Source organism: Rattus norvegicus, chromosome 2 (assembly GCF_036323735.1).
Source record: "Rattus norvegicus strain BN/NHsdMcwi chromosome 2, GRCr8, whole genome shotgun sequence".
In the NCBI taxonomy this organism is placed as follows: Eukaryota; Metazoa; Chordata; class Mammalia; order Rodentia; family Muridae; genus Rattus; species Rattus norvegicus.
Window position 1 is genome coordinate 1,615,006 of NC_086020.1, and position 72,089 is coordinate 1,687,094.

Genomic DNA, 72,089 nt, shown 5'->3' on the forward strand with positions numbered 1-72,089 from the left:
AGGACCTTAAGGTATAGTGCAATCCAGGGACATCTGTATTTAAAGGGGCTTCTCTGTAAGAAATCAATGGGACAGTCTTTTAAATGAAGAGAGTTAGTGAAACTGGGATATCACATGCAAAAGAAGATGGACCATTAGCTGACACTATATATGAATATTAATTCATAATAGATTATAAAATGGACTTAAACATAAGACCATAACTACTGAACTCAAGAAAAAGAAAATAGGTAAATATTTTGACAGTGGACTTGTTAATGATTTCTTGGATATGATATGAACATATAGTCACAACAAAGTAGATAAACTAGAAAATACTCAGATGTAATACTATGAAAGCAGAAGGGGGTCCATGACAAGAATAAATCCCATGATTTTGTGTGCCAACTAAAACTCTTAATTAAACTTTTGGGGAGAAAAAGGAAAGAATGGAGCTGAAGAGATGGTTCAGCACTTGAGAACACTTGTTTTTTTGCACAGGACTAAGTTTTAGTATCCAGCGCACACAAGGCAACTTGGAACCATCTGTAACTCCAGTTTCAGGATATGCAACATTTTCTGGCCTCTACAAAACATGTAGTCAAATATTCATATGTTGAATTAATAAATACCAGCACTCAAATGCTGCCACCGGTGGCAACAGCACACAATCACAATCCTCACCGCCCGCCAAAATGCTCTGGATTCTCGAATGAAACACACACAGACACAGACACACACACACACACACACACACACACACACACACACACACACACTCAGAGCCTTCTATTTAATATACTTTAAACATCGAAATGTCTGGACCCATCCAAACATCCCTGCAACTAAAACAGTCTCCTCTCCCATATGCTTTAATTATTTCTTACTGAAGCCTATTTCCAATACTGGCAGCCACAGACCCCAGCCTGCATCCCTCATGCGCCTTGATCTCCAATTCTTACATGTTGTCAGTGTCTCTGTGTCTTTGTCTCCCTGTCCTAAATTTCTCAGGCCAGGACCTTCACTTTCCCTGGCAATGGTGATTCCCAAGTCCCCCCTCTGTCTCCCTGCCCAGTCATTGGCCACCAGCAACTTTATTACCAATCAGAGGCTACTAGGGGTAAGGACCCTCAGAGTCTTACAGGCAGACATGTGGTTCCCATGTGCTTTTGGGAGCCAAATGAACACAAATAGCATTACAACTAATCCACAACACGCATACACATTAAGAAAATAAATATTTAAGTTAAAACTGCATCAAATCACACAGCAGTGAAAAGGCGACTTACGAAATGGAAGAAAGTATGTGAAATTAATGCAATAAGAGATAAAGATATAGGCTACTTAAAACTAATTTTATCATCACTGAAAAAGTAATCTAACAGGTTTGATGTATGGATGGCCAATAAGCACAGGAAAATATGCTCTCAGTCACCAATCATACAAAACCCCTAGGAGAGGCCTCCTCACACCCAAACGGATGGGTACTGGGGTTCAGGGTGTTGGGCATAATCTAAGTATTGAATCCAGTGTCATGTGTGCCCTAAGCAAGTGCTCTACCACTTAACTCTTTCCTCAGCCCTTTTTTCCCTTGAGTCACACTCTATGTAACCCAAATCGCCAGAATTCGTGATCCTCTTACTTTCATCTCCCAAGAGAGGAAATAGGTGAGAGGATATAATGATGCTCCCACTGTGGGAAAAAGCATGGCAGAAATCCAAATCATTACTACAGCACTACATTATCTATGTCCACTTCTGAGTATAGACCCAAACTCAAAGTAGATGTGGCCCTTGGTGAAAATGGATTGAGTTGCTTCCTGGGGTCTCTGGTCTGGCAGCAAATGGGCAGAGTGTTAACAGCTCTTACAAGGAAAGCGGGGAGGTTTGGGAGGACAATACAGGAGAGGTAGCCAGGGTCCTGTGTCTCCTCTGCTACTGTGGCAGTGCCAGTGCCAGTGCCAGGGTGGCATTAGCAGCAGTAGGCTTTGCTGATGGCAGGAGACTGCGCCAAGGTCCAGATGAAAGCTTCTGATGACAGCTTCTGGAGAGAAAGCTCTTTCCCAAGAGTTACAGATCAGTAAAACAGACACTCTCAGATTACTCTAGGTAACATAGCTTCTGTACTTTATTAAATGTGAATAGGAAATATACTTTTGGAGGAGTAGATGGGATCCAAGGGAAGATGCTTCCCACTGGATCAGTTTGAGAAGCTAGTGATGCTCTATTTGCATGGGGAAGGACTCCAGGTGTTTTTCCTACGTGACTAATAGTCCTGGTCTTCTCAGTGTGGTGTCCTGGTTACATGTTCTAGAGCAGGCAATGGCCTCATTCCTACCATTATCAATTCTGAGATTCATGGTGTTTGAGATCACTAAACCTTCTGAGTTCTTCTGTCTGATGTCATGGTCCACTTGCTCACAATGAAACATTTATCTGTACTCCTGTATTCCTAACAGCAGCATTCATAGTAGCTAAAAGGTGAAAGCAATCCCAAATATACATTGATATAATATCAAAAAACAAAACATGCCATATACACATATGAAATATTATTTAGACTTAGGAAATTTAGGATGTGCAACAGCATAGTCCTAAAAACAAGATGCTAAGAAAAGCAGTCATTTGTAAAGGTAAACTGCTCTACCATCCCACTCAGACCAGATACTTCAAGTATTTAGGAGATACTGAAAATTGGAGAGTGTGTTTTGGGATTGGGATAATAACAGGAGCATCTTAGGTCAAGATGAAAGGGATTTACTGACGAATGGTGGTAATGTCTGTTGCACACTGTATTAATGTTACTGAACAACCCATGTAAAAATGGTTGGGACCAAAGAGATGGCTGAGCAGCCAAGGGCAATGGCTTCTCTCTCAGAGGACTATGGTGGGCTCCACTGGCAGCACCCACATGGTGATTCACAGCTGTCTTTAACTCTAGTACCGGGAGTACCCAATGCTGTCTTCTAGCCTCTGTGGTTACCAGGCAAGAATGTGGTCTAGAGACATACAAGCAAGCAAAAATACCTTTACACATAAAACGATAACTAAAAAAGGATCATCAAAATGTTACATTTTTATGTTTTAAGCATTTTAGCACTTCACCACAGTTTTAAATGCTGTATTTAATGGCCTGAAGATAAAAATGTGGATCAGAGAATGGCCACTAAAAGAATACAGAGCACTCAGGAATGCTTAAATAAATGGAAAACAAACCCAGAGGTCTAAGAGAATTTTGAGAGAGTCTGTACTGTTATGTCTATCTTCCTTTCACATTTCCTATATCTTTAATAGGGTACAGAGTATGGAACTATGAATTACATTTCCTAGGTGACTATCAAATCAAGAGTGTGCATGTGACTAAGTTCTAGCGAGCAACATATGAACTGAGGCCACAGTCAAAATGTCTGCCATTTCCTTCTTTATGTTTACCCTCCCTAGTACTAAGGATCAAATTCCAATATTCTTAAAGAAAGTTGCTTAATTTAATATCAAGAATGTATGTGTAAAGGGTCAACATCTGGTGTTGAGCATTGTCTTATTTTGGCTCCCCAAAAAACCACACTTCCAGGCCTGAGGCTCCTGGAGTCCCTTAATTGAAAATAAAGAGTTGCCATATAAGCAATGACTGGGTAGAAAGAAAGAAAGACAGGGAAAGGGTTTGAGAGAGGGGAGAATGAAGAGAATCACCATGATCCATATTTAGAAGGATCAGATTTAAGAGCTGCAAGAGAGACAGCAGCCTACAATATAGGTGGAAGAGATATTGGACCCTATAGGGAAAGTGGAGACTTTCCCAGAATGTAACAGAGCAACAAAGATAAAACACAGATTTAAACATAGATCCCTCCTGGGATACCAGCGGGAAAAGTATGCTAGATGTCAGGAGGATTAGAAATGTCCAGCCATTGGGCTTACTCGAGGCATATCAAAATGAACTGATGTGTGTGCATGTGCGTAAGTGTGAGTGTGTGTGTGTGTGTGTGTGTGTGTGTGTGTGTGTGCGCACGCGCATGTGCATGTGCATGTCTGGGCACGTGTGTGTTTAATTCAGAGAAGTCGTGAGCAGTGCTATGACTAACTATGGAGCCAAAGCAGAAAAATGGATTCAATGCTACAGTCTAGTACATTGAGGTCTCAAGGGAGGTGTGCATTAATCTGGATATGGGGCTTCACAGCCCAGTCAGCCAATTCACAGTTTACTCAGTTTCAACTTCTTTTAAAGGCAAAGCAGGATAAAAGTTTACCACAATTTATAGTTCTCACCAGCTGCTGCTTCCCTACCAATAGCATATCTTGGATTGAAGTGATGCAAACCTCTTTGCAAACTGAGAAACTTGTCAGCAGTCCAACTCTTTGATCTGTTAGATGTGCTGTTGTCTAACCTATAAGCAAAGTAACTTTCTCACGAGAGAATGAACATGAAGGCCACGTCCTCAGGTTTGCAGCTTACTTGCCAGTAAGAGTTACCAGAATCCTCTGCTTAAGGAACTGTGCCTCCTCGGTATCTCAGTATGCTTGGAGTGACCAAACCATCCTAGTGTGCCCTGCAGCTGGCAAGCTAGGAGCAGTTGCTTCCTGTCATTTCTCTACAGTAGACTAAAATAGTGTCAAATGAAATCCGTAGAGAATGGCTAAGCAGACAGAGTGACGCGTGGTCCTTAATAGCCAGAGAAATGCTGCCCTCTGTGGATTAGCTGCCTATCTTTAGGCCAGCACAGGCAATAGAAAAGTCTCAGTATTTGCATCAGATCCAGTCTTTTCCAATCTCTTGGCCTGTGCCCTAGTGAACTTAAGAACACTTAATAATTTTAGTATTAGTAATTTATTTCACATTTCAGCTACAAAATTGAGATTGTGCCAAACGGAAAAAAATGAAACAAAGCACATACTTAGTAGTCTTAGATGTAAGGATCATGGAGTTTAGAAAATTATATAACCCTTGTCCTATAATTAAACCTGCAAGAAGACCCTCTTGGAAGGGTGGGAGAGTGAATGGACAGGAAACCAGGAAGGGGAATAACATGGAAATGTAAATAAAAAATATACTTAATAAAAAATTTAAAAAAAAACAAAGAAGTTCCTCTTAAACCTTGAGTGTGATCAAACAAGACTAAGCCAGAAAGGAACATTCTGTTCAGTTTTATGCTAGACTCAAGAACAATCATATACAATACACGCATCTATCACAGACATTTTTTGTCCTCTCCTGCACACATAGAAAGCCATGGGACCAGAAACTCAGAAAATAAACTTCAGTCCAAACACAAGAAACAAATTAAAATAACAACAACAATAAAGAAACCTGGTTTGGTGGCACACACTTGTGCTGGGGAGACAGAGACTCCATATCCTCCCTAGCCAGATGGCAAAGTCGACCTGTCCTACTTATGGCACCTGAAGAGTAACACCCAAAGTTGTCCGATGGCCTCCACACATGCAAGCTCACATATGCAGAGCCACCAGGCCAAAGGAGCTTGCAAAAGGTTTTTCATGAGCCAATAAGATAGCTCAATGGGTAAAGGTTCTTGTGTCGCCAAGCCTGATGTAACCTGGGACCTACACTGAAACCTGACCCCCACGAGATGCTCCTGACCTCCTTGTTTTGTGGTTTGGTCTGTTGCTCTGCATTGTAATGCTAACTGCAGACCCCCAAGGCCTGATTGTACCAGAGACAAGAGTCCACAAGTAACCCAAGTGATGAGATGTGATCTTTTCCCCAAATTATTTCTGATAAGTGAATAAAGATGCCAACAGTCAACAGCTGGGCAGAAGACACAGAGACAGGGTTTAGCATTCCAGGACTTCTGGCATCAGAGAAGAACTATGAGGGGAAAAGAATGTGAAGGGAAGAGGAAGCCTCCATGGGTCAGGTAGGTTGGCTAATTGGAATTAAGAGAAGCCCAGACATAGGAAATTTAATTTTATAGTGGGATTATTGGCTGTGAAACAGACATACCATCAAGAGGATCCATATCTGCCCAGCTCCTTTGCTGATTAATGTAAATATAAAGCTTGTGGGTGTCTTTTATCTAGGAACTAAGTAGTCAGAGGAAGGGGAGAAACCCTGTGTGAGGATTAAACAATTTCTACAACATTCACACATGCACATCCTGCCATACACACGCACACAAAAAAATAAAAATAAAAATTGTCACTTTTAAAAGGGGGTAAATGAACTGTATAATTTTCCTTTCATTCCCCTCTTCTTCTACTAAGTAATTCTAATCTTAGAATTTTGATATCAAGTCTCGTATTTGGTCTCACCAGTTGTCCTAACTGACTGGTACTGTTGTCTCAGAACCATCAACCGCACAGCACTCACTCGATTTGTAACAAAAGCAATTAACCTGTTTGTCACGCAGGGTCCAAAAACTAAAACCAAGAAAATTATTAGTAATGGCCCAGCCATATAGCAGGGAGTAGGGTAGTCATCCAGGGAGACCGAGTGAACCAAGACTCAAACCAACCTTGTTAAGCATCTCTATCTTTTTGTAGGAGTCATACCTATTAACTAGTTTCTCTAACACACATGGACCTATAATCAGAAGCAGAAGCAAAACTAAGAAGGGTCCCATAAGGGAAAATACCAGAGTAGTCATCCAAGGAGATCTACTAAACCAGCTCTCGAACCATCCCTGATGCGCTTCTCTGTCTGCCTTTTGTCTAACCTTTCTCTCAGTTTATTCATGGAGTCTTTAATTACTCCCGAATGGCAGTTCTGAATTCTCTATAAGCCTTGCATTGCAAAAGCAGATGTCCTTGTGCTGCCCTTGCAGCACCTAGATAGCCTTAGCCCTAAGTAATTCTCAACTACTTTTTTTGTGTCAATATGTGTACTTTTAAAGATTTATTAAAATTTCATGAGCTGAATCTAAGTAACTATGTGAATTCAGTTAGTTCCCAATAGGCCGCAATAGTAAAAAGTGGACTGTCCGGGATGTAGAAAAATTTTCACGAATGGAATCAACATTTCTAGGCGAATTCAGTGAGTTCCCAATGGGAAATGCTTGTATGAGTGAGCTTTTCAAGATATAGCAACATTTTAACAAACAGAATCTAAGTATCATGGTGAATTCAGAAGGTTCCCAATAGTTTTCTCATGTGATAAGGGTACTATTCAAGATACAGAAACATTTTAATGAACTGAAACAGTGTTTCTTTGTGAATTCAGGCAGTTCCCATTAGCAGGCTCTAGTCCACTTATTACAGTTGTGCCCTTTGGGACCTAACAGAATTCACCAAGTTACTTAGACTCGGCTCACGACATTTTGATAAATCTTTAAAAGTACACATATTACTAGAGCCTGCTAATGGGAACTATTGGAATTCACCAAGAAAAGTGTTTCAGTTCCTTAAAATGATGCTGTATCTTGAATAGTACCCTTATTACATGCGAAAACTACTGGGAACCTACTGAATTCACCATGATACTTAGATTCCGTTCGTTAAAATGTTGCTATTTCTTGAAAAGCACACTCATACAAGCATGTGCATTGGGAACTCACTGAATTTGCATAGAAATTTTGATTCCATTCGTGAAAAATTTTCTACATCCCGAGCAGTCCACTTATTACTATTGCGGCCTACTGGGAACTGACAGAATTCACCAAGTTACTGAGATTCGGCTCATGAAATTTTGATAAATCCATAAAAGTACACATATTACTAGAGCCTGCTAATGGGAACTACCTGAATTCACAAAGAAACACTGTTTCAGTTCGTTAAAAAGTTGCTGTATCTTGAATAGTACCCTTATTAATGTGAATCCTATTGGGAACCTACTGAATTCACCATGATACTTAGATTCGGTTTGTTAATGTTGCTATTTCTTGAAAAGCACACTCATACAAGCATGTGCCTAGGGAACTCACTGATTTTGCCTAGAAATTTTGATTCCGTTCGTGAAAATTTTTCTATATCCCCAAGAGTCCACTTATTACTATTGCGGCCTATTTGGAATTCACCGAATTCACCAAGTTACTGAGTTTCGGCTCATGAAATTTTGATAAATCTTAAAAGTACACATATTACTAGAGCCTGCTAATGGGAACTATCGGAATTCACCAAGAAAAGTGTTTCAGTTCCTTAAAATGTTACTGTATCTTGAATAGTACCCTTATTACATGCGAATCCTATTGGGAACCTACTGAATTCACCATGATACTTAGATTCCGTTCTTTAAAATGTTGCAATTTCTTGAAAAGCACACTCATACAAGCATGTGCCATTGTGAACTCACTGAATTTGCCTAGAAATTTTGATTCCATTCGTGAAATTTTTTCTATATCCCAAACAGTCCAGTTATTACTATTGCGGCCTATACGGAACTAACCGAATTCACCAAGTTACTGAGATTCGGCTCATGAAATTTTGATAAGTCTTTTTAAGTACACATATTACTAGAGCCTGCTAATGGGAACTACCGGAATTCACCAAGAAAAGTGTTTCAGTTCCTCAAAATGTTGCTGTATCTTGAATAGTACCCTTATTACATGCGAATCCTATTGGGAACCTACTGTATTCACCATGATACTTAGATTCCATTCTTTAAAATGTTGCTATTTCTTGAAAAGCACACTCATACAAGCATGTGCCATTGTGAACTCACTGAATTTGCCTGGAAATTTTGATTCCATTCGTGAAAATTTTTCTATATCCCAAACAGTCCAGTTATTACTATTGCGGCCTATACGGAACTAACCGAATTCACCAAGTTACTGAGATTCGGCTCATGAAATTTTGATAAATCTTTTAAAGTACACATATTACTAGAGCCTGCTAATGGGGACTACTTGTATTCACAAAGAAACAGTGTTTCAGTTCCTTAAAATGTTGCTGTATCTTGAATAGTACCCTTATTACATGCAAATCCTATTGGGAACCTACTGAATTCACCATGATACTTAGATTCCACTCGTTAAAATGTTGCTATTTCTTGAAAAGCACACACATATAAGCATGTCCCATTGGGAACTCACTGAATGCACCTAGACATTTTGATTCCATTCGTGAAAATTTTTTATATCCCCAACTGTCCACATATTACTATTGCGGCCTATTGGAAAGTAACCGAATTCACCAAGTTACTGAGATTCGGCTCATGAAATTTTGATAAATCTTAAAAGTACACATATTACTAGAGCCTGCTAATGGGAACTACCTGAATTCACAAAGAAACAGTGTTTCAGTTCGTTAAAATGTTGCTGCATCGAGAATAGTACCCTTATTACATGTGAATCCTATTGGGAACCTACTGAATTCACCATGATGCTTAGATTCCGTTCGTTAAAATGTTGCTATTTCTTGAAAAGCGCACTCATACAAGCATGTGCCATTGTGAACTCACTGAATTTGCCTAGAAATTTTGATTCCGTTCGTGAAAATTTTTCTATATCCCAAACAGTCCAGTTATTACTATTGCGGCCCGTATGGAACTAACCGATTTCACGAAGTTACTGAAATTCAGCTCATGAAATTTTGATAATTCTTTTAAAGTACACATATTACTAGAGCTTGCTAATGCAACTACCAAAATTCACAAAGAAACAGTGTTTCAGTTCCTTAAAATGATGCTGTATCTTGAATAGTACCCTTATTACATGCGAATCCTATTGGGAACCTACTGAATTCACCATGATACTTAGATTCCATTCGTTAAAATGTTGCTATTTCTTGAAAAGCACACTCATACAAGCATGTGCCATTGGGAACTCACTGAATTCGCCTAGAAATTTTGATTCCATTCGTGAAAATTTTTCTATATCCCCAACAGTCCACTTATTACTATTGCGGCCTATTGGAAACTAACCGAATTCACCAAGTTACTGAGATTCGGCTCATGAGATTTTGATAAATCTTTAAAAGTACACATATTAGTAGAGCCTGCTAATGGCAACTACCTGAATTCACAAAGAAACAGTGTTTCAGTTCGTTAAAAAGTTGCTGTATCTTGAATAGTACCCTTATTACATGCGAATCCTATTGGGAACCTACTGAATTCACCATGATACTTAGATTCCGTTCGTTAAAATATTGCTATTTCTTGAAAAGCACACTCAGAAGTACCTTCTGTCAGACACTGACCCATTCACAAAACTATTTAAGCACAATGAAAGTCATGCAGGAATTATTCCATTGTCTATGAGCTTCTGTTATAAGAGCCACTTGGAGATGAGATCTGCTCTCTGGAAATTATCACTGCCAGAATCTCCCTTGCACTCCTCACTGGCTAGTCAGTCCCCTGCTGGTTCAGCCCAAAGTGGCAGGCAGTTGGGGTAAGGAGAAGGACCAGCAGTTGGGGTGGCAAAAAAATGTTCCCCCTCCCTGCCTGAGATCTTTCTCCCTTTACCTGTACCCACACAACTTGCCAGCCTGCCCAGAGATCACTGTGGAGAGCACTCGGGCACCAGAGCCGTAAAATGTAGTGCTCGAACAATGATCAACAAAATGGCAGTGCGGGAAGGTGAGTCACCTCCCCCAACTCTGGAGAGTAGCAACCTATCTTTTCCTGCTGAGTTTTCAGTCAGCACCATCTCAAGCTTAGGTCAAGCTGAAGGGGCAACTGAAGGCTCCTGGCCAGAGCGACACTCTGGGGTTGTCTAAAGGTCCCTCTAGCCCCTGTGTAAATCCTGACAGCCTGCAAAACAGCCTGCAATTGGTTTTGGCAGACTCCCTATCTCACCTGGTAATGCAGCAGACACGTAAAGCCACAGGGCACCTAGTTCTTTAATCTGCAGAAAGGCTTAAGGTTTTGGACTTCTGTGGAATCCCCCAAAGCCGATAGGCCAAGGCAATGTTCCCATTGGACAAACCGTTTCTCCTCTTTTCTGTAACAGACAGTTCACCGACACACACAAAAACACAACATTAAAAAAAAATTCCTCAGTTCCTGCACCCCCTCTCCCCCCACCCCCCTCCCTGGCAGTGTTCTTGCAGCTTTCCACAGCCCAACACCCACCCTGTGGCAGTGTGGGGTAAGTGTGCTCAAACTTCTAAGTCCTGTATCACCTAGGGGATGTGCCCTGTGGCTGAGCTGATGCAGAAAACCCCCAAGGCTTCAAAGGAGACACTAAACAGACTGTCTGCTCCTCCCTCTCCTCCCCCCAGGGCAGGACTCCATTAAAAAAACAAAGGAGCTTCCACCTGCCTCTCCCCTGACTCCACCTCCCCCCATCCAACTAAGGAGATCTCTCCTTAGAGGTAGTGGTTAAAACAGCCAACCAGATAAAGACCACATTAGGACAGAAGATATCACCTATAAAGATAATGGAATACCCAAGGAGACCCAAAACGCCCCCTCCAAATCGCCCCCAATTCTAAGGGCCACTGTTGACAGCACACCTAAAAGCTCTAGAACAAAAAGAAATAAATAAACCCAAGAGGAGTCGAAGGCAGGAAATAATCAAAATCAGAGCTGAAATCAACCAAGTACAAACAAAAATGAGTATACAAAGAAGCAGCAAAACCAGGAGCTGGTTCTTTCAGAAAATCAACATGATAGATAAACCCTTAGACTAACCAGAGGTCACAGAGGGTGTATCCAAATTAACAAAATCAGAAATGAATAGGGTGGCAGCATCTGAAGAAATGAAAAAAAAAATTAGATCCTACTACAAAAGCCTATATTCAACAAAACTGGAAAATCTGGAGGAAATGGACAGTTTTCTAGACAGATACCAGGTACCAAAGCTAAATCAGGAACAAATAAACCATCTAAACACCCCCATAGCTCCTAAAGAAATAGAAGCAGTTATTGTTATTAAGAGTCTCCCAACCAAAAAGAGCCCGGGTCCAGATGGATTCAGGTCTGAATTCTACCAGAGCTTCACAGAAGACCTGAAAGAGCGTACCCCAAAAGGGGGAGCCGCTTCTCTCGCTCCGATCGCGGGGTGGGGTGCCCCCAGGAATCACGAGTAGCCATTCTTGATGTAACAGCAAGAGGTAGCTTTTATTAACGAGATCCCAGGTCTTAGTGGGATCCCAGGTTGACATGTATCTTACACAGGAGACAGAGGAATCAACCCCGAGCTTCCAAACTGGGGGATTTATATAGGGGAGGTAAGGGGCATTCTCTCGGTTACACATGATTGGTCAATTCAAAAGGTGCATGGTTACTTTCGGCGTGAATTGACATCAGGTAGGAGTATGTGTTATCTAGCAGCTTTGCAGGCAGGTACGGTGGCTCATCTCACTCAGGGGGGTGAAGGAAGGGGAGGGGTGGCTATGGATGGTCAGTGTCCTTGGGGTTGATAGGTGGTTTGGCAAGTCCTATCTCTAGCTCTCCCTCAGGCACGTCCGGCCCTGCACATCCGGACTCTGACAATGAGCAACCTTTATGAAACTCTAGTTCTGCACATTCGGGCTCTGACAATGAGTAACCTTTATGAAACTCTACTTCTACAGACCTCATACTAAGATGTTCAAACTATTCTACAGAATTGAAACAGATGGAACACACCTAAATTCCTTCTATGAATTAATAATTGAATAATAAGATTATACAATTAATCTTATACTGAAACCACACAAAGACCCAACCAAGAAAAAGAAGTTCAGACCAATTTCCCTTATGATTATTGATGCAAAAATACTCACAAATGTCTTGGAAACGGAATCCAAGAACACATCGAAATGATCATCCATCATAATCAATTAGGCTTCATTCCAGGGATGCAGGGATTGTTTAATATACAAAAATCCATCAATGTAATCCACTATAAACTAACCCAAAGATAAGAATGACATGGTCATTTGATTAGATGCTGAAAAAGCATTTGACAAAGTTCAACACCCTTTCATGATAAAAGTCCTGGAAAAATCAGGAATTCAAGGACCATATCTGTACATAGTAAAAGCAATATAACAGCAAACCAGTAGCTAACATCAAACTAAATGGAGAGAAAATTGAAGCAACCCAAATGAAATCAGGAACTAAACAAGAGTGCCCACTCTCTCCCTACTTATTCAATCTAATAGTTGAAGTCATAGCCAGAGCAATTAGACAGTGAAAAGAGGTCAAAGGGATACAAATTTGAAAGGAAGAAATCAAATTATCACTATTTGCAGATGATATTATAGTACAGTTAAGTGACCCCAAAACTTCCAGCAGAGAACTACTTAACCTGATAAACATGTCAGCAACGTGCTGGGGTATAAAATTAACTCAAACAATTCAGTAGCCTTCTTCTACTCAAAGGTTAAACAGGCTGAGAAAAAAATTAAGGAAATGACACCCTTCACAATATTCCCAAGTAATATAAAATATCTTGGTGTGACTTTAACCAAGCAAACAAAAGATCTGCATGACAAGAACTTCAAGTCTCTTAAGAAAAAAATTGAGGAAGAACTGAGAAGATGGAAAGATCTTCCATGCTCATGGATTGGCAGGATTAATATAGTAAAAATGGCCATTTTGCCAAAAGCAATCTATAGATTCAATACAATCTCCATCAATATCCCTACTCAATTCTTTATAGAGATAAAAAGAGCAATTTGCAAAACCCAGGATAGCAAAAACTATACTCAATATTAAAAGAACTTCTGTGAGAATCACCATCCCTGACTTCAAGCAGTATTACCAAAGAATCGTCATAAAAACTGGATGGGATTGGTACAAAGACAGACAGATCAGTGGAATAGAATTGAAGACCCAGAAGTTAACCCACACATCTATAGTCACTTGATCTTTGACAAAGGAGCTAAAACCATTCAATGGCAGAAAGATAACATGTTCAATAAATGGTGCTGGTACAATTGGAGGTCACCATGTAGAAGAATGCAAATTGATCCATTCTTATTACCATGTACAAAGCTTAAGTCCAAGTGGATCAAGGCCCTCCACATCATACCAGATATACTCACACCAAGAGAAGAAAAAATGGGGAAGTGTCTCGAACACATGGGCACTGGGCAAAATTTCCTGAACAAAACGCCAATGGCTCATGCTCTAATATCAAGAATCGACAAATGGGACCTCATAAAGCTGCAAAGCTTTTGTAAAGCAAAAGACACTGTCAATAGGATGAAATGGCAACCAACAGATTGGGAAAAGATCTTTACCAATCCTACATCTGATACAGGGCTAATATCTAAAACATACAAAGAACTCAAGAAGTTAGAATCCAGAGAGTGAAATAACCCTATTAAAAATGGGGTACAGAGCTAAACAAATCATTCTCAGCTGAAGATTATCAAATGGCCAAAAAACAGCTAAAGAAATGTTCAACATCCTTAGTCATCAGGGGAATGCAAATCAAAACAACCCTGAAATTCTACCTCACACCATTCAGAAAAGCTAAAATAAAAAACTCAGTTGACAGCAGATGCTGGGGAGGATGGGGAGAAAGAGGAACACTCTTCCATTGTTGGTGGGATTGCAAACTGGTACAACCACTTTGGAAATCAGTCTAGAGTTTACTCAGAAAATTAGAGATTGCACTACCTGAGAACCCAGCTATACCTCTCTTGAGCATATACCCAAAAGATGTTCAACATACAACAAAGTCACATGCTCCACTATGTTCATATCAGCCTTATTTATAATAGCCAGAAGCTGGAATGAACCCATATGCCCTTCAACAGAGGAATGGATTCCAAAGAGTGGTACATCTACACAGTAGAGTACTACTCAGCTATCAAAAACAATGACTTCATGAAATTCATAGGCAAATGGAATGAACTAGAAAATATCATCCTGAGTGAGGTTACTCAATCACAGGAAAACACACTTGGTATGCACTCATTGATAAGTGAATATTAGCCAAAAAGGTCGAATTACCCAGGATGCAATCCACAGACCACAGGAAGCTCAAGAAGAAGGATTACCAAAGTTCAGATGCTCCCACTCCTTCTTAAAAGGGGGTATATTATATGTATATGGATATATATATACATATATATATATGTATATATATATATATGTATACCAGATAAGATTGATGAAGTTATAAAATGCATCTTGAAAGGAGCCGGATATAGATCTCTCCTGAGAGACACATCCAGAGGATGTGCAATACAGAAGTCAATGCTAGCAGCAAACCACTGATCTGAGAACAAGACCCTTGGAGGAAATTAGACGAAATATTGAAACAGTTGATGGAGCATGCAACCCCATCAAAACAACAATACCAACCAAACAGAGCTTCCAGGGCCTAAACCAGTCCCGAAAGACTATACATGGAATAATCCAGGGCTCCAACCGCATATATAGCAGAGAACAGACTTGTTGGGGCACCAGGGGAAGGGGAAGGCCCTGGTCTTGCCAAGGTTGGACCCCCAGTGCAGGGGAGTATGGGGTGGGAATAAAGTGGATGTATAGGGGGAATACCTGTGTGGGGGAGGGGGATGGGAGGGAATGGGGCTTATATACAGGAAATTGGGAAGGGGAATAATGTTTGAAATGGAAGTAAAGAAATATGTCTAATAAATTTTTTTAAAAAATTAAAATTTAGGAACCACGAAGATGCCAATGCCAGTTCTAGCTATAATGTTTAGGTCCTGAAATGGAGAAGGGGCGTTAACAAAAGTGAAGACACTGACCACCTTTTGATTTTCAGGCAAGTGGCCACAAATAACTTGAGCCTTCTATATTTATACAATGACAATAGTGCTTACCCAAGCAGTGATATCATTGCTTACATTATTAAAAAAAATCATAATATCCACATTTCAAATGCTCTATCTTTACACAAAGTCCCCAATAGTTCCGCTTCCTCCTTCTCCCATTCCTTGGATCAATCACCACCTAAACTTATTTTGCATTAAAAAGCACAATTTCAGCAATGTCAGCGCCTGCACTGACAGGGTACTGAGAATAGGGCAAAAGCCTGTGGGATGAAAGAAACACACACACACACAGGTTATTCCTGTCAAGCCAGAAGAGGAAGAGTGCCTCTGGTTTCTTTATTGACCAACTATATATCCCAAGTACAGCACTTAGCAGGTATCTGCCAAGCACAGTGGGGAACCCTGGCTGAGACTTCCTTAACAAAGGACCAAAAATGTGGCCTGAATAAATTAGGAAAATAACCAGGAAGGCCAGCCTAATTCTGACTCAGGTGAGAAGTACCTGGCCAGACTGTTCCCAGTTGGGGACAAAAAGCTTCTATATGCAAGGGCAGGGCTCAGCAGGGGTCAAACCTTGCTGGAGACCCAGAAGGGTCTTCTTGAGGCTGACAACATTCTGTGAATGTAAACTTTTTGTGCCATAAATCACAGGGAGAGGCTTTTAATCCTACAATCTAAACCAAGGCCACACAGTGACAAAGCAACCAGGCCCAAATCCAATATGGCTCCCACACAGCAAGACTAAAGAGATATCTGGCCAGGCATGTCCAGTAAACAGGAAGATATACCGGTCTGGTAGCAAACCTGGTTACATAGTTACGCATGGTGACAGGCCGAATTAAACATTTGTTGATAAACTATCTCTAGTTATTATCTCCTATCATAATTCCTTTTTAATTGCAGACAGACAAGTTCATTTTTCAAAGCAGATCTTCTAGACATCTTTCTAATATATAGATCTTTGTAAGATACAATCATTCTAAGAGCCATTTTCAAGTCTCTATCAATCCCACATAATCTCTGCATTTTCCATGTCTCTACTGATCAGATATAGCTTCTTAAAAACAGTTATGTAAGCAGGACCTACCTCTCTCCATAATGGACAGAGACTTGCTCAGTGTGACTGGGTACTTCTCTACAGATACGATTATAAGTCTCAAATTCCCAGGATTTATGGTAACATCTGGAGGATTGATAGATAAAAAAAGAGGTGAAGAACATTTTATCCCTTGAAAGAGTTTTGAGAAAAATGTAGAATCATCCACAGTGACTTAGTCTGTGTGACTCCAGATGGCCTTGTCCATGACTGATGAAGTGATACAATATTGATAATGACTATATGCAGTACAATGAAGTAATGGAGAGCTTGCAGGGCATGCAAACTTGGTACTAAATATAAAGGCCACCAAATTTACCTTGTCAACTGAGAAGTGGTTTCCATTGACTTGCCACAGTAGAATCCTGTCACTGAAGCACTCATATGCTATTCTTTACAGCAGCTACATGCCCACTGCCAGAAAGAGGTAGCACCTCTGCTAAATTATTTCTGATACATGCATGAGGATCTGAGTGCAGTCTCCAGAGAACATGTAAAAAGTCATGGGACTGTGTCCCAAGCTAATCATCCTGGTGCCTGTGAAATGGAGAAGAAAGAAACCCTGTGGCTTGACAGAGCCCCAGTCTAGCTATATTGGTAATTCCATGGTCAGCTTGAGACCATGTCACAAAATCAATACAGTAGAGAGTGACTGAGAATGATACCCAGTATTGACCTTTGACCTCCTTATTCACACCTGAGGACATGCACCTGCAGACACATGTACCCCCACACAAACATGTACACACAAATACTGCAACCTTATAAGAAGACTCAAGCCTCTTTAGAAAGTTTCATGTCATTTTTTACCCTGCAACATCTCTCATACAGCACACTGCTCCTTATTGTTTGCACTTTATCTTTTTTAGTTTTAGATATATTATGCCCATTGTCTATCATAATGAATTTCATCTTTAAAAATAACCTCAGAATCATTATATTCATTCAGCCTCCTTGTCTTTAGGCAACAGAAATCATTTTTTTAACTTATTTTTACAGGAGATTGGAGAGATGACGGAGAAGGTAAGAACATGAACTACTTTTGAAGAAGACCCATGTTAGATTCAAAGAAAAAGATGACTCATAATCACTGGTAATTTCAGTTTCAGGGACCCCATACCCTTCCTTTTCAAGGCTCCACAGGCAACCCTAGACATGCAAATACTAACACATAATTTAATAAAGACACAACCCCCACATACACACGTTTACAATTTAAATTATTTTCTGGCCTTATTTTTTTTTCACTAGGACAAAGAGGGTAAAATTATTCAATCTACTTCAAATTTTGAAGGGGAACATTTTGCCTTCTCGATAGGAGACAAACTGCACCATATTTAGAGGCATCTAAATCCAAGTTGATACAAGTGTCCATCATATACATTAATGTGTCTTTTGAATTGTCTTTTACTTTTCCATAATGGGTATTGCTTACAATTGTGTTGCTGCAGATTTGGTTTTACCACAGGCTTCTTTGATGCTCTGAGCTGCTTTGAGTTTAATTTCTGCTCCTCTCTCAATTAGCTTCTCACCCTACATTGTTATTCTATCTTATCATTCATTTTATAACATGCATGCTCCAAAAATTTGAAGAAGATAACAATGGCTGCTTAAAGTGTACTTCTTTTCCTTATAGTCACTCTATTGAAAAACATAGATTTTTGCCTTTAATTGTTGTTTTGTTTCTTTGACACAAGCTTTTTCCTTGAGTATAATAATATTGTTTTACTCTTTTAAATTTATCCTTTCCAAGTAAGACAATAGAAAACATGTGGGGGTGCTTTGTAAATGAATATGAGGATGATCCCTCTTGTCTATATTTTGATGTCTTCTACATTTGAAAAATGAGTGCTGATTCAGCAACTAAATCCTACACAGGCAACCACTGTGGAGAGTCCAGTGGAAGTATTCCAGGACTCCTGATGGATGTCAGCTCCCCTTGGACTCATACACTTGACATTTTTAACTAATATATTACCCTAAACCCAGGTTTTGGGGTATTTTCTTTCATCCTCTACCTCATATCTCAGAAAGAATGAAGAATATCATATTGGAACAAGGTCACTTGATTCTATTTCACGATGTGACTAAGAAACCTGGAATCTCCTAGTAGTATTCCTGGTTTGGTTATAAAGGAGAACATTTTGTTTTATTTCTCTAGTTACATATAGTACATTTCAGTGTAGATGCCTATTCCTCCACCATGCAAGGAAAGGTCCCTATAAATCTAAGTTGTACAAATACAAGTGCTACTTTCTGGTCACCCTGGTTACACAATTCCACTGTGGAAAAGTCTCTGGAATCTACATGCCCCATATTTAAGTTTTTTGATTCATCAATCTGAGTAATACATGTTCATGAGTCTGAACTTATAGTATACAGGAGTTGTTTAGCTTATCTCTGCAAGACCAAGTTGCCTTCATATGAACTATATACGTATTCTTCCTTTAATTCTCAATATTATGTTCTGTTGCTCTGTAATACTATGCAGATATTCCATGTATGTAATTTTTTTCTTGCTTCAGAAAGGGGTGAAATGAAACACACATATGTATAGGGATACTTTCTCTAAGTCTGGGTATGTATCAGCTTTACAGAATTCTTACCATATCTCATGTCAACCTATTTCCTTTAATTTATGCATATATATTTAAGTCCTATATTTTTAGAATTCTAATTTTCTGATTCTTTTAGTTGAGTATTTGCTTGTTTCTGCATGTGATTGCACACATGTGGATGACGGAGTCCAATTTATGGCATTCATTTCCTCCTTCCATTGTGTATGTCCCAAGGACCAAACCAAGGTTAACTGCCTTGGCAACAAATATCTTTACCTACTGAGCTATTTCATTCTTCCTAGTATATTTCATAATTTATTGTTGCAAGCCCAATTGCTACCCCATGCCAAAAAGGAATGTTTTCTTACTGGTGTGTGCTACAATCTAAAGCATTTCTTCAGATTAAGACATTGTCCTCTTTAATACCCTATTATGATACATATACTATCTGTGGGCATGCAGAAACACATATACACACATAATTTCACTGACATACACTGTCGGTGCCCAATGCCAGCACCGACACGGTACCGATAATCGGTTGAAAACCTGCGGAATTAAAGAAACACACACACAGGTTATTATTAGCCATTCTTTTGTAAAATTTTTAATGATATCACTTCAATACATAAGCTTAGAGATATCCACCAACAAACTCTCACCTACAAACTATATAAGAAGGTTTTTTATCAACGTGATATAAAACTAGAGATAACTTGGAAGAAGAAATCTTAACTGAGAAAAAACTCTTCATAAGATTGTCCAATGAAAAAGCCTGTGGGCACTTTCTTGATCAATAATTTTGTTGGAGGGCCCAGCTCACTGTAGGTTGTCCCACTACTGGGTTTATTGTTCTAGCTTTTATAAAAACACAGGCTGAGCAAGCCATAAATATATACCAATAAACAATCTTCTTCCCATGTCTCTCTAACATTTCCTGCTGCTTAATCACTGGGATATCTTCCCACCCTACCTGATGCAACTAGGATTTGTTTTAGTGATTTTGTGTGTTGGACTGATGGCTGCGAATGGGATCATAAAATAAGACTTAAGTTGAATCTTTCAACCTTCTAGAAAATGTGTAGAATAATTTTATTCTAATACCCTCATCTTTGAGACACAGGACATCATATATGAAAGGTCAGAAAGATTCTGCCATAAATATAGGCATCCTGAAAGGTTAATTCTTTACAACCAATAGGTCCAGGTAAGAACTAGGTAGACAAATATTAGCAACATGATTGTACATTGTAAGGTTAGTTTATATAAGGAAGTAGCCATGTTTGAAAGTGTCATATAATTGAGGGCCAGATAAAGTAGTAATTCAGAGAAAAAAGTCACAGAATGTATCACAGATAAAATACGCCCAATTCACATGAGAACAGCTTAGGAATAAGAGAATACACATGAGTAGAGAAAGAGAGACAAAAATAGACAAAAGAAAGACAGAGAAAAGTAGAGCAAGAAAGAGAAGTTGTGCTGTGTGGCATGTGCATACAGAAGCTTTCTGGACATGATTTTACAGATTCAGGTTCTGAGAGAACAAACTATTCACTGGGGAGAACAGAAAAAGCTGGAGAATTAGAAGGACCCAGAAGATTGTAACACGTTGTCCAAGTTAATGTGAGTCCAAGTAGAACAACTCATGAAGATGCCAAGAGAAACCATATTGAATCAGTCAGCTTGGAAGGTTGGATTACATGGAGGCTAGAAGCTCCTAGTATTAGGTCTATAAATAGTAGAACAGAGGGAAAAAATACTCTGGCCTCAGCCTAAAGGACGTATTTGCATAGCTTGGGTAAGACTCTTATCTCATCACTTTATCTAAGGAAAGAAAAGTGACATTCACTTAGAAAGACATACAGACAGACACACAGACAGACAGACACACACACACATACACAGAGACACACAAACGCACATACATACAAACATAGAGCGGTGTGGGGAAGGAGGGAGGAAGAGAGGGAGGGAAGAAGGGAGAGAGAATGCTTGCAGTCAACCATTGAGCTGAGAACAAGGTTCCAAAAAGAGGAGTTAGAGAAAGAACTGAGGTAGTTGAAGGGGTTTGCCACCCCATAAGAAGAACAATATCAACCAACCAAACCTCTGCACTCGATCTTCCATGGACTAAACAACCATCCAAAGAATACACAAGGATGAGCCTATGGCTCCATCTGCATATGAAGCAGAGGATGTCCTTTTCAGTCACCAATGGGAGCAAATGCCCTTGGTCCTCTCAAGGCTTGATGCCTCAGTGTAAGGAACTGTCAGAATGTGCAGGTTGGAAGGAGTGAGTGGGTGAGTGAGGAACTGCCCTCAGAACAGGAGGCATGAGGGGAAATAATAGCCGGTTTCTAGAGGGCAAATCAGGAAAATCATATTTAAAATGTGAATTTAAAAAAATCCCCTCCCCCAATGAAAGAAAAAGAAAGAGAAATGGAGAAAGAAAGAGAAAAACAAATGGGGGTACATAACTAAACAGATGCCAACTGGTGATGCAGCGGCGTTATTCCCATGATAGTCAAGCAGCTTCTGGGAAACCAAAGTCTTTGGGTTCCGGGGGAGTATGGTTGCAAAGCTGAAACTTAACGGAAATGACTGAAGGGCACCATCAGGAGTGGAGCCTGCAGCTTAATTTCACTCAACACAGGAATCCTAACCAGGCCAGGACACAGACAGAATTGACAGGTTGATAGCTCTTTCTCCATTCCGTGGGTGGTGGTGCATGGCCATTCTTAGTTGGTGGAGCAATATGTCTGGTTAGTTCCGATAATGAACTAGACTCTGGCACGCTAACTAGTTACGCGACCCCCTGAGCGGTCAGCGTCCCACAACTTCTTAGAGGGACAAGTGGCGTTCAGCCACCCGAGATTGAGCAATAACAGGTCTGTGGTGCCCTTAGATGTCCGGGGCTGCATTAGCGCCACACTGACTGGCTCAGTGTGTGCCTACCCTACAAAGGCAGGCGCGGGTAACCCATTGAACCTCATTCGTGATGGACATCGGGGATTGCAATTATTCTCCATGAACGAGGAATTCCCAGTAAGTGCCGGTTATAAGCTTTCGTTGATTAAGTCCCTTCCCTTTGTACACACCACCCTTCGCTACTACCAATTGGATGGTTTAGTGAGGCCTGATCAGCCCATGGCCCTGTCGGAGGGCTGAGAAGGTCGAACTTGACTATCTAGAGGAAGTAAAAATCATAACAAGGTTTCTGTAGGTGAACCGGTGGAAGGATCATTAATGGAGAAGGCCAAGGGGGTGTCTGTTCCTTTCTCGGGCCTGTGTAAGTCCCTCCTCTCACCGGGAGACATGTCTCTGTGTCCCGGTCGCATTCGTGGCGTGTGCCGTGGCCGCAGGCCAAGTGAGCATTTTGGGAAAGCCGGGGGTCGTTAAGGAGCGGTGCGTGGAGGGTGTCAGGTCTGGTCCGTCGAGGGACCTCCTCCATTCTCTCTCTATCCCTTGCTCTTCTGCCTATGTCCTTGACTCTGTGCACCTGCCTCTGCCCCCACCACTGCTGCCTCCGCTGCCGGCACCTCCCTTGCCCGCTGGCCAGCCAAGGCCCTCGGCGTACCGAGGTCATTCTGCCTCTTTCTGGACCGGCTCCGTGATCTCATCTCGTGTGCACAGGGGGGAGGGGGCGGTACACGGTGGCCGGGACCCGCTCCCACTCTTCATAGCACCTGCCTCCCCTCCACCACAGCTCTCCCGCTCTGAAGGTGCAAGTGTGTCTCTGTCGCGTGCAGGGGATGCCTCTGCCACTGGTGGGCTCTCACAGCCCGCCCCACCTTCTGGGCCTCGCGTGTCCGCCCTGCTCCTGTCCGGGTACCTAGCTGTCCTGTTCAGGCACGGAAGTTTAAAGACCCCCCGGGGGGTCGCCCTACCTCCCTTTGGTCATCCACAGGAGGGCTTCCCGTTTCCTCCCTCCACCTGGTGCTCCCTGAGACTCAGCGGGCCCCCTCCGGCCGCCGGAGCTTACAGAGGCGGCGGTCGGGGGCCATGTCGTGGGCCCCCTCTGGTCGCCCGTGGGGTCCCGGCCCGAGCGCCCGACTTGCCCGCCCATTGGCTGGCCGCCGCTGGGTGCTGGGTTTGCGGCGTCCCATGTCCCGTGTGTCCCGCCTTTCCGTTTCCGACCCTGTCTTTTTTTTTTTCCACGTTTCCTTTAGTTTCCTGCTGGCTGGCCCAAGGTGGAGCCGCCTCACCGTTGGCCCCTCTCTTCCGGTTCAGCAGGGGCGGGCGGGGGAGCTGGTGCTGTTGTTAGCACCCACACGAGTCCGCTCACACCCCAGATACTGACACGACACTTAGTGGTGGATCACTTGGCTCGTGCGTCGATGAAGAACGCAGCTAGCTGGGAGAATTAATGTGAATTGCAGGACACGTTGATCATGGACACTATGAACGAACTTGAGGCCCCGGGTTCCTCCTGGGGCTACACCTGTCTGAGAGGCCTTTGAGGATCAATCGCTGCCACGCCCCCTGCGGTTTCGTCGCCTGGGGGCGGGGTCTTCGCGAGGCTGGGACTCTGCCCACAGGGTCGGTGCAGCCACCGCCGCCACGCACCCGCCAGTGCGCGCAGAGAGAGCAAACTGCCAGGGTCGGACTGGGGTTGGGATACCGCACCCGCAGGTGCTGGTCTCAGGTACCTCTCCTCCCCCCCTCCCTCTTGTGAGTCCATCCGCTTGGGTGCCAGCTGGCGTGATGCTGCTGCGTCCCTGCGCTGACGGGACTTGTCCCCGGGATGTGAGAGCTGGCCGGGGTAGAGAGGTCGCAGGCCCCGGCCTGGGACCCCGGCACCCTCTCGCTCTCCTCTCCATCCGTCCACCCGCGACCGCACGTGCCCTCCTTTCCTCCTTCCCCTGTCAACCGCGACCTCAGATCAGACGTGGCGACCCGCTGAATTTAAGCATATTACTCAGCAGAGGAAAAGAAACTAACCAGGATTCCCTCAGTAATGGCGAGTGAATAGGGAAGAGCCCAGTGCCGAATCCCCGCCGCGTGCCGTGGCGTGTGAAATGTGGCGTATGGAAGACCCACTCCCCGGCGCCGCTCGTGGGAGCCCAAGTCCTTCTGATCAAGGCCGAGCCCTTGGACGGTGTGAGGCCGGTAGCGGGCCCAGGCGTGCCGGGCCCAGATCTTCCTGGAGTCGGGTTGCTTGGGAATGCAGCCCAAAGTGGGTGGTAAACTCCATTTAAGGCCAAATACCGGCACGAGACCGAAAGCCAACAAGTACAGTAAGGAAAAGTTGAAAAGAACTTTGAAGAGAGTTCAAGAGGGCGTGAAACCGTTAAGAGGTAAACGGGTGTGGTCAGAGCAGTCCGCCCAGAGGATTCAACCCAGAGAGGGGCTTTCGGCTGTGCGGGTGATCCCGGCGGATCTTTCCCACTTCCCGTTCCTCCCGACCCCTCCACCCGCGCGTTTTTCTCCCCCCGCCAAGCGTCCCGCCCGTCGCTGTCCCGGTTCCTTCCAACAGGGTGGTAGGCGGGCGCTCAGGCGGTGGGAGCGGGTGCGCATGTGCTGCCGGGGGGGGGGGGGGGTGGGATTGGTGGGTGACCGCCCCTCCCCCCATGTTTGGCGACTGGCCGCAGCCAGGCGCCCTTCAACCAAGGCGGTGCACGGAAACCGGCTAAGGGACCGCTGGGAAGGCCCTATGGGGAAGGTGACTGGGGGGGGGGGGTGCGGCGCGGTATCACCTGGGGGCCCCAGACCACCCCGTCCCGAGTGTTACAGCACCTCCTCTCCATACAGAAGACACTGACAGACAGACTGACAGACACACACACACAGACACAAACACACACACACACACACACACACAAATACATATTTAAGTATTTAAAATGATGTTTAAAAAAAAACAGTCTTCCTGTTTAACAGATGTTTAAAGGGAAGTTGGCTGACAGAACGTTTTTGTGGGTTTTTATCCTCTTTTTTACCAAATAGGAGGTAGATCTGTTGGCCCTTTTATTAAAAGCCAAAGTATTAAGTGGCGAGCCAATGTTTCAACTTTTCCCATTATGTTCCTTTCACGAAAACCAGGGAATGTTGTTTTTTTGCCTTTTCCTTTTTGAAACAAAATGAAAGGAGCTCTACCAGTTGGCCTAGTTTCCCTGCTCCTTTTCCCTCTACCACGGTATGCTCGATGAAATAAAGTAAATAAATGAAGATTCTAGTTATTTATTTGTTTGGGAGACCCGAACCCTCTCTCAAGAGATACTTCCATCTCCCCTCTCCACACACACAAGGCCTCCTCCCTGTATGTGGGGGAAGGGGTAGGGGTGGACAGGAGCTAGCTGAGAGGGGGTGGGGTGGGGCTGGAGAATGTGCATGTCCCTGAAGGACTGTCCAGGAAATACTGCTGCTGCCCTAGCATGCTTTGCTTCAGCGCTGAGCCAGGCGGTGCCTCTTTAGGGGGGGCAAGTTTTCTGCCTGAAATCAGTGAGTGATGATTTCAGTGTGAATGTCTGATCCCTCGCTGTCCTTTCAGTGCTCTGGCTCATGGCAAATGACTGAAGAAAACCTTAGTTAGACTCACACCCAGCTGTTTGGAAATGGTAATGGAATTGATAGCACACCCTCAGGGAAAGAGGAAGACTCCCTTTGCTCACTCCCAGCCTCGCCCTGCCAGCTCTGGATTTCTAAGTAAGGCTGAATCTTGACCATATTTACAAGATTTGGCATTTCTGTTTCATGTTTAATGTTTAGTTAAATAAAGCTTGTGAAGAGCTGGAGAGATGGCTCTGAGGTTAAGAGCACTCACTACTCTGCTCTTCCAGATGTCCTGAGTTTCATTCCATAGAAACCATATAGTGGCTCACAACCCTCTGCAAAGGGATATCCCATGTACTCTACTGCCGTGTGTATATGAAAAGGGTTTTAGTATACTCATATAAATGAAAATAAATAAACAAACCTTTAAAAGAATGAAACAAAATGAAGCTTGCAAAGAAATTGAGCATCTTAAAATGCCAGGCTCGTCCATCCGCTCCTTTCATTTTATTTCGTGTGTGTAAAACATAACCACAGAGGTGGTTCCCCTTTTATTAATCTCGATAGCACAATTGGGACAGAAGTGCAAACTATCATCTACCTATCTGGGAGTGGAGTGGTTGGATACAGGGAGATGGAACATTTGTAGTTAGTAAAGTTCTGCTGTCGGTTTTTTTTCCTTTCCTTTTTGGATAGATATCGGGAGCTTTTTTTTTTTTTTTTTTTTTTAAAGTACAAATTTTGTTTTCTGTGCGACATTCTGATCATAGTTTCCCATCGCAGAGCTCTTGCCAGATCCTTCCTCCCCATCCACCACCCTGTTCTACCCCAGGCCTGCCCTTATATGTGGTTGATGCATACCCAGGTGAATCTCCATTGGAGAAAGCACAATATTCCCATCTCCTATGACTGTCAATGGCAGATGACTTAAATGCCAGTGACTTCGGACTTGACTCCATTGTTCCCTTGGAAAACTGGGTTTGGATTTGTTGAACGAAGGCAGGCCCTGGGTTTTGAAACAAACAAACAAACAAACACACCAAAATATATTTAAAGAAGGCAACAACTGCCTGCACGCCAAGAGACTGTTGACTCCTCTTTGGAGCTAGTAAGATGTGAAACTTGCTTAATAAAGTAGAATCCACACAGCACAAAGGGAACACTTTAACAAATTATGTGGAAGAGAGAGGGGAGAGAGAGAGAGAGAGAGAGAGAGAGAGAGAGAGAGAGAGAGAGAGAGAGAGAGATCTGTTTATCTCCCTCCTCTAGTTTTTCAGACTAGAGATTTCATCTTCCTCTGTCTCTGGTGCTGGTGGCTTTACTACTGGTTTGGGGGGATTTGGATAGGGATATGAAGAAAAAAAGTCTTGAGTGCTGATTTTAAACTCTCTCTCTCTCTCTCTGGCTCTCTCTCTCTCTCTAGAGCACTCTCTCTCTCTCTCTCCCTCTGCCCCTCTCCCTCTCCTTCTCCCTCTCCCTCTCTCTCTCTCTCTATCTACACACACACACACACACACACACACACACACACACACACACACACACATACACACTTCCTAGGATGAAAGAAAAAAATGAAAAGGAAGGCACCCATGGTGATGCATGACTTTGATCTCACTTTGGTCTCAGCACTGGAGAGGAAGGTAGGAAGGCCTATCTGGATGCAATGTGAAGAAGGCCTATGTCAGATTAGTTAATGGCTAGGTAACTGTTACCTAGCTAGTCTGCCATTTTGTTGCAGTTACTAATATTATAAGGACACTTTCTCATTAGTTGTTTCTGCTGTTACTGCCGGAATTCATTACATATTCTGTTAGGTTCTTCTGTGTGATAACACATTCAGAAACTATACACTGTAGAAGTCAGTCTAACTGCTTTCTTTGTTGTCTAGTTACCCACAATATTCTTGGACCTGAACCGAACAACCAGCAGCATTTCCCAAAACCATCCATGTATAAGCTTTTATAAGTTGGACCACCAACTCTAGAGCGACAGTGCAGACAGAGACTATTTGGAACCGGACATCCTTTTTGAGTTTTTGTTTGTGTTCTTGTTTTTTTTCTCCTGTCCTGTTCTGTCTTGTCCTTCCTGTCTGTCTGTCTGTCTGTCTGTCTGACTGTCTCTCTGTCTTTCTGTCTGTAAATCCACACATATAGTTCTTTCCACGTCTTATATTTCAAAGCAAATAATGCTGGTTGTGCTTCTCATTTCATTCAATGGTATTACTCTCTAGATCAGAGGAGCCCCCTTACAATTCTCCACAGGTAGTGATGACTGGGGTGTTCAGTGCGACTAAGCAGGAGTTATATGGTTGCTGCCATTATGCTTGATCTTACCCAAGGTAGGGTTTCGGGGCATGGTTGCCAAGATGGCTAACAACAGACAGTGATTGAAGCGATGGAACAATAACCTACAATTCTCCCTCTCTGTCACTGTTTCTCTGTCACTCTCTGTCTCTCTTCCCTCCTTCCCTCCCTCCTCTCTCAGACCTGAATGAACATTGGAACTAAAGTAAATGTACAGTGAAAAGAAGCCAGGTGTGGTGCTGCATGTCTTTTATTGCATCACTTGAGTGGTGGAGGTGGGTAGAACCCTGTGAGCAGGCTGCAGACCTGATCCAAGTACTGATTTCCAGGGCTTATATGCAAAGACCCCTGACTCAACTAAAGAAATGAAGAGGAAATTAAAGAAACAGATACAATTAACTTGGAATAAACCAAACAAACTAAGGAAAAGGAAAAGCAGTATTGGGGTGGCCTGGCTTACAGAGGAGGGGCAAACATTTATTTGCCAGTAACTCCTCATTTGAATACACACACACACACACACACACACACACACACACACACACATACACACACACACAGACACACACAGAGAGAGAGAGAGAGAGAGAGAGAGAGGGAGAGAGAGAGAGAGAGCAATCAATCTGTTAATCTGTTTTTCTCCCTCCCCTAGTTTTTCAGACAGGGTTTCTCTATGAATTCCTCTGTAGACTGATGGCTCAGAGGGCAAAGCTGCTGTCTGTTAAAGGTCTAGGGAAAACATGAAGTCCTAGAGGCTATGTGTAGGCCTGAGGGAACTGTTAAGGCCTAGATGCCATGTGAAGGAGTCCTACATCGTGTATACATATATACACACATATTCGTATATATATGAATATGTATGTGAATGTGTATACACTCAGGTATCCTTTATTTTATTAGCTTATTTTGAATATAATTTCCATGCTAATGAAAAACAGGAAATTTTCTTTGGCATCGGATTCTTCTTGAACAAAAAATGGATATAAATAATAACATATTCAGATGTTATGTCTAATATTGAGAAGATATTCCCAGATATGGTGTTAATCCATCATAGTCCATGTGTGAACACAAAACAGACTTAGTAAGAATTTTGGCAAGTGGATTTTAAAAACTTATATAGGGTTATTAAGAGCAGTGGTAACATTTTTTAACTTGATATTTTATATATTTACACTGCAAATGTTATTCCCTTGCCCAGTTACCCACTCTCCCAAAACCCACCCCCTGCTTCCATGAGGATGCTTTTCCTCCCATCCACCCACTCACACCTCAATAGCATACCATTCCCCTGCACTGGAGAAAGGAACATTCACAGGACCAAGGGCTTCTCCTCCTATTGATGCCAGACAATGCCATCCTCTGCTCCATATGCAACTGAAGCATTAGGCTTTTTCATGAGTACTATTTGGTTAGTAGTTTAATCCCTGGGAACACTGGTGAGTCTAGTTGGTTGATATTGTTGTTCTTCCTATGGGTTTGCAAGCCGTTTCAGTCTTCCTTCACTCCTTCATTGGAGTCCCCATGGAGTCCGATGGTTAGCTTCAAGCATGCTTGTCTATATCAGTGAGGTTCTGGCAGAGTCTCTCAGGAGACATCCACATCAAGCTCCCATCAATAAGGACTTCTTGGCATCAGCAATACTGACTAGGTTTGGTGGCTGCATATGTGATAGAACCCCAGAGGGGGCAGCATCTAGATGGCCTTTCCTTAAGTCTCTGCTACACTCTGTGTCCCTATATTCCCCTCCCTCTTGAGTATTTTGTTCCCCCTTCTAGGAAGGACTGAAGTGTACACATTTTGTTCTTCCTCCTTCTTGAGCATCATATGGTCTATGAATTGTATCTTGGGTATTCCAAGCTTTGGACTACTATCTACTAACTGTGTTAATTCACTCAGGATGGTATTTCCTAGTTCTATCCATTTGCCTAGGAATTTCATGAAGTCATTGTTTTGGAAAGTTGAGTAGTACTTCATGGTGTAAATATGCCACATTTTCTGTATCCATTCCTCTGTTGAAGGGCATCTGGGTTCCAGCTTCTGGCTGGAGGGCCTTTGCACTAGAACTCTTCCAGTCTGATGTCTCTCAGACATGCTCAAAAATTTTTGTCCTGGGTGATTCTACAATCCCATAAATCTGGATATAATATTTTGTGTAAAATTACGAAAGCATTTAATTAAATTAACATATAGCAAAAGTTAAAAATATGGATAAACTCTCTTCCAGCGTAATCTTTTCTTGGTTATTATCAGTATCTAAGATACATACTGGGTGACAACAGCAAATTAAGAATTATCCTGCAGTCCCTTAACCATTTTCTATGTATCTGTGGTGTTGTGTGTTGTAAGAATGTTGGTGGATGTGAGTGTGTGGTGCATGCCTGTAACTGTGTGGCTTTACCCATCTGTGCATGTGTTTTTGGAGTTCTGAGAAGGATTTCAAGCGTCTTCTTTAGTGCTGTTCACTGTTCTTGACATAAGTTCTCTTGTTGAACTAGAAATTCAGTGTGGGATTGGAGAACTGGTCAGTGAGCCCTCAGGATTCAGAGGTAATAGTTATGTGTAGCTATCCCCTATGCCTGGCATTATGTATACATGCTGAATATTCAAACCCAGGTCCATGTTTCTACCCTCTGAGCAATTTCCCAGTCCTAGAGTGATGAATGTTTGCTTAAGATTTGATAACAGACCTGAATTGTTTTCTGTTTCTGTTTTTGTTTTTGCTTTTGCCGCTCCTCCCTCATCCACAGCCCTCTTGGTTGGGTTTCCACCATGCCAGGCAAACACATCCCAATTCTTTGGTAGGCCCACGCATCTGGCCTCCATACACTCTCTTAAACTCAATTAAGTTGCCTTATGAAAGAACACATCAAACAATATTTTCTGATGCAATTGATAAGATATAATTTGCCAATCTAGATGGCACAAAATCCTGTACACACCCATCCCTTGAGAATAGTCATAACAACCTGTAATATGTACAGAGAGGCATCTAAACATCTACTGCCATGTTCTCTGTGCTCTCACATTCTCACTCTGACTTCCTCTGCCCCTCTAAAACTTTTCTCCCACCCATCCTTCCTTCTTATCCAATGACAGGCCTGGTTCTATCCTGTACCTCACTTCACCTTAATAATGACATCATTCTACTCTTTTACCCTTTTAATTAAAAAAAAAACAGAAACTTTTTTCTCAAATATAAGTTGATCACAACTATTATCATTCTGTAATTTAAAAGTATAAGATGTACCTAACACGCAGCCCAACTTTTATCAGTTAAACAGAACATTTAGATATATTTTAGCTTTTAAAAGGCTTAAAATCTGTTATATCCTGGCTAGCTTATGTATTATCTGATAACTAGCTAATTAAATATGTATTCTCGGGTTCAGTTTGCCAGAATTTTATTGAGTATTTTTGCGTCGATATTCATAAGGGAAATTGGTCTGAAGCTCTCTTTCTTTGTTGGCTGTTTGTGTGGTTTAGGTATAAGAGCAATTGTGGCTTCATAGAAGGAATTTGGTAGTGCTCCATCTGTTTCAATTTTGTGGAATAGTTTGGATAATATTGGTATGAGGTCTTCTATGAAGGTCTGATACAATTCTCCACTAAACCCGTCTGGACCTGGGCTCTTTTGGGTTGGGAGACCTTTAATGACTGCTTCTATTTCCTTAGGAGTTTGGGGTTGTTTAACTGGTTTATCTGTTCCTGATTTAACTTCGGTACCTGGTATCTGTCTAGGAAATTGTCCATTTCCTGCAGATTTTCAAGTTTTGTTGAATATAGGCTTTTATAGTAAGATCTGATGATTTTTTGAATTTCCTCTGAATCTGGAGATATGTCTCCCTTTTCATTTCTGATTTTGTTAATTTGGACACACTCTCTGTGTCCTCTCGTTAGTCTGCCTAAGGGTTTATCTATCTTGTTGATTTTCTCAAAGAACCAACTTTTGGTTCTGTTGATTCTTTCTATGGTCCTTTTTGTTTCTACTTGGTTGATTTCACCTCTGAGTTTGATTTTTTCCTGCCTTCTACTCCTCCTGGGTGTATTTGCTTCTTTTTGTTCTAGAGCTTTTAGGTGTGTTGTCTGGCAAACTGAATCCAAGACCACATCAAAACGATCATCCACCATGATCAAGTAGGCTTCATCCCAGGCATGCAGGGAAGTTTTAATATATGGAAAACCATCAACATGATCCATTATATAAACAAACTGAAAGAACAAAACCACATGATCATTTCATTAGATGCTGAGAAAGCATTTGACAATATTCAACACCCCTTCATGATAAAAGTCCTGGAAAGAATAGGAATTCAAGGCCCATACATAAACATAGTAAAAGCCATGTACAGCAAACCAGTTGCTAACATTAAACTAAATGGAGAGAAACTTGAAGCAATCCCACTAAAATCAGGGACTAGACAAGGTTGCCCACTCTCTCCATACTTATTCAATATAGTTCTTGAAGTTCTAGCCAGAGCAATCAGACAACAAAAGGAGATCAAGGGGATACAGATCGGAAAAGAAGAAGTCAAAATATCACTATTTGCAGATGATATGATTGTATATTTAAGTGATCCCAAAAGTTCCACCAGAGAACTACTAAAGCTGATAAACAACTTCAGCAAAGTGGCTGGGTATAAAATTAACTCAAATAAATCAGTAGCCTTCCTCTACACAAAAGAGAAACAAGCCGAGAAAGAAATTAGGGAAATGACACCCTTCATAATAGACCCAAATAATATAAAGTACCTCGGTGTGACTTTAACCAAGAAAGTAAAAGATCTGTACAATAAGAACTTCAAGACTCTGAAGAAAGAAAATGAAGAAGACCTCAGAAGATGGAAAGATCTCCCATCCTCATGGATTGGCAGGATTAATATAGTAAAAATGGCCATTCTACCAAAAGCAATCTACAGATTCAATTCAATCCCCATCAAAATACCAATCCAATTCCTCAAAGAGTTAGACAGAACAATTTTCGAATTCATCTGGAATAACAAAAAACCCAAGATAGCTAAAACTATCCTCAACAATAAAAGGACTTCAGGGGGAATCACTATCCCTGAACTCAAGCAGTATTACAGAGCAATAGTGATAAAAACTGCATGGTATTGATACAGAGACAGACAGATAGACCAATGGAACAGAATTGAAGACCCAGAAATGAACCCACACACCTATGGGCACTTGATTTTTGACAAAGGAGCCAAAACCATCCAATAGAAAAATGATAGCATTTTCAGCAAATGGTGCTGGTTCAACTGGAGGTCAACGTGTAGAAGAATGCAGATCGATCCATGCTTATCACCCTGTACAGAGCTTAAGTCCAAGTGGATCAAGGACCTCCACATCAAACCAGATACACTCAAACTAATAGAAGAAAAACTAGGGCAGCATCTCGAACACATGGGAACTGGAAAAAGTTTCCTGAACAAAACACCAATAGCTTATGCTCTAAGATCAAGAATCGACAAATGGGATCTCATAAAACTGCAAAGCTTCTGTAAGGCAAAGGACACTGTGGTTAGGACAAAACGGCAACCAACAGATTAGGAAAAGATCTTCACCAATCCTACAACAGATAGAGGCCTTATATCCAAAATATACAAAGAACTCAAGAAGTTAGACCGCAGGGAGACAAATAATCCTATTAAAAAATGGGGTTCAGAGCTTAATAAAGAATTCACAGCTGAGGAATGCCAAATGGCTGAGAAACACCTAAAGAAATGTTCAACATCTTTAGTAACAAGGGAAATGCAAATCAAAACAACCCTGAGATTTCACCTCACACCAGTGAGAATGGCTAAGATCAAAAACTCAGGTGACATCAAATGCTGGCGAGGATTGGAAAAGAGGAACACTCCTCCATTGTTGGTGGGATTGCAGACTGGTACAACCATTCTGGAAATCAGTCTGGAGGTTCCTCAGAAATTTGGACATTGAACTGCCTGAGTATCCAGCTATACCTCTCTTGGGCATATACACAAAAGATGCCCCAACATATAAAAAAGACACGTGCTCCACTATGTTCATAGCAGCCTTATTTATAATAGCCAGAAACTGGAAAGAATCCAGAGGCCCTTCAACAGAGGAATGGATACAGAAAATGTGGTACATCTACACAATGAAATATTACTCAGCTATCAAAAACAACGAATTTATGAAATTCGTAGGCAAATGGTTTGAACTGCAAAATATCATCCTGAGTGAGCAACCCAACTACAGAAAAACACATATGGTATGCACTCATTGATAAGTGGCTATTAGCCCAAATGCTTGAATTACCCTAGATGCCTAGAACAAATGAAACTCGGATGATCAAAATGCAAATGCTTCACTCCTTCTTTAAAAGGGGAACAAGAATACCCTTGGCAGGGAATAGAGAGGCAAAGATTAAAACAGAGCCTGAAGGAACACCCATTCAGAGCCTGCCCCACATGTGGCCCATACATATACAGCCATCCAATTAGACAAGGTGGATGAAGCAAAGAAGTGCAGGCCGACAGGAGCCGGATGTAGATCGCTCCTGAGAGACACAGCCAGAATACAGCAAATACAGAGGCGAATGCCAGCAGCAAACCACTGAACTTAGAATGGGACCCCCATTGAAGGAATCAAAGAAAGAACTGGAAGAGCTTGCAGGAGCTCGAGACCCCTTATGAACAACAATGCCAAGCAACCAGAGCTTCCAAGGACTAAGCCACTACCTAAAGACTATACATGGACTGACCCTAGACCCTGACCTCATAGGTAGTAATGAATATTCTAGTAAGATCACCAGTGGATGGGGAAGCCCTTGGTCCTGCTAAGACTGAACCCCCAATGAACTAGACTGTTGGGGAGAGGGCGGCAATGGGGGGAGGGTTGGGAGGGGAACACCCATAAGGAAGGGGAGGGGGGAGGGGGATGTTTGCCCGGAAACCGGGAAAGGGAATAACACTCGAAATGTATATAAGAATTACTCAAGTTAATAAAAAAAAAGTTTAAAGAAAAAAAAGAAATAGTGATTATTGCTTCCTGTTATTTTCATATTTCAATGTGAGATTATGTTTGTGTGCTTTTCTTCTCTTTGTTTTGTTGCCAAGACGATTAGTTTCTTGCTTTTCCTAGGGTGTAGCTTGCCTCCTTATGTTCGGCTTTACCATTTATTATCCTTTGTAAGGCTGGATTTGGAGAAAGGAATTGTTTAAATTTGGTTTTGTCATGGAATATCTTGGTTTCTCCATCTATGTTAATTGAGAATTTTGCTGGATACAGTAACCTGGGCTGGCATTTGGGTTTTCTTAGGGTCTGTATGACATCTGTCCAGGATCTTCTTACTTTCATAGTCTCTGGTGAGAAATCTGGTGTGATTCTGATAGGTCTGCCTTTATATGTTACTTGACCTTTTCCCCTTACTGCTTTTAATATTCTTTCTTTATTTTGTGTATTTGGTGTTTTGACTATTATGTGACAGGAGGATTTTCTTTTCTGGTCCAATCTATTTGGAGTTCTGTAGGCTTCTTGTATGTTTATGGGCATCTGTTTCTATAGGTTAGGGAAGTTTTCTTCTATGATGTTGTTGAAGATATTTGCTGATCCTTTGAGCTGGGAGTCTTCACTCTCTTCTATACCTATTATCCTTAGGTTTGATCTTCTCATTGAGTCCTGTACTTCCTGTATGTTTTGGACCAGTAGATATTTCTGTTTTACATTATCTTTGACTGTTCTGTCGATGGTTTCTATGGAATCTTCTGTTCCTGAGATTCTCTCTTCTATCTCTTGTATTCTGTTGGTGATGCTTGTATCTATGGCTCCTTGTCTCTTCCTTTGGTTTTCTATATCCAGGGTTGTTTCTCTTTTTGCTTTCTTTATTGCTTCTATTTCCATTTTTAATTCCTTCACCTGTTTGATGGTCTTTTCCTGGCATTCTTTTGGGGATTTTTGTGATTCTTCTCTATAGGCGTCTACTTGTTTGTTTATGTTTTCCTGTGTTTCTCTAAGGGAGTTCTTTATGCCTTTCTTGAAGTCCTCCAGCATCATGATCAAATGTGATTTTAAATCTAGATCTTGCTTTTCTGGTGTGTTTGTATATTCAGTGTTTGCTTTGGTGGGAGAATTGGGCTCCAATGATGCCATGTAGTCTTGGTTTCTGTTGCTTGATTTCCTGAGCTTGCCTCTCACCATCAGGTTGTCTCTGGAGTTACCTTATTCTGCTATTTCAGACAGTGGCTATACCGTCCTAAAGGCCTGTGTGTCAGGAGTGCTGTAGACCTGTTTTTTTCAGCCAGTTATGGGAACAGAGTGTTCTGCTTTCGGGCCTGTAGTCTCTCCTGTCTACTGGTCTTCAGCTGTTCCTGTGGGCCTGTGGCCTGAGTTCACCAGGTAGGTCGCTTGGAGCAGAAAAGTTGGTCTAACCTGTGGTCCTGTGGATGAAGTTGCTCATGGGTGGTTGCCTTTGAGCTCTCCGTGACAACAGCAACCATGAGGGCCTGCACTGCCTTTTCCAGGAGGCCCCCTCCACCAGGGTCCCAGATGGCATTTAGGTGTTTTCCTTTGGAGTAAGAAATGTGGGCAGAGTGCACACATGTCTGGCTTCCCAGGCATGTCTCCCCTCTGAAGGTTTAGCTCTCCCTCCCACGGGATTTGGGTGCAGAGAACTGTTGGCCGGGTCCCTTCAGGTCAGGGTGGTGTCTGGCCTGCAGGGGACCTGCCACTCGAGTGCGAGAGGCATTCCTTTTTAAAACAAATTTTTTTTAAAGTGTGAATGGCAAAATAATATCGACAAGTTGAAAATAAAAAGGCAGAAATAAAAATCAATAATGTTTCGTAACTGTATGAACACATTATATGGGATATAATATAAATTATTGAGATTTAACAACCTACATAGCTAACACATCTGGAAAAAATAAGAATAGAAGATTTGACACAAATTTCAAGACTTTATAATTTTGTCTTGCTAAGTAAAGCTTATAATATTTATGATTAATGACTAATGACTTAATCCATATCTAAGGAAGAAGATGAGGCAGATGACCAGCCTGCTCCCTCTCATATCCCACAAATTTCCCAGGAATTCTGCCCTAGCCAGTGATACAGGAAGGTTGCTCTAACCAGGGACACAGGATGCTTGCACTATCCAAGTTCAAAGGAGCCCCTCCCCTTCATTGAGAGACAGCACTTCTTGTCTTCCAGGAGGCCTGCTCTAACCCATGTCACAGAGCTTTCCAGCTCCCAAGGAGGCCATCTCTAGTCACAGACACCCAGCCCAGTTAACACCAGAGGTGACCAGGTGGCAAGCAACAGAAGCCAATGTAATTAGGCAAGAATGAAACCCAGCTCTCTCACCACAGCAATCCTTAAATACCCTAACATAGGTGAAAGGCAGTATACTGACATAAAATTCCATTCCATTATATTGATAGAGGCCTTCAAGAAGAATACAAATAATATCCTTAAAGAAATATAGGACACACAGGCATAGAGGTAGAAAATGCCTACCAATGAAACAGTCCTCTGCTGCTGGGGGGATTGAAAACTGGTACAAACTCTCTGGCAATCAATCTGGTGATTCCTGAGAAAACTGGAAATGGTTCTTCCTGAAGAGCCAGCTATACTACTCCTGTATATATACCCAAAAGATGCTACACCATATTTCATGGACATGTACTCCATTATGTTCATGGCCTATGTCTACCTTATTTATAGTAGCCAGAACCTGGAAGCTTACAGATGTCCCTCAACTGAAGAATATGTACAGAAAATGTGACACATTTGCATAATGGAACACTATTCAGCTAATAAAAACAAGGATATCATGAATTTGCAGGCAAATGGATGGAACTAGAAAATATCATCCTGATTAAGGTAACCCAGAACAAAAAAAAATGGGTATATACTCTCTGATAAGTGAAAATTAAACAAAAAGTACAGGACATCCAGGATACGACCCATAGACACTAAAAGTTTAACAAAAAAAAAGGGAGGTGAAAGGGTACAGGATCAGGTTTGGGGAGAGGGGAGAAAGAGAAAATCCCAGAGGACCAGGAGAATAAATGAAAATATTCTGTTTCTGGATTTGAAGGTTTGGGGTGGGTGCTTCTAGAAAGTTCCAGAGACCTGGGATATGAGAGACTTCTGGGATTAAATGTGAGTGATCTTAGTCAAAATATGCAACAGTGTGGAGAGGGAACTCAAAGAGTCAACCTCCAGTAGATAGAATGGGTCCCAAGTGAAGGGAACTGGTTACCAACCCACAGTCAAAATTTCTGATCCAGAATTGTTCCTATCTAAAAGAATTACAAGGACAAAAATTTAGAAGAGACTGAAGGAAAGGCTGTAAAGTGATCAGCCCAAGTTGGAATCCATCTTGTATTGGGCTTGGGGGGCAGCAAGGCCTGAGACAATTACTGATCTTACAGACAGGAGTCTAGCATGGCTGACCTCTGAAAGGCATTACCAGAAGCTGACTGAGACAGATTCAGACACCCAACCATTGGACAGAAGTCAGGGACTCCTATGGAGGTATTAAGGGAAGGAGTGAAGGAGCTGAAGGGGAGGGCAACCCCATAGGAAGACCAGTAGGTCAACTAACCCAGACCCTTGGGAACACTCAGGGACTGAGCCAACAACCAGGAGCATACACAAGCTGGACAATGGCCTCCAGCACATACATAAGACTGTCTAATCTTGTCTTAGTGAGAGAGGATCCACCTAATTCTGGAGAGACTTGAGGCCCCAGGGAAAGGAGCTATCTGGGAGGTGGGGAGCACACACTTAGAGGCAAGGGAGAGGGAGAATGTGATGAGGAACTGGGGAAGGTGGGACTGGGAGGAGAGGGTAATAAATGGACTGTAAATAAATGAAATATTAAATAAAGATGAATGTGATTTGCTGTTTGATGTGTATGAAAAACAATCCATGTGTTTCTTGTTATCAATTAAGTTTTATTGTTTAATATGTGTACAATGCTGTTAGGAGGTACAGGATGATATTTCTATACGTGTTCAAACTGTGTAATTAAATCACTATCCAATTTTCTTATCTGACGGTGTAAGGAAGTGGAATAAGATGGCTTTCCTGGTAAAGGCATTTACCACTAACCTGATGACCTGAGATTGATCTCTGGACCCGACACTTTAGAGGGAGAGGAATGAATGCTGCAAGTTGTCCTCTGACCTCTACATTCTCATGGTTGCATTTGTGTACCTACCTCCACAAAACACAATAAACACATAAGATGTTTAAGATGGAGATCATACTTCTGTGTTATAAAGCAGAATTCCTAAAACACTGCTTGGTATATGACAATCTCTGATCCTTGGCAATACCTCTCCTTTAGGAATATCTTCTGCTATATCTCCACACAGGAAAGGCAAAAGAATGTGATGAAGATGTGAAAAAATAAATCAAATCTGTCTCTGTGACTCGGCTGCTCTCTAATTCTCAACATGGTATAGAACAGCTCTTCTCATTTCATAATGTTTTTAATTCATGTTGAAATTATGCTAGTAAAATTTGAGATGTACAAATACTGAAGAATGATAATGTATTCATTAGTATTAATTGTCAGTATGACAGGATTTAGATTCACTTAGGAAACAAATCCCAGCAATGACTCTAAGGGAGAATTATGACTGTCCTAACTAAGGTGAGAATAATCTGAATGTGGACTGCACCATTCAATGGGCAGCAGTCATGAATAGAATAAAAAGGAGAAAGTTGAGCCGAGCACAGCATCCATTTCTCTGCTTGAAATGCAATGTTAAGATGAGTTTCACACAGTTTGTAGTCATGTCCTCCCTGTTAAATAGATAATGTCTTCAAAGTGAGAGGCAAAATAAACCTTTTATTCATCAAGTTTTATAAGAGGCTATGATTTGGGAAGAATACCCCAGACTCAAATAATATGCAACAGGAGATTGTGTTTATTTTGTAGATAACCTGCCAGCAGGGAGGGGGGTCTACCATTCATCAGAATGGAAGACAAAGGTGTGGAAATTTCAGGGTCAATTTTAAGTCTGTTAGGGTAGGAATGGGTGACTTTTATCTTTCATCCCTATTACTGATTAGCTCTATCTCCAGGAGTATGGCTGCCTTTGTGATTGGTTAAAGCACTGAGGGATTTGGGGACTTTTGCTACTTAATTATACTTGTCTCAGGCTAGCTGGTGGGTCAGCTTTTACAGCTTCTGATTGGTTGCCCATGAGGTTGGCTCAGACTAGGTGGTAAGGCATCTTCCTGATTGGCTGCCAGCAAGTGGTATTTTTTCCTGGAATTGACTGTGTTCAGTCTTTTCCAGTTCTTGGAAACATACATTTAGGGCTATTCTCCCAAACTGTTGGTTTTCAGCCTGTCATGGAGTCAGCCTGAGTCTGGCTCACTCAGTCCTCTCAGCTTCTTTCATCGGATATTTTCTTACATCAATAAAAAAATAACTAATATTGGTAGTAATTAGGTTTACTCATTTCTACATTGAGAATGTCTTAAAGGTTAACATGAAGATGGACAAGAGTTCAACTACTAATACTGGGCTGGAATGAGGGAAGAGAAAAGGTGATAATAAAAAAGATGCAAGAAATGTTGATAAAGACAATTCATTTTATATTCCTGGGTTTTGCCTTTTTATCTGCAGCTTGAGATGTCTCCTACTAGAGAACATATAGACTTCAGCCTAGTATTCCTATAGATCTAATATTTCACTATAGAAGAAACTTGTTTAAAAACTGAGAGATGACTTGGTAAAATGTAAGAACCTGAGTTCTTATCTTTATCACCCATATGAAAAAGCTAAACTTGTGGTTTTGTTTTTCTATTTTATGAGAGACAGGGTTGAGAAGACACACCAACGGGATTTCTGAATCTTGCTGGTTAGCCAGTATAGCAGATTTAGTTAAGCTCCAGAATCTCCCCCGAGAGACAAATTCAAAACAATAAGGTAGACAGCTGGAAAGATTACCCAGGTAAAAGGTCAGTTGTTAGACAGACAGATGACAGAAGAGAACCAACTCATGCTAGTTGTTCCCAGACTTTCACATGTGCTTTGTAGAATTTGCACGCACGAGAACAAACACACACACACACACACACACACACACACTTACAAAAGTCTACACAGACAATATATGAACAGAATTTCAAAAATTAATAGAACCTACAAAGTATTGAAAAACATAAGCTGGAGAAATAATTGAAGAAGAAAACTGACATGAACCTTTGTCCTCTGCAAGTACACATTTGGTAGATTGAACCTGCATACAGAAGTGTGTATGCCTGTACACAATATACATACACACAAACACTCTCAAATAAACACACCGCAATCCATTCTTGACTATATTAGTGTCACTATGCATCTATTATCCCATTGGCTCTCCTCCTGCTTACTCTTCTGTGTCATAGCTGGCAAGGACTAAACCTACCTGCCTCCTCTGTATTTCTTTCCTTACCAATCCTTTTTACTCTCATTTTCCATTTGTCTTCTCTTTTCTCCTTTTGTTCTGTCATTTGCAGAAACGTACTGAATGTTTTCTTATAGAAACGTAAAGGAAAACTCTTATTGCTCTATTGAGCTTTCTGCCACATTTCAAGTTCTAGCAATGAGATTCTCTTAGGATTTGTAAACTTTCTATTGACATATTCATATTTGAAGCATACATTATTACTTATTTATTCATGTGTCACTTCTTTGCTGGATGATTTGAAGTAGGATGAAATAAAAGTCATATATAATAAAGCTAATGCAACTGGAATGTATTTTAAATTTCAGAATCAGATATATCTAATGACAAATAAAGAATGTCTAGGAATCCACATATAGTTACCAGTGCTCCCTGGCACTCACATGTTGTTACATTCAAGTTTCTCATCATAGAAAATACAGCAGTCAACCAAGCAAAAGTGATTGCATTCTAGTCTGGAAGTGTATTGAATATAAGTTTGTTGTATAAAAACACTGATAGGGAGTATTGCAGATGATAATAACACAATGATAACCTATTTTTGACTTAATGTGTAATTGGTTTCCAGTTATTGAAATTTTAGTGCTTAAAGTTTTTCAAAAATATATTCTGCTGAAGATATGTCTGTCAATATCAAGATATATTACCCATATCTTATAGTGGATTTTCAGATCTTGAGGCTGAAAAACACATGCATTTGATATGAATCTTGAAACATAGTCCCCATGAAAAGCTTAGTCAGAGAAAGGTGGTACATGGCTTTAATCCCAGGAGAGAGAGGAAATCAGATCTCTGATCAAGGTCAGCCTGAGAGAGATCAAGTTTCAAGTAAAGAACACCATAGATCCAGATGTTGTGGTACACACTTTAATCTGGGAAATATTTTCGGCTGGAGGCATACATAAGGTCAGTGAAAGAAGGAAAGTTTCCTTTTTCTATGCAACTGCTTGCAGTTACTTGCTAGCATTCTCTCCAAACTTCTTGCCCAGCAGAATTTAGGGTTGCAGAGACAACATTTAGTGGGCTACTAGAAGTGGTAGTGAATGCGCTTTTCCACCTCTTGATTCCTGGACCCATAGATCCAGTTGTGGGAGAAACTGCACCATATCTAGGATGCTGATTCAAAGCATACACTCCCTTGTGAAGAAACTTGCCCCAGATTTCCATGCTGTTTCCATCTAATTGGAGTACAAAGAAGCTGTGTTCCAGAGATGTTCAAGGTTGTATCTCCTGCTGCAGCTGGACTTGTAATGTGTAAGAATCACCAAGGTAGTATTGGCTTTAAAGGTATGAAGGGGTCATAAGATCACATGAGGCTTGGCACTGTGAGAGTGAGGGATGGCCACTGTTGAAGGAATAGCCTTAGTAACAGTTGAGGTCTCAGGAATGAAGGGACCATGAAAAGAAGTTGAGGCTTAGCATCATGAAGAGAGTCTATGAGAGACTACTGGTGAAACCTGATTGTAGGTGAAGACCCCAGCATATTGGAGATTCCAGAACCATGGGATGATCACCAAGAAAAGCATCAGGGAATTAGAGTCAATAAGAGCTTAGACTGCTATAGAGGACAGAGCTAGAGAAGTGGCAAAACCCTTTGGAGGAGCCCAGAAAATCATGTGTGGATCCTAGACATTCAAACAAGATGCTATAAAGGTTAAGTTGTCTTGGATGCCACAAGATGTTAGAGATACCAGAGTTGTAGGCAAACTGCTGAAGAAAGTTTGCAACAGGGAATGGAAGAACAGAGAATGAAGAAGTTTCTTGCTGTTAAATGCAGGATCTGGCAATGGAAGTGAACAAGGATGGAAAGACTCAGAAATCTGACGATTGCTTTGGCTTTGACACCAGACATGGAGATGCAGATTTTGGAGTTTGCTCAGGTTAATTTTCATCTTGTTTAATCCAGTGTTTTCTTACCATGACATTTTGGAATGATAATGTATATCCTGCATGATATTGGGGGTATGTTGTCTTCTTTATGTTTTTGATTTTTAAGGGATTACAGTTTAGAGATTACCTAATCTCAGAAGAAACATTGAACTTTGAACTCCTAACATTGGAGAAACTCTTATAGACTATGGGAACTGTAAAGTTGGAATAATGTATTTTGCATTGTGCTGTGCCTAGTTATGACCTCTCTAGAGTCATGTATTTGAACTGTCCTATTGTAACCAGGGAGTAGAATGTGGTTTGAATATATTTGGCAAATTGGAAGTGGTACTATCATGAGATGTGGCCTTGTTTGAGGAAATGTGTCACTGTGGGCATGGGCTTTGAGACACTCTCTCTAGCCAGGTAGGAACCAGTCATCTCCTGCTTGCCTTTGAAATAAGATACCATAATTTCAACTCCTCCAGGACCATGATTTCTGCTTTGATGATAATGGATTGAACCCCTGAACCTGTAAAGCAAGCCCCAACTAAATGCTGTCCTTTAAAATATTCACCTAGGTCATAGTGTCTCTTCACAGTAATGAAAATCCTAACTAAGACAATGGTGTAGTAAGTGCTGCTTTCACAAAGATTAGTTCTCAAAATGGAGGAACATGTCCCATTGGAGGCCTTCAGAGGTTTGTAGTTGAAGACATTGGAACTACTCATGCGTTTGTTGAGCAGAAACAGATAGGAAAAAAAAAACATGACACATACTGCTATCCCTGGAATTTCAAAACTCTCTCACACATGTGACTTCATATGATTGAAGCTAAGATGGATATTGGCATTTCACTAACTTCAGTACTAAGTATAGGGTCTGAAACAGACCTGAAGAAGACCCTTTTAATATCTTGTTTTACAGGGAACATGTACAAAATATTAAAAAGTACCCAAGAGTCAAGTATGGAGAAAGTCTGGTAACAAGAGATCCAGGAGACATGGGCTAAATGTTTCTTTAACTCTTTATCTCTTCATAAAAACAGTTCACTATGAGCTGTTGGCTCTTGGAGAAGACTGGTGAGGAGAGTCAGCAAAACTGACTCTATTGGATGCTTTACCATAGAACATGGGGCCTTCAGTTCAATAAATGATTCATGCCATTGATGTCGTTCTCTGTGTTTTCCTTTACACAAAAGATATATTAATAAAATACATGATTTAGGCATGGAATAGTAGATCAGGATGGAAAAGTTCTTGCTGTGTCAGCAAAAGGATCTGATTTAATCCCTAGCAACAATATAAAAAGCCAAGCATGAGAGTTGGGGCACAGACAAAAGAGGATCACTGGCCTTGCTAACTCCCAGCTTAGCTCCAAGTTCAATGAGTGACATTGTCTCAAGGAAATAAGGTGGCAAGTAACACAGCTGGATGCATGATGTCAACATCTGTGTACCATGTAAACCTAGGTCCAAAGGCATAGTATATGCAGATTCTGAAAAAAGGCAAAATTGGAAATTTGTTATTTCTACAAAACTATCACTTGAGGCACTCTGCGGAAAAAAATTCATCATGGAAAATAGTTGTTAATGAATAAAATGAGTCTCTGGGCTCATATTTCCAATTACAGCAGTAGAATGGTTGAGGGGACAAAGCTCCAGAAAGAGACATTTGGGAGCACTCCCCAATCAAATAGGAGCCTGAGAAACAAGGCTACAGATCTGCTCCAGACAGCCATTTATGCCTATTAACTCAGACTATTAATATTAATATATTCTGGAAGAGAAAGCCAGGGACCCACTCTTTTATCTTGCTGTGCAGAAACTGAATATTGAATGACCTTGAATAAATGGAGTGTTATTGATGCCATTTTTGTCTCAAAAGAAGGAAAACCAGGGAGCCATCCCTAATCTCTCTTTTTTGTTTGGTTTGAGTTTTAGTCTTAAAGAAACCTAAGCAAAAACTCAAAGTACCAGGCTATAAAGACAAGTGTAATTTTAGATAGTGTGGCCTGTGAAGAGCTCATATTTTCTCTATCTGTTAGCAAGACTAGACTCTCTGAACTCGACAAAGAAGGAGCATATTCCCTTTCACTACCAATTGAAGATGATTTAAGAATGAGAAGACCCCACCCGAAGGTTTGTGCTCTCTAAGGAAAATTAGGCACATAATGAGAAAAGACTGCCAGGATTCATTAGTGGTGCAGTTCCACATTTTATTAAGTGCTGTGAGCCTGGTTTATTTCATGAAAAGGTCTGAGTGCATGAAGGACAAGATATTAAAGACAATAAAGAAAAGCAGTTTCACTACATAAAGGTGCTGTGTGTCTAAAGCATACAAACTCCGCAGCAATCACAATCATGAGGTTAGAAAATGGCTAACACCATCTTTAGTATTTGTTGTTTTATATTTTGTTTTAATGATTTTTTTCTTCATTTGGAGATGTTTTAAAGCATCTTATTATTAATAAGCTTATTCTTTGACAATTATTTACATAAACATAATGCTCTTTGATTACCCTCTCTCTTCCTGTGAGACTAAAACAGGAACAATATACATTACAAGTTAATGAGAAAACAAAACAATAAAAATACACCTTGCAGGTTGAGGGTTTTTTTTGTAGTGAAGATTAAGTTCCAGTTTTTACAATGTTAAATCTGTGAAATACTTACAGAATAAGTTTGTTTGTCCTGTATTAAGTCTTTGCAAGTTAAGATTTCTATTTGTAATTAAGAATACATTTATTTCTATTCTGACGTAAAATGCAAAATCTGTTTTGAGGTATTTACTCATTTACTTATTTATTTATTTGTATTTTTTTTTCAAGACTGGGTATAACTAGCTCCGGCTGCCCTGGAAATAGCCCTGTATTTTTAATTGATAATCTTATAGCATAGAGTATTGCTGTTCTCTTCAGAATGTTGTCTCATATGCCAAAGTGTTTAAGGCTATTTTCTAATTTCTCCTCTATCAAGTTCAGTGTTTCTGGTTTTATGGTAAGGTCATTGATCTACTTGTACTTGAGATTTGAGCATGATAATAAATAGGGCATCATTTGCATTCTTCCACCTGGAGACACCCACTTTGACAAAATCTATTTTTTGAAGTTTTTCTTTACAGATGATAATTTCTGGCTTCCCTGTCCTTAGGTGTGAATTTATCTCTGGGCCTACAATTCAATTCTGTTTGTTGTTGTATCTGTTTTTATGCAAATACCTTGTGGGTTTTATCACTGTAGCTTTAAAGTATGACTTGAAAATCAGTGAAAGTAATACCTCCAACATTTTTTGTTGTTCTTTTTGTTGTTCTTTTTTGTTTTGTTTTTCATATTCAGTATTGTTCTAGATATCCTGGGTTCTTGGATTTTGGTTTTCTCTATGAAGTTGAGAATTGCCATTTCCTGGTCTGTAAAGAATTGTGTTGGAATTCTGATGGGGATTGCATTCAGTCGGTAGACTTTTTTGATAAAAACGACCATTTTTACTGTTAATCCTACCAATCCCTGAGGATCGAGATCTTTTCATTTTCTGGTATCTTCTTCAATTTTTCCTTCAAATATTATAAGCTTATAAGCATAGAAATCTTTCATTGACTTGGATAGACATTATCTATATCTTGAGGCTCATGTGAAGAGTGATTGTTTCCTCATTTTCTTCCTCAGTCTGTTTATCATTTCTATATAGAAAGGCTACTGAGTACTTACTGTTAATCTTGTATGCAACTACTGTGCTAAAAGTGTTTATCAACTCTGGGAGATACCTAGAATAATTTTTAATGTCACTAATGTACTCTTATTTCATCCAAAGTTAATGATACTTTCAATTCTTCCTTTCCAATTTGTGTCCCCTTGATCTCATTTGGCTGTCTTATTGCTATAGATAAAACTTCAAGTGCTATGTTGAATAGTATGAACAGAGTAGAATGTCTTGTTCCTTATTTTAGTGGAATTAGTTTCCATTTCTATCCATTCAATTTGGTGTTAGCTATCGACTTGAAGTAAATTGAGATATGTTCCTTTTCCACGAATCTTGTGAATAGTTTTACCATGAACGGGTGGTGGAATTTATTAAAGACTTTTCACATATCACTATCTGCAGATGATATGATAGCATATTTAAGTGATCCCTAAAGCTCCACCAGGGAACTACTAAACCTGATAAACACCTTCAGCAAAGTGGCTGGGTATAAAATTAACTCAAATAAATCAGTAGCCTTCCTCTACACAAAAGAGAAACAAGTCTAGAAAGAAATTAGGGAAACGACACCCTTCATAATAGTCCCAAATAGTATAAAGTACCTCAGTGTGACTTTAACCAAGCAAGTGAAAGATCTGTATGATAAGAACTTCAAGCCTCTGAAGAAAGAATTTGAAGAAGATCTCAGGAGATGGAAAGATCTCCCATGTTCAAGGATTGGCAGTATTAATGTATTAAAAATGGCCATTTTACCAAAAGCGATCTACAGATTCAATACAATCCCCATCAAAATACCAATCCAATTCTTCAGAGGGTTAGACAGAACAATTTGCAAATTCATCTGGAATAACAAAAAACCCAAGATAGCTAAAACTATCCTCAACAATAAAAGGACTTCTGAGGGAATCACTATCCCTGAAGTCAAGCAGTATTGCAGAGCAATAGTGATAAAAACTGCATGATATCGGTACAGAGACAGACGGATAGACCAGTGGAATACAATCGACGACCTAGAAATGAATTCACATACCTATGGTTGATTTTTGACAAAGGAGCCTAAGCCATCCAATGGAAAAAAGAGCATTTTCAGCAAATGGTGCTGGTTCAACTGGAGGTCAACATGTAGAAGAATGCAGATCGATCCATGCTTATCACCCTGTACAAAGCTTAAGTCCAAGTGGATCAAGGACCTCCACATCAAACCAGACACACTCAAACTAATGCATCATTAAGAAAATATTTGCAAATATTAGAAACAAAGAAGATATAATTAAATAACTGAGTAGCAGTGAACTTCAGGTGCTCAAGATACAGACATATAAGAATAAAAGAGAGGAATCATATATAGCAACTCTGAATTTGGGAGAACACTAAGTATACCAGTTAACTTTTCCAATTTTTGTGACAAAACATATAACAGAAGCAACTAAAGAAAGTATTGTTTATTTTGATTCACATTTTGATGATCCAGTGCATCTCCTCAGGGATATCTGTCACAGTTGCCCACACATGATGCTGCTATGTTACTCTGCATCCATGGTCAGGAAGCAGAGAGATGAATGCTGGTCCTTAGCCCACTTTCTCATTTTCACTTACATGAGATGTCAGTCCAGGAATTGTCTTTTCAAAATTCAGGTTGGGTGTTCCTTGCTCACCCAACCATCCTCACAAACCAAGGTGTGCAACCACCATGATCTGTACCTCATTAAGTTTTCACTGGAGATTAAGCATCACAGAAAGAAAGATTTAATCAAACCACTGCAGTACCCAATGAGGGCATGAGAAACTGTAAAGTCATATACTCTAACATTTATCCTATTAAGGCAAAAAATTAAGACATGTTAACAATATACTAAAATTTTATTTTTGTTCTTTTATTCTACATCTCATCAACTTCTTTCTCTTCCCTACATAGCACTTTCTCCTTGTCCCTTTCCTAGATACCTTATGATAAATGTGATAAAAGTATCCTGAACAAATAGCTTAGGGGAGAAAAAGTTCATTTTGTCCATTATTTCAGAAAGATATGATATATCAAACTGGGAACTGCCTGGCAGCAGACATAGAAGAGAATTCAGCAAGAGTAAGAAGTAGTTGGTCACAATGTATCTATATTCAGGAATCCAAGAACAAAAAATGAAAATTAAGCCTGATTACAAAGCCTCGAGGCCCTTTCCTAGTGACCCACTTCCAACAATGCTCCACCTCCTAGAAATTCCACAAGCATCCGTATAGCATCAGTAGTTGTGGTCCATATGTTCAAATAGGTAAGTCTATGAGGGAGTTACCATTTAAACCACAACCTGTTTGCTCCTTTTCCACTCTAGAGCTGATAGGGCCTTTATGAGTTCAACCCTGCCAATTGTCAATGCTCTCTCTCACTGGTTCATCCACTCATCCTGTCAAGTCACACTCCTTTTCACTTCCCAATGAACTTTTGAATCTCTGATAATTATTTCAAAGCAAACAAAAGGCCACACAAAATGAACCATTTCTTTTTGTCTTTTTAATTTCCTAAATGACTTGTTTCATACTATTAACACACTTTAGACATATCCTCCCTTCTGTAGATATCTGTATGTCCCAGCTCAAGTAAGTGTTCCTTCCTACTGTCCATAGTCAAATGCTCTGTTCTATTTTGCAACACATGTGTTGGATTAAGTGGATATACGTGTAATAATTATGAAGAATCTTGCTACTGTGCTCTTAAAATATTGCTTGACTTTTATCATTGTGTCCAGTTCAGTTCCCTCTGTATACTCTTGTATCTTCGGTTCTCCAAAGTACAAAAGTGGAACATCCTCTCTCAAGTTGGCAGACATTTTCTTATCATCTCCATTACACTTTTTCTGTAGCTTTATCCATCAACTTGACATTAGCATGTAGGTTATTTGCTATGTACTTACAATCATGAAGATACTTTACAGACTGGATTTCAGAAACGACTTACTTTACTGGTTTGCCCATACTTGTGTCATCAATACTCACGGAAGTCAAGGCAGTCTTTCAGTTAACACAGAAATGAGAATGGAATATACATAGTTTACTCAACTGATACTGAAGTATAATAAAGCACAAGATGTGTCCAAGCAAGGCCTTACATGGCCATCACTGGAAACCAAATTCACAAGTGTGAACAGAAAGTGGGCTGAGTATGTCAAGTAGTAGCACCAATATCACATCAAACTTCTTACAAAAACCTGGAGGGTGATCTACAATAGGGAAACACTTCTTTGTCCCTAATGATCACATATAAATCATAATCATGTAAACCAATAGATACAATATAGCTAAGATAGGAGATGCATTTGAAAGATGGTAGGAGAGAAATCAACATGATTTAGTGTCATGAAAAATATTGGGAATTCTACTATAGCATGTCTCATTGATCACATGGGATGATAAGTCAATAGTACAGACAAGACCATCAGTCATCAGTCTTAGAATAGTGAATGTCATAAGTTATAATCCTTCAAGAAATTGAAATTAACCACAAGAGATCAAAGCTGCTTTCTGACCATGGTGCTTTCTAGCACCATGTATAGAAGTGGGGATAGGAACATGGACTATAAATGAGAGTCTTAGCTCTGACAGTTGAAAATGGAAAAAAAAGACTGCCCTAGAATATTTTTAAAGATTTTTATTATTACGTATTGAGTCAAACAATAATAGATTTCATCATCTTACATTTCATACATGCTAATAATTTGATCCCATCCATTCCCCTTCCTCTCCGTTCTTCCTGTCACACTCTTTCTCTCTCTCCACCTTTCCTTTTATTCCACCTCTACTTTTCTGTCATTTTCTGGGGGGGGGGGGTTAATTATTTTAATTAGGGTTTCTCACAGGAACATGTGCAAATTAACTGTAGCAAACCATTGAGGAAAATCTCACCCTCCTCTAGCCACTGTAATAGCCTATAGACTACTCTCAGAGAGAGCGAGAAAACAGAATTATTATTTAAAAATCATCAGATCAGACATGGGTGAAATGATCATTTTGGGCAATCCACTACGAAGACTAAAAACATAGGAAGAAACTTCAACTTCTGATATGTAATGGGACACGGCATACAATGGATGCTCTGTAGTTGCCAGTCCAGTAACTTCGGAGATCATGACAAACTCTTTTGGTTATCCCATGGACAGAGAATGCTGACAACTGACCTAGTGATGTTACTTTTAATCCATGTTTGTTGTTGTTGTTGTTGTTGTTGTTGTTGTGGCATCGTCATCCTCTTCCTCCTCTTCCTCCTCTTCCTCCACCTCCTCCTCCTCCTCCTCTTCACCTTCCTCCTCCTCCTCTCGTTTGGATATTTCTGAGATGTAAGACTGAAAAGAGGATGATTTAGTCTTTAAACAATCTCATTCACTCATAAAGGGCGATGGAAGATATTCAGAACAAAAAGAAAAGAGTCGTACAACAATGCCAAGCAACCAGAGCTTCCAGGGACTAAGCCACTACCTAAAGACTATACATGGACTGACCCTGGACTCTGACCCCATAGGTAGCAATGAATATCCTAGTAAGAGCACCAGTGGAAGGGGAAGCCCTGGGTCCTGCTAAGACTGAACCCCCAGTGAACTAGTCTATGGGGGGAGGGCAGCAATGGGGGGAGGGTTGGGAGGGGAACACCCATAAGGAAGGGGAGGGGGGAGGGGGATGTTTGCCCGGAAACCGGGAAAGGGAATAACACTTGAAATGTATATAAGAAATACTCAAGTTAATAAAAAAAAAAAAAAGAGAAGAGTCTCATGAGCCTAGGCCTCTTCCGTGGGGTTGATAGGCAGCTAACAATTCCTAGATGTAGAAAAACTCATGAGGCCCATCATTGTCTGTGGGTTATGGGTTTGGGAATTTCAGTGATATCTCCCCTGGAATGATCATTGTTTCTTTTTCTGAAATGAAATCCCCCAAAGTTCAGAATCTCCAGCAACTTGAAAATGAGAGAAAATCTTCCATAGGTATCTGTTATTCCACGGGAATGTTTGCAGCGATAAGAATGGATCGATTTGCATTCACCTACATACTGACCTCCAGTTGAAGCAGAAAGATTCATTGAAAATGCTATCTTTTTTCCACTGGATGGAAAATACCCTTTGTCAAATATCAAGTGACAATAGGTGTGTGGGTTCATTTCTGGTTCTTCAATTCTATTCTATTGATCTACCTGCCTGTCTCTGTACCAATACTATACTTTTTTTTTATTAATATTGCTCTATAATACAGCTTTAGATTAGGGATGCTCATTCCTCCAGAAGGTCTTTTATTATTGAGGATAGTTTTCACTATCCTGGGTTTTTTCTTATTCCAAATGATTTGCAAATTGCTCTCTCAAATTCCATAAAGAATTGAGTTGGAATTTTGATGTGTATTTCATTGCCTCTGTAGATAGATTTTGGCAAAATGGAAATTTTAAAATATTAATCCTGTCAATCCATGAGCATTGGGAGGTCTTTCCATCTCCTGAGATCTTCAATTTCTTCTTCAGAGACTTGAAATTTTTATCAAATAAATAATTCACTTGCTTAGTTAGAGTCACACTGAAATATTTTATTTTATTTGTGACTATTCTGAATGGTGTCATTTCCGTAATTTCCTTCCCAGATTTTGAATAGAGTAAGGCTACTGATTTTGTTTGAGTTAGTTTTATACACACCCACATTGCTGAATTTCTTTATCAGGCTTAGCAGTTCTCTGGTGGCACTTTTGGGGTCACTTAAGTATACTATCATATCGTCTGCAAATAGAGATATTTTTACTTCTTCCTTTCTAATTTGGATTCCTTTGACCATCTTTTGCTTTCTGATTGCTCTGGCTAAAACTTTGAATACTACATTGAATAAGTAAGGAGAGAGTACGCAGCCTTGTCTAGTCCCTGATTTTAGAGAGATTGCTTCAAGTTTTTCTCCATCTAGTTTGATGGGGCTACTGGTTTCTTGTATATTGCTTTTATTATATTTAGGCATGGGTTCTGAACTTTTTTAAGACTTTTAACATGAAGGAATTTCAAATTTTGTCAAATTGTTTCTCAGCATCTAATGAGATTATCCGGTTCTTTATGTTTGTTTGGTTTTTTTTTTGGGGGGGGGGGTTGTTTTTGTTTTTGCTTTTATCTATTTGGTTGATTTTAGCCCTGAGTTTGATTATTTCCTGCCGTCTATCCTTCTTGGGGTTATTTGCTTTTTTTTTGTTGTAGAACTTTTAGGTGTGCTGTCAAGCTGCTAATATATGTTCTGTGCAGTTTCTTTTTGGAGGCACTCAGAGCTGTGAGTTTTCCTCTTAGCACTGCTTTCATTGTGTCCCATAAGATTGGGTGTGCCCTGCCCTCATTTTCATTAAATTCTAAAAAGTCTTTAATTTCTTTCTTCACTTTTTCCTTGGTCAAGTTATCATTGAGTAGAACATTGTTGAACTTCCATGTATATGTGGACTTTCTGTCATACTTTTTCTTTTTTTGTTATTGAAGACCAGCCTTATTTCGTGGTGATATGATAGGATGCATGAGGATTATTTCAACTTTCCTCTATCTGCTGAGGTCTGTTTTGGAAAAGTTACCATAAGAGTTGAGAAGAAGGTATTTTTTTAGGATCAAATGTTCTATAAATATCTGTTAAATTGATTTGGTTCATAACTTCTCTTAGTTTCTCTATGTCTCTGTTTAGTTTCTCTTTCCATGATCTGTCCACTGATGAGAATGGGGTGTTGAAATCTTCCACTATTATTGTGGGAGGATCAATGTGTGCTTTGAGCTTCAGAAAGGTTTTTTTTATGAATGTAGGTTCCCTTGCACCTGGAGAATAGATATTCAGGATTGAGAGTTCACCTTGGTGTATTTTTCTTTGATGAATATGAATTGTCCTTGCTTAACACTTTCGAAAACTTTTGGTTGGTAGTCAATTTTATTGGATATTGGAGGATATACTCCAGCTTGTTTCTTGGGACCATTTGCTTGGGAAATTGTTTTCAGGCTTTTACTTTGAGGTAATCTTTTTCTTTTTTACTGACCTCTATTTCCTGTGTGCAGCAAAATGCTGGGTCCCCTTTACGTATCCAGTCTGTTAGTCTATGGCTTTTTATTGGGGAATTGAGTCCAATGATATTAAGAGATATTAAGCAGTAGTGATTATTGTTTCCTTTTATTTTTGTTGTGAGAGGAGTAATTACATTTGTTTGGCTCTATTCTTTCAGGTTTATAGCAAGAACATTACTTTCTTGCGTTTTTTAGGATGCAGTTTCTCTCCTTGTGTTGGAGTTTTCCATCTATTATCTTTTGTAGGGTTGAATTTGGGGAAGATATTGTATAAATTTGGCTTTGTCATAGAATATATTGGTTTCTCCATTTATGTTAATTGAGAGTTTTGCTGGATATACCAGCCTGGGCTGGTATTTGTGATCTCTGAAGGTCTATATGACATCTACCCAGTATCATCTGGTTTCTGTTGCTTAGGTTTCTGCTCTTGCCTCTCACCATCAGGTTGTCTCTGGTTTCAGCTGGCCTTGCTATCTCTGACAGTGGCTTGACCCTCCTATAAGCCTGTGTGTCCCACACAGACCTGTTTTCTCCCAGCGGGAACTGGGTACAGAGAACCGTAGGTCCTGGTCAGGTCTGGGTTCAGGCAGAAACTGGCAGATCCTTTCCCAGACTCTTCCTCGATTCCTCTGTCCTGAGGGTTCCTGGCGTGTCTCTTGGAGCAGAAGTGGTGTTCTTACCTTTGCTCTCAAGTGTGTCAGCATGCTTGGTGACTGGCTTTCAGCTCTAGGTGCAGGCAAAGCCAGGAAGGATCCTGTCCCTGGCTGCTCCTAGCTTCCTGTGTCTAGAGGGCTCTAGACAGGTTCCTCTTGTCCAGATTATGAGCAGAAGTGGTGGTCTCCCCTGACCTCTCAGGACTGTCTGCCTTTCTGAGAGTCCAGCTCTCTCCCCTATGGAATCTGGGTACAGAGAACTGTGGGACAGAATCATCTCTGGTGGTATGCAGAAACTGGAAGCGGTGTTTAATACTTTAATTATATAAATCAAATAGAAATAAGAGAGGCTGAGTTTGAAGTCTCCTGGAGAAACTATTACTATTACATCCCCCAAAACTTTCTATTATACCTTGGAACATACTCTGGAGTGTGCGTATGCACGTTTCCTTTTCTGTAGGGATGTTTGCATTCCTCTGCTCCTGGGAGCGTCTTTACATAGTTATTGCCATTGTGTCTTGTAAGTATACATTTTAATCAACCAGAATATATATTCAACATCTTTTAAATTTTTTATTAGTTATATTTGTTTAATTAATTTCAAACCTTATTCCCCTTCCCGGTTTCCTGTCCATAAGCCCTTATTCCCTCCCCTCCCCCTCCCCCATACAGCTATTCCCCTATATATCTCCCTTATTGCCCCCCCATTTTCCCCTGCACTGGGGGTCCAACCTTGGCAGGATCAAGGTCTTCCCGATCCCCTGGTGCCCCAACAAGGCTATTCTCTACTACATATGCAGTTGGACCCTTGGTCAGTCCATGTGTAGTCTTTCCGTCATTTCAACATTTTAATCAAAACTTGCTATAGATCTACAGAGTCAAGACATATCCATTCATCATAATTTGATAATATAATGAAAATTCTGTACAATTTTTTCACAAAATAAGGTATTTGAAAGCTCAGAGAGACCTAATAATATACCCAATGAAAGAATTTGTGCTATATCACCTATACTTTTGTTTTTGTAATAAAATATTTGAATTTGCTCTGTTTAAAATAAAGTTTTAACAAAGATTTTTAACAAGGTTTTTAAAATTCTTTTTTAAGTTTTTCCTTCTGTACATTTTTTTCAGGTGCTCACAGATCTAAAACAGGCCTCAGATTTTTGGGGAAGTGGGCTGTGTACAGCTAGGAACCACCATAGCTGGTGAACTAACTCTGAGCTTTTTCAACACAAGTGCTTTTTAGTGCTGAGACACATCACCAGTTCTGAAAAAAATGTGTTTAAACAAACTTAAGGGCAGGAGTGGAGATAGCACGATGGAGAACAATGATTTTAAAAGAAAATTATGTATTAGTATATAAAGTATCAAATAAGGCCATGGGAAATTAATTTAAAAGGGAAAAGAAAAAAATATTGTCTTAAAGGAATTCCTTAGAAAAGCAAAACACAAAATGCAATAGTGTAGGTAATACAGGTAGAAATTCAAGGCACAGGGGCAGACTGTCCTCTGCCTGTGCTAGAGCTCAGTGGAAATTCAAGGAGCTGACAGGATTAGAAGAAACACTCTGTTGCCATCCCCATCCCCTCAACAATTATCCTGAACTTGGAAGATGATAGTGTATAGGGTATTTGGAGAGAAGTGGAGCTGTTCACTCCCCTGTGCTTGCTTTACAGCTGACAGGGGCTCCATTCAATTTCACACTTTTATTTTAAAAATTAAAACAGAGAAATTCCTTGATAAAGATCTAATTATACTTTTAAAATTTACAAGAAGGAGTTGCCAGTTTGTTTTTTGGTTTTGTTTATACGTTCATTAAATGCCTATATTTGTCAACTGAAAGGATGACTCAGCAGTTAAGAGCACTGCTGCAGGAATCATTCCACTTCTTTAGACTCTGGAGACATCTGTACTCATTTGGCAGACTCAAATACACATATGTACAAGCAGTCACACACAAAAAAATAAAAATAAGTCTTTTATTTTTAACTCTGCATTTGTCATTTTCACTTAAAACTTTATTCCAAATGCCTGGTGGAGAACTTCTTTACATTTATGAAGTATTAATATAAGTTAATTTAATTAAAAAGTTCAGCACCATTTTTGGTACTACATATAGAAGGTGATAGTGAGAAGACTAAAAACCTAGGGAATAAACATGTTCAATTCCCCAAAAAGTATACTGGTTTCCTTAGAGAGGGACACTGACAATAGGTCTTTAGTCTGTGACAGCCCTGACCTAGGCAGCGTAACTCTGGAGCTGTGTCAGCTCCTGGGACACCTAGCTAGAAGAGATGACAAGGCCAAAACTTAGCTGGTTTCTAAAATTCTTCAAGGTCCCACCAAATAAAATGAAACTAACATAGCAGCCACTCAAAATTGTACTAGTGTGACTACTTTGTCCTTACCAATTATATTAGAAGTTATCTAACCCTTATGGAAAATTCCCTAACGCTGCATTAAAAAGGGTCTTACACGTCAGTCAAGTTCTTGTCATTTTGAATGGTTAACCCAATATGCTGCTCATTTCTGCAGAAATGCTAACTCCAGGAGCATCAGACATCTTTCTCTTTTATGTGCCCATTCCACACACATATAAAGAAGTCAAAATGAAAATTTGAGATTCATGAAAGTTCCTTCTCTGTGATAATGCTCTGGTAGTCATGTTGTGAAGAAGCTTGCAAACACTTTAGTCACAGGGCTAGAAAGAGACTGAGGTGAGTTCAGAGTCAAAATCTGCCTAACAATATCTCCCTTTAATCCTCTTTGATTCTGGAACTATGTCAGCCCAGTCCCTGTAATTGGACGGAGGCTTGCCAGTGACAAAATCAAATAAGACTTTCTGTTTACTGAAAGAATAAAAAATACAGCCAAAAAGTCAGAAGTTTAGAAATGCTATCTCACCCCTAAGAATCCCTAAATACATCAAATTCCAGACCCTGCTCTCCACCTGTAATAGGTAGAAGGTCACATTTCTTGAGCCTGCTCTCCCAGAACCTAGATAAAATGGCTGAAAGATAAGGCCCTTAGATCCTGACCTAGTAAAGGTCTCCTTACTTGAGTGAGGGTCTCCCCACTCTGGGGGTCTTTCGTACTCAGTGGCTGACAATTTGATTGTCTCTGTCAGAGCTGACTCTCCAAGTCAATTAAGCTAGTACCACATGATTTGTTTGTTTAAAATCCCATTCTCTCAGTCCAGTGTTCATGATTGCCCCATTTGAAATTTAAAATCAATCAACATTCCTGATCTGGTAAATTGTATAAACAACATTTCGTCAAATGAATTAGTTTTCAGAATTTTAAGTCTCACAAAGTTAAGGTTAGAAAGAGAAGGCCATCTTAAAATGTTAAGGTTTAAATAATTAAAATAAATTTAGAAGTTTTTAAAGTACATGAACACTTTGAATTTCACCTGGAGCCTTAAATTTTTTGAAATGTAACAGTAATAAGAGCCTACATTCACTAGAAGTTAAATCAATCAAAATTTCTTCGTTTATATTAACAAGTAATTGATTTTGTGTTAATCCATTTCTAAGTTCTTATCTATCTAATTTGTCATAATAAAGTATATCAAAACATTTAAAAAAGAATGTTATGACTATTCTATCTCCTGCAATAAATTTTTATGTTCAAATACAAGTTCTTAAATGTTGTAGGATTCATTTTCTTTTCTCTGGTGGCCCAAACATCTATGGTACAGTGTATAGGGATCAGTTAACTAACTCATTCATTCCCATCAAGATGCTCACAAACAATAGCTAATTTCTTTTCATCTGTTTCTAGTTTTACTGTATTTTCTCATTTTATTAGATCTGCCCTTTTCTTTCTTCTTTTTTTTTTAAAGATTTATTTATTTATTGTATATAAGTACACTGTAGCTGTCTTCAGACACACCAGAAGAGGGCATCAGATCTCTTTACAGATGGTTGTGAGCCACCATGTGGTTGCTGGGATTTGAACTCAGGACCTCTGGAAGAGCAGTCAGGGCTCTTAACCACTGAGCCATCTCTCCATCCCTTCTTTCTTCTTAAAAGTATTCGTGTGTGTTTGTGTGTGTGTGTGTGTGTGTGTGTGTGTGTCTGTGTGTCTGTGTGTGTGTGTGTGTGTGTGTGTGTGTGTGTGTATTTCTGTTGTATGGGAGACCCTCACTCAAGTCTCGGGATGACACAACCCCCCTAGAACTCACACAAGACTGTCTTTGCTTTAATCACATGAGGCTTATCAATAGGAACCAGTGCACTGGGGTCGAGACTCATATCCCACGCAGGGGCACAGGAGTTCAACCCCCAGTAGCTGGGAGAAGGGTTATTTAAAGGAAGAAGTCACAACCCAAGGGGGCAGGGATGGTGTCATTGGAAAATGTGGAGAATACCAGTGAAAAATCACGAGGAGAAGCTTCCCATCTCTCAAGATTGCTTTTGAGATTGTAATCTAACTTTATTTTCAGCTGGTTCCTGGAAGAAGCCTCCTCTTCTCTTAGATAGGATCACCTATCTAAGGGCCTTAAGCCCTTTTATCTGGATCCTGGGAGAGCAGGCTTAAGAAATGTGACCTCTTACTTACAGGCAGAGAGCTGGAATTTGAGGTATTTATGGCTCCTTAGGGGTGAGGTAGCATTTTTAAGCTTCTGACTTTTTGGCTGCATTTTTTATTCTTTCACATGCATGCAAGTGTACGTGTTGAGATAACAGAATGACCTCAGATGTGGACACTGATTTCTTTGGTATTTGAGGCAGATATACTACAGGCCAGCTAACCAGTAAACTTGAAATTAGATTCTCTTCTCTCTACCTCCTATTTATCTTAGCATTATTGTTATAGGCATGAGTATAATGGTGTCTGATTTAATGTGGGCTTTGAACTCAAGTTTTCATCTTGTCTAGTAAAGAAACACAGGACACCTGCCCCCATCTCTGCTCATCAAATCCTGTACTCTCCTGTCCCTGAACAGAGTCAAAGCAGTTAGTATTCTCTTCCTCCACCCTATGACTCCCTGTGTGGAGCCAGAGCAATGCCTCTGCTTTTGAAGAGGGCAGACAAAAGGAACCCTATCTTAATTACTATATAGTGACACTCAATTTATAGCAATTAGAACCCAAGCTTAAGGCAGGGGGTAGGATGAGGTTGGGGCAGGTGTCAGGTTAGCTGGAAAAGAAGCCTATTCTATTTAAAAAAGAAGTAAAAGTGGCCAAAGCCTGAGGGCACAATAGCTACAACTTCTCCCAGCAAGTTTGAAAACGTGCTGAAGAGAGTTTGTCCTGTAGCCATGAAGCCTAGGCAGATCAGAAACATAGAGGGTTGAAAAGGCTTGGCCAGGTCTGCCATTACAAAACTAGTGCTGGGATAAAAACAACACAATACACAAAATAAAAGCCATAGGCAGCTAAACTTGTAGGGCACTAAACTTAAAATTGGTAAAACAAAGTCCTTTGAGAGATGTTTTGAGATTAAAAACAAAAAATGTTTTCTATATTTGGGATGAGGGAAAGCGCAATGACACAGGGTATCTGGATTTCATATGATCTTGCTTTGTTTATAAGCATGCAAATGGCTATATTTCAATCATTATAGTTCTCTATGTCCTCTTTGGGAGAAATCAGAATAAGGAAGATGTGGGAGATTGAGAAATTAAATACTAGATTAAAGATCATAAAACAGAGGTTGAAATCATCTTTAAATCAAAACAGGAAACCCTCAGAAGAATACAATCTGTAATTTACTACAGTAAAATCAAAAAATGTAGTTCCAGTTAGAATGGTTCCATAGGAGCTTGAGAAATCAGGATGGCAGCTCATAGGCATATAATATATTGAAATAAGAATACAGATTCTGCTTATTAATCCTAAATAAAAGCAATGCCATACAATAGGTTGTGTTTTAATTTTATTTGGAAAATTTGATACAGTGTAACATTGGTAAATGTTACAATGGCTTTCTGCCTTCAGTTCTGAGGAGGATAATGCTGAGATTACACATTTATTAGAAATGAAGGCTATCTTAGATATACCTTTACAGATTAAAACTGATGATGCTTAGCAATATAGGTTCATTAAAATACAATTTCATGGGCATTATGGCATGAAGCCTATTCCAGATAAAGTTTACAATCCTACAGGTTAAGCCTTTATAAAAAGGCCTAACAATGTTTCATTGTTGAAATAGGCTATAAATAGAAGTCCTTCAAAGGTACCAAACACTCAGAGAATATGGCATTTAAACATAATTTTATTAATTTAAGAACTTTGTTGATATTGAAACTGAAAGATATCTGTTTGATATTAGTGTAGCTATTTCTTTTTTTTTTTCTCTCCATCTTTATTAACTTGGGTATTTCTTATTTACATTTCAATTGTCATTCCCTTTCCTGGTTTCTGGGCCAACATCCCCCAACTCCTCCTAATTCCCTTCTATATGGATGTTCCCCTCCCCATCTCCCAGCCATTACCACCCCCCCCCAACAATCACTTTACCTGTGGGTTCTACCTTGGCAGGACCAAGGGCTTCCCCTTCCACTGGTGCTCTTACAAGTCTATTCATTGCTACCTATGCGGTTGGAGGCCAGGTTCAGTCCATGTATATATAGTCTTTGGGTAGTGGCTTAGTCCCTGGAAGCTCTGGTTGGTTGGCATTGTTGTTCATATGGGGTCACGAGCCCCTTCAACCTCTTCCAGTCCTTTCTCTGATTCCTTCAATGGGGGTCCCGTTCTCAGTTCAGTGGTTTGCTGCTGACATTCGCATATGTATTTGCCATACTATGGCTGTGTCTCTCAGGAGAGATGTACATCCGGTTCCTGTCAGTCTGCACTTCTTTGCCTCATCCATCCTATCTAGTTTGGTGGCTGTATATGTATGGGCAACATGTGGGGCAGGCTCAGAATGGGTGCTCCTTCAGTCTCTATTCTAAACTTTGCTTGCCAAGGGTATTCTTGTTCCCCTTTTAAGGAGTGAAGTATACGCATTTGGCCATCCTTCTTGAATTCATGTCTTCTGTGCATCTAGGGTAATTCAAGCATTTGGGCTAATATTGACTTATCAATGAGTACATACCATGTGTGTTTTTCTGTAAGTGGGGTACCTCACTCAGGATGATATTTTCCAGTTCCATCCCTTTGCCTATGAATTTCATAAAGTCATTGTTTTTGATAGCTGAGTAGTAGTCCATTGTGTAGATATCCCACATTTTCTATATCCATTCGTCTGTGGAAGGGCATCTGGGTTCTTTCCAGCTTCTGGTTATAATAAATAAGGCTGCTATGAATATAGTGGAGCACATGTCTTTGTTATATGTTGGGGCATCTTTTGGGTACATGCCCAAGAGAGGTATAGTTGGGTCCTCAGGTAGTTTCCAATTTTCTGAGGAACCTCCAGACTGATCTCCAAATGGTTGTACCAGTCTGCAATCCCACCAACAATTGAGAAGTGTTCCTCTTCCTCCACATCCTTGCCAGCATCTGGTCTCACTTGAGTTTTTGATCTTCGCCATTCTCACTGGTGTGAGGTGGAATCTCAGGGTTGTTTTGATTTGCATTTCCCTTATGACTAAAGATGTTGAACATTTCTTTAGGTGTTTCTCAGCCATTCGGCATTCTTCAGCTGTGAATTCTTTGTTTAGCTCTGAACCCCATTTTTTAATAGGTTTATTTGTCTCCCTGCAGTCTAACTTCTGAGTTCTTTGTATGTTTTGGATATAAGCCCTCTACCAGTTGTAGGATTGGTATACATATTTTCCCTATCTGTTGGTTGAATTTTTGTCCTTACAACACAGTCCTTTGCCTTACAGAAGCCTTGCAGTTTTATTAGATCCCATTTGTCGATTCTTGATCTTAGAGCATAAGTCATTGGTGTTTTATTCAGGAAATTGTCTCCAGTGCCCATGTGTTCAAGATTCTTCCCCACTTTTTCTTCTATTAGTTTGAGTGTATCTGGTTTGATGTGGAGGTCCTTGATCCACTTGGACTTAAGTTTGTGCAGGGTGATAAGAAAGGATCAGGTGCAGCCATTTGTTAAGAATGAGAATCTTTAAAGCTGTACCTTGCTTAGACCCTAGATGTTAGACAATAGACCAGAAAGTACAGAAAGCACATTCCCACCCACTCTCTTGGAAGATACCCAATCATAAAACAGATGGTATAGATCGTATTTACTGCAGGGCAATTACAAGGCAAGAAACATCTCCGGGAAGCTGACTGACCACTATAGATTGTGCTGCAGGATGAAAAACATATATCAAGTTAGATGTCCTTGGAACTGACATAGTTGTGCTGACATAGCTATAGCCTTGTCCTGGGAACACCAGGTGAGAAACATCTGCCAAGTCAGATATCCTTGGTCTTTGTCCTGGGAACCCCAGGATGGAAAAAAATATATCAAGTCAGACATCCTTGGTACTGAAATGGCTGTATTGATATGGTTGCATCCCTTTCTCAGAAACTCCAGAACAAGAACATCTGCCTAGTCAGATATCCTTGGCACCACAATAGCTGAGCTAATGAAACTGTGTAACCTTAAATGATTGTATAAGCTGTATATTTCTGCTGGTCTGGGCTCTTCACATTCCTCCTGTGTGAGGACCATGTCAAGCCCCAGTGCACTCATATCCCAAAGTAAACCTCTTGCTTTTCCATCAAGACTGAGTCCCACATGTTTGTGGGGTGGTGGGTATCCTCAGGATTGGAGCAAGAGTCTCCTCGGTCTGAGGGTCTTTCAAAACATATCAGATCCCAGCTATACCTCATTAAACTTAGAAGAAGAAGATGATGAGCTCCAAAGAAACTCCATTTAGAGCTGTCTTCATTTGTGGCAAGCTAGCCTCTGGGCAAAGAAAGTGCCCTAACTAAATCGGCAGACAGAATGCCATCCAGAAAAGAAAACAAAACAAAATGAAAACAAATGCATTGAACTTGATTGCCAAGCTTTGCCAATACAGGGTAAGCAAATCCTTGGTAATCCCTGCTCCACATAAGGTTTGTCAGATACTTTGAACAAGAGAGCTGAAGACAGTGCTCCAATGTCTTAGAATACTTTGAAGTGGTCTCGACAGGCAACTGTCTGCCATTTTTAAAACTTTGAAAGTGTTTGTCTGCACTTCCTACTTAATCAGGAAATATTTCTTCTTAGTTGTCTTTTGGGGTTGAATACAAGATAATCATAGTCTCAATAAAAGCTTAAGTTGGTATATTTAAGAGGATTTATTAGACCTAAAAAGATGGTTTTAGGTTGTTAATGCAAGTTAGGATAAAATGTGATTTAGATCAAGACCTCTGAACTCACCAGGACAGGATAGATAGTAAGATATTTTTCTTAATTACCACATACTATGGACTTGACATTGTAAATATATATCACACCTTATAACTATTATAATTTTTATAATTTTATTCAATTTATATTTGAAAAAGAGACATTTATTGTACTTCAAAGGGGGATTATTGAGAGAATATCTAATATCGATATGACTGTGGCACTTGTTAATAATAAATCTGACGGCTTATTATTTAGGTGGTAAATAAGAAGTGGGAAATCTGGAAGAAATCATAATTCTGAGATAGAGTGTGGCAGGAGATTCACCTTGGAAGACGTGAGGAGAGAGACACATAGTACCTGAACATGGTTAAGTGGGCATGTTACAGAATGTAGGTTAAAATAAGTCAGTTATTCTAAATTGTGATCTAGTTAGAGAAGAGCCTCACTATATAGTCAAGGTATTTGTAAATATATCTTGAGTCTGAGTCTTAATTCTTGGAGCATGGCGCTCTCTGGAAGAACTGGATCAAACTGTTACATTATATTGTTCATTAGTTTTAAGCCAAGCTAAGTTTACAGTGTATATTGTCTAAGCACATACTCAATAATAAATTATAGATGCCATAAGTTGTCAAAAGTTATGATTTTTGTAGTAGAATCATCCCTCATATTTGAATTGAGGTCTTGCAGTTGATTTGGTAAACTAACCTGAAATTGATTAAATGAATGTATTTGAATTTAATTGATAAATTATTGATATTTATATCCATGGAAATGGTTGAAGGGATAACTTTGTATGGTAAACTGTAGAAAAACACAGAATACATGTCATTACAGTGGATTTAAACTTTTTTTCCCAGATTTCAAGTTGTATTAAAAAGCTTACAGTAATAAAAAACAGCATATTATTGAAATAATAGACACATTGGTCAATGTATAGAATTGAAGACTCAGAACCAGATGTAATTCCATACAGGTAAAAACACCTTGTTTTTCACAATGCAAACAAAATTACACACTGGTGAAAAGGTCAGCATCTTGACAGACAAATGGTGTGAATAGCAGCATACAGAGAAATGAAAATAGATCGATATCTCTCACCCCAAACACAACTCAACTCCAAATGGATCAAGGAACGCACTCAAATCACTGAAAGACCAAAAGCCCTGAACCTGACCACTTTTTTTCTTTTTTCCTTTTCTTTTTTTTTTTTTGACTCAGATTTGTGAATCCAAAATTCAGTTTAACAGACTGGATATTTTCCTATCCTGAGTCTCACTGGTCACAGAGCTTCCCACAATGCCTTCTCCCACCACCTCCCACCAGCAGCTGCACAGATGTTGGCTGACCTGCTTCATGGACACCAGAATACATCCTCAATTTTTCCATCTGCTCATCAAAATGTGAAAGTTCACGGCCTGTAGCTTTCCTGCCATAGATGTCAAAGTGGAAAGACATTTCTCCCATTCTGTCAGGATGCTGGAGGAGTTGTGAGTGTCTATGCGGCTCATTTCTCCTGTCCTGTCAGGATGCTGGAGGTGTTGTGAGTGCCTATGCGGCTCATTTGTTTGTTTTCTGTGATTTTCCTTTGCGTGTTTGCTTTCTGAGATAAGGTGTTACAAAGCTCAGCCTGGCCTCAAACACACTGATATAGCCAAAGATGACCTTGAGCACTTTGCTCCTCCTACTTCCACCCTCCAAGAGCTAGGAATATAAGAATCCCATGAATCCTTGCTCTTTTCTTTGGGGACTATGGAGATGGCCCAGATTGGGATCCTTCTCTCTCAAGTGTTCTTAGCTCACCTGCCCAGGGCTGGAGTTTGCCAGACATTTGCTCCTGCAACCTCAGAGTCAGTCTGCTCACCAGGAGGCTGCATTAGATAACTTGATCACTTTTCTTTCATCAGGGTTGTTATTAGTTTTTTAAAATCTGTTCGAGTCTCAGCCTGATTGTTCTCCTGTGAGTTGACTTTTTAAAACATCAAAAAACAAAAACAAAACAATACAAACAAAAAAAAACCCTTAGAGTTTTACATTTCTCTGGGCCTTAAATGAGTATCCCCAAATACCAGCACTTTCATAGCTCTTAATCTCATCAGAGTCCTCATGAGCTCTCACCTTTCTCTGCTGTTGTAGGCAGACTGGAAGAACCAGGGAGTAGTCTGAATGAATGTCACAGAGTCACTGTATGCAATGTTCTCTACTCTGCAGAAGGTTAGCTGCCACTTCTAGGGAAATCATTGGAAGCACTTGGTGGCACATAAATAATTAAGGGGCGACTTTTAATTAAGGCTATGTAGTGAAAACGGCTTTGTGCAACATTAAGAGCTTTTGAATAACTAACTTTCATGCTCTCTTTTCAACCTGAACTTGTCATCCCTGGAAACTTCACAAATAGTGACTTTTAACAGCTTTGGTCTTTTGATGATACAAGAGACTCACTTCTTTCTTGTGAATGAATGCTTTGTGAAAAGTCAGCAATCTGTTGAGGTGGCCAGCACTTCTCGTTTCAGGGAGATGATGGTATTCGTTATTCTTCTCATTGCTGTGACAACATATTCGACTAAATCAACTTATCCATGTTTTGTGTGTAGTGGCCAGTTAGGACACCGGACTCATGGAGGAGGGGAAGGCAGGGCAGTCAGAGCAGCTCTGGCTATGGTGACAGGAGCCTGAGGCAGCTTACTTCTGGTTCTCTGTCTGCTCTGGATTTCTGTTACAAGATGTGATCTTGCAGCTTTTCGTCGTGCTTTGATATGTCCTAGCCATGATGAAGTCTTCTCCCTCTGGAACTAGATAAGACAAATTATCCTGTAATTATCCATCCCTTATAAGATATTCAGAGCTACCTGTGGGCTATTTAATGCCACACAGAATCTGGATCATCTTTGTCTTCCTCCATCTTCCTTCCATCCTCTGTGAATTTAAACTTTACAATCAATGGTTGCACTCAATAGTCTCAACACAACATTGGTTGAATGTATAAGGGAGGGAAACAGGGTGTGTCTGTGTTTGCGTGCGCGCACATGCGTGGTGTTTAAGCTCTTTCTTGTGTTGTTTCTTTTCGGCTATTTTGGGGACTGTGTAAACGTTAATAGTTTTTCTTACACAGTTTGTCAAAACAAATTTAAGCAAAGATTCCTCTGGTAAGAAAAATGCTCATGCTATTTTCAGTGAAAGATTTAATAATGCCTCAGGTCATAATTGAAAGTATACTATATAAGAAGTGGAGAGATCACTTGGTAGTTGACAGTGCTTGCAGCTTTTCACTGGGCCCTAGTTCAGTTTGTAGCAAACACACTTAGTGGATAGCAACAGTTTGTAACTTCAACTGTGAAAAATCCAATGCCTCCTTTTGAACTTTTTCAGCAACGGCTCTCATCTGTCCACATCCATATATATGTATCCATAAATGTAAAAAAAATAAAACTTTTAAAACTTGTTTCATACAAATATTAAATAAATTAAACTTATTTTTGTCTCTGGTACATATCCTGAGTACTCTGAAATCTCAAATATTATAATTGCTGAAATTGGCTTAATGATCATTAGCTCACTAACAACACTGATGTCAGATAGGATCTCCAAAAGAAACCTAGACATTTTTCAGTAGCCAATTCTCACAGATATGCAACTAGCATGTATGTAAACTATTTGATAAGTAAGTTCAGACTGTAACTTTACGAGTTTCAGGAAAACCAATTTATTTAACTGTGCTTATAAAATATAATAATCAGCTCTGTATAATCCAGTGGTGTTTTCTTAGAGAAAAATCAGAACTTTGTCTCTTTATTATCAAGTCGTGTGTGTGTGTGTGTGTGTGTGCGTGTGCGTGTGTGTGTGTGTGTGTGTGTGTGTGTGTGTGTGTGTTCAAATGCCATAATTCCCTTGTCTTGTGTTGGTTCTTCAGAAAATTGCTAATGATGAGATTTTCTAAGTAGGTTAACAGTTCTATAAAGTTATTCATAGTGTTCTTCTAAATTTATTAAACATGTATTCCTGAAAAATCCTACCATTTATAAAACAGATGAGTGTACATTCGTGGACATAGAGGAAGTATATGACCTCCCTAGGCTTGTCAATTTGACATTACTTAGATTCATCCAAAAAAGACATCTCAATGAAATAATCTGTCTTCAACATCCTGTCTGTAAGAGACTGCTTTGCTAATTGATTTAGAAAGACTCAGTCTATTATTGGTGACACCAATCCCTCTGAAGGTTCACTCATGATGTATTATAATGTTGTTAAGTATGAGCCTGAGCAAACCAGATTGAGTCCCCAAGCAGCCTGCCTCCATTGTTACTGTTTTCAGAGCCCACTTCAACCTTCCCCTAAATGATGGGGTTTGCCTTAAATGTGTAAGCTAAATATACTCTTTCTTTCCCAAGTTGCTTTTAGTTCTAATGTTTTTCATAGCACATAAAGAAAACTAGAAGAGAAATTGAGACCAAAAGTTGTTGTATGAACATTTTTTAATATGAATTTCTGTCAAGACATACCAAAACATGTAAAAGACATAGAAAAAAATGAATGCTCATCAAAACAAATAAATAATATATATTTTCCTTACTGGGATTATAGCTAGATTTGTTTTTTACACACTCTTTATAGTATAGCTGAGGTACACATGTTAAGCCAAATTTTGAAAAACCTTACTATGTCCATTGGACTATTCACACGCTTTGGAATTTATGAGTTATTGTAGCCATGTAGCTTTACAAATGATCCCATGCTAAAGTCAGCTATGTATTGGTATTGGCGGTGTCTGTTCCTATCCTGGTACAAAGTCTGAGATCCATGAGTGTGTGTTTTTCCTAGCCAACGCCTCACTCACAAATGCCAGCTCTACCTCTCCTGATCTCCAAGATCACTCTCTTGCCAATTCACCACCCCATAGTCAGTTCTGGGGACATTCTTGCCAGCCTGGGCTCTCCAGTGGTTTCCTCTCCTCTGGATCTTGGACTTTTGTACAGTCTTTCCATTCAGAACCCTGGCTGAATGCCGCCTGGCTATGTTCTTTCCCTCATGCTCATCTAGGTCACTTAGAATGGAAAACACCAGTACTCTTTGTTTAAAATAAACAGATGACACAACCAATAGGTGTGAAATCTATCCTTCTAAACTCACCAATTATTCTATGTTAGAAATCTTCTTGTGGTGGAGGCTGCTACCAGGGCTAACAGTTCCCAGTCTATATCCTTCCTCCTCTCCCTCTTGCCTCCCTGTTTAAAGCCTCTTTCTTCTTCCTTAGTCCCCTTTTCCTTTCTAGGACCTGGAAGACTCACCTCCTCCTTCTCCTTCAATGATTGGCTTCTTTTCATCTTTATTAGCCAATCAATTAATTAAGGGAAATTCCCGTACAAGCAATGTGTTCAAATTGAGTAGCTATGGAAAAAGATTTATTAATATGTCTGTAAAAGTTGGGACAGAGTATCCCTGTATCATGGGAAAAAGAAAGAATGGTAGAGAAAGATGCATTATGTCTTCCTCTGCCCTCTGTCAGCAAACATACCCAGACATTATCATGTATATCACACACACACACACACACACACACACACACACACACACACACAATAAGAGCAGTATGTGTTCACTCCTTCTTTAAAAGGGGAACAAGTATACCCTTGGGAGGGAATAGGGAGGCAAAATTTAGAACAGAGGCAGAAGGAACACCCATTCAGAGCCTGCCCCACATGTGGCCCATAAATATACAGCCACCCAATTAGATAAGATGGATGACGCAAAGAAGTGGAGGCCGACAGGAACCGGATGTAGATCTCTCCTGAGAGACACACCCAGATACAGCAAACACATAGGCGAATGCCAGCAGCAAACCACTGAACTGAGAACAGGACCCCCGTTGAAGGAATCAGAGAAAGGACCAGAAGAGCTTGAAGGGGCTCATGACCCCATATGAAAAACAATGCCAACCAACCAGAGCTTCCAGGGACTAAGCCATTACCCTAAGACTATACATGAATTGACCCTGGGCTCCCACCTCATAGGTAGCAATGAATAGCCTTGTAAGAGCACCAGTGGAAGGGGAAGCCCTTGGTCTTGCCAAGACTGGACTCCCAGTGAACGTGATTGTGGGGGGAGGGTGGTACTGGGGGGAGGATGGGGAAGGAAGCCCATATATAAGGGGCGGGGAGGGTGTAGGGGGATTTGGACCCAGAAACCAGCAAGGGGAATAACAATCGAAATGTAAATAAGAAGTACTCAAGTTAATAAAGATAAAGAAAGAAGAGCAGTATGTGTTAGCATAAAGCTAGGTTCTTCTATTTAAAGATTCTACCACATAAGGAGGAATTATATTCAGACACACCCATGCCATACTTTACAGAGAAGATAAAACCAAGGGCAAGAAATAGATGTATGTAAACTTATCTTTGGGTCCAATATAGTTTTTAATATCAAATATAATCTAGAAATAGATTAAACATAGTTTTTACCTTAGGGCCAAGGAATATTTGTTAGGACCAGATTGGGATTATCTAAGGATCCAGCTTGCCACTATCCTTGGACATGAGGACAAAGGACCATTTTTCTTTCTAACATCCTACCTGTATAATTATGACAAATTACACATGAAATATCTTTTTCCTTTGCCTGTTCTTATGCCAATATATCTGAAAAAGACTACTTAACAAATAAATGGCTTATTTGAGATTAGAGTTCATGATACAATACACAGGAGAAGTAATAATACACAGCTAGTAACCCACCCTCTATTGTCAGCAAATAGAAAGAGGTGAATGCTGATGTTGCCTATACATAGGTGGAGTCATTCCCCATTAATCAATTAAATTAAGAACCCACATTACAGATATTTCCTGAAGTTTGTCTCCTAGGTGATTTTAGATCCTGTCAAGTTGACAACAAAATTAATCACCATGATGAGTATAAATAGCCATGAAAAGAATAAAATAAGAATTTGTTCTTCCAGTATAAAGACCATGCTGCAGATAGACGTGTTTCTTCAATTAAACTCTTTTCTAAAACCAAAAGAGGCCTGAAAAGTCAGACCTTTTATGCCTTCCAACTTTTCTAAAACATACAAGATTAAACTATCATATTTTTAAGTAAATTTTTATTGCAATACAATGATACTTTCTCCTTGTTACTTGATAAACCCTAATTTTTTTCTATTTTTGTGAGTGTAGTGTTTTTCTTATCCACTGTTATTTGTAGAAATTTAGTGTTTACTTAGTGTGCATTCCTTTTGGTATAGGTGACTGTAGAAACTAGAGGTTGCCATCCAAATTCTTCTTCATTTCTTTCCTACCTTATTTGTTATTTATCTATTTAAAGTTTTACTTCTTTAATTAAAAAATAAAATTTCACAAAATACATTTTGGTTATATTTTTCTTCTCATTGAAATCTACACAAATACTCCAAACCTATCTACAAATCCGTGTTTATGCTTTTTCTAGAACTCTATCTTTCCCTTTCTTAAGGATATAAAGCCTACCCAAAAATCAATTAAAAATAAACACAAAAGTAATAAGACAAAATAATACCCAAACAAACAAAATAAGACAAGGTATACACAGTGACACACAAAGAATTGTAGAGGCACTAAGTGCTGCCCAACACTCCAGGGCATTTTTTTTTTTCCTTTCTAGTGAGTGAAGTTGGTATACCATCATACTCCTTTGGAGAAAATTGGTTTTCGCTTTGTCAGCAAGTTTCAATCACCAACAGCTTCTTGCCTGGGGATGAGACTTTGTATATATGTTTCCTTCTCAGTTCTAGCTTTTTAATCTAGTTTGAGCTTGCTCAGAACTTGTGCAAGCTGTCAGAGTTCCTATGACTTCATATGTGTATCTGTATGATTGTGTTTTGAAAATACGGTTTCTTTGAAGTCATCACCTACCTCTGGTTCTTTCATTCTTTCTGCCTCCTCTTCCATACAGATGCCTGATATTTTAGGTAAGGGGTATGATAAAAAAATCTCACTTATGATAGAGAGCTCAAAATTCCATCACTATCCGAACTCTATATTAGTTCCCTTCAACTGAAAGAAAGCTTCTCTTACGAAGGCAGAACATGGCACTGATCTACACCTATAACAACAGTACATTAGCAGGAGCCATTCATTTTATTGCTATGTTCCCTTAGAATAATAAAATTATTGCTTTT

The 72,089-nt window shown here is 40.1% G+C and overlaps 1 long non-coding RNA gene and 1 other non-coding gene across 2 annotated transcripts; both read left to right on the forward strand.

Annotated features, from left to right (window-relative positions):
- The first annotated feature begins 23,501 nt into the window (after positions 1–23,501).
- On the forward strand, positions 23,502–23,654 carry LOC134486017 (5.8S ribosomal RNA). Its single transcript, XR_010064547.1, has one exon. It is a non-coding gene; the product is annotated as a 5.8S ribosomal RNA (ribosomal RNA).
- A 68-nt stretch (positions 23,655–23,722) lies between these two features.
- Positions 23,723–44,480, forward strand: LOC134485554 (uncharacterized). Its single transcript, XR_010063676.1, has 2 exons — positions 23,723–23,844; positions 42,522–44,480. It is a non-coding gene; the product is annotated as an uncharacterized LOC134485554 (long non-coding RNA).
- Positions 44,481–72,089: the final 27,609 nt, after the last annotated feature.